The sequence below is a fragment of the Nicotiana sylvestris genome, chromosome 11 (genome assembly GCF_000393655.2).
Source record: "Nicotiana sylvestris chromosome 11, ASM39365v2, whole genome shotgun sequence".
Lineage (NCBI taxonomy): Eukaryota > Viridiplantae > Streptophyta > Magnoliopsida > Solanales > Solanaceae > Nicotiana > Nicotiana sylvestris.
In genome coordinates this window covers 115,613,513-115,678,909 of record NC_091067.1, presented here as the reverse complement: position 1 = coordinate 115,678,909, position 65,397 = coordinate 115,613,513, and the positions used below count along the sequence as shown (strand labels likewise).

The 65,397-nt window shown below is 36.9% G+C and overlaps 2 protein-coding genes and 1 long non-coding RNA gene across 3 annotated transcripts; 1 reads left to right on the top strand and 2 right to left on the bottom strand.

The window, feature by feature from the left end:
* Window positions 1-4,817: 4,817 nt before the first annotated feature.
* Window positions 4,818-6,408, bottom strand: LOC104220796 (uncharacterized). Its single transcript, XR_709597.2, has 2 exons — window positions 6,150-6,408; window positions 4,818-5,429 (listed from the first exon to the last, which is right to left on the bottom strand). It is a non-coding gene; the product is annotated as an uncharacterized lncRNA (long non-coding RNA).
* Window positions 6,409-8,869: 2,461 nt separating this feature from the next.
* Window positions 8,870-16,289, bottom strand: LOC104220795 (GTPase LSG1-2). The gene is made up of 7 exons (XM_009771737.2): window positions 15,898-16,289; window positions 12,944-13,045; window positions 12,782-12,868; window positions 12,181-12,274; window positions 10,833-10,889; window positions 10,400-10,479; window positions 8,870-10,312 (listed from the first exon to the last, which is right to left on the bottom strand). Exons 1-7 carry the CDS (start codon window positions 16,119-16,121, stop codon window positions 9,190-9,192), a joined length of 1,767 nt encoding a protein of 588 aa, XP_009770039.1. The 5' UTR covers window positions 16,122-16,289; the 3' UTR covers window positions 8,870-9,189.
* A 7,102-nt stretch (window positions 16,290-23,391) lies between these two features.
* On the top strand, window positions 23,392-24,494 carry LOC104220797 (uncharacterized). Its single transcript, XM_009771738.1, has 2 exons — window positions 23,392-23,898; window positions 24,051-24,494. Exons 1-2 carry the CDS (start codon window positions 23,392-23,394, stop codon window positions 24,492-24,494), a joined length of 951 nt encoding a protein of 316 aa, XP_009770040.1.
* The last annotated feature ends 40,903 nt before the right edge of the window (window positions 24,495-65,397 follow it).

The window sequence follows — 65,397 nt, the reverse complement described above, 5'->3', positions numbered from 1 at the left end:
TGTAAGAAACAAGAAGAATTAAACCATTGTTGAACATACCACCTCCACCTAACAACTGTTCTCTTCGGAGTTGCATCAGTTGATGCACACCCCCGCCAAGTCCTTGCAGTGTGCAAACTTAGCGAGTGGGACTATCTTGGTCAACATATCTGCAGCATTATCGTCTGTGATAACCTTCACGACCTTGATAGTTCCCTCTTCAACAACATCTCGAATAAAATGAAATCTGACATCAATGTGTTTAGTGCGCTCATGAAATCTCTGATTTTTCATTAGATGAATAGCACTCTGACTATCACATCTAAGAGTTGATTCCAGCTGAACCAAACTCAATTCCGCTACTAAACTTTTCAACCAGATAGCTTCCTTTACCGCCTCCGCTGCTGCCATGTATTCTGCTTCTGTCGTAGACAAAGCGACAATCGACTGCAAAGTCGACTTCCAACTGACGGCACTGCCAACGAGGGTAAAGATGTATCCAGTTGTGGACCTTCTTCTGTCAAGATCTCCTGCATAGTCAGAATCTACATAACCGAGAATTGAAATACCTCCACCACTTTTTCGAAAGGTCAGACCAACACCAGAAGCTCCTTTGAGATATCTCAATATCCACTTGACAGCTTCCCAATGCCTCTTTCCTGGGCTGGACATGTATCTACTTACCACACTTACAGATTGAGCAATATCTGGACGTGTGCATACCATAGCATACATAATGCTACCAACTGCACTGGCATAAGGAATCTTTGACATATGCTCCACCTCATCCTCGGACTGAGGCATTTGTAACTCTGAAAGTTTAAAATGAGGAGCTAATGGTGTACTTACAGGCTTGCACGTATGCATATTGAATCTCTTGAGAACCCTTTCAATATACCTCTTCTGAGAAAGATGTACAACACCGTCTTCTCTTGAAATCTCCATACCAAGGATTTTCTTTGCAGCTCCTAAATCCTTCATGTCAAATTCCTTACTCAACAGTTTCTTCAAAGCATTTATCTCTGTAATGTTGTTAGCAGCAATAAGCATATCATCAACATACAACAGTAAATAAATCATTGAGTTACCAGACATCTTCTTGTGATACACACAGCTATCAAATGCACTCCTTGAGAATTCATGTGTAGTCATGAATGCATCAAACCTCTTGTACCACTGTCTAGGGGATTGCTTCAAACCATACAAAGACTTCTTTAGTTGGCATACGTGATCTTCTTTTCCCTCAGCTAGGAAACCTTCAGGCTGATCCATATAGATTGTCTCTTCTAGATCACCGTGTAAGAAAGCAGTTTTGACATCAAGCTGTTGAAGCTCCAAGTCAAATTGGGCAACCAATGCTAGTAGCACGCGAATTGAGCTATGCTTCACGACTGGAGAGAAAATCTCATTGTAGTCAATTCCCTCCTTCTGACTGAATCCTTTTGCAACCAATCTCGCCTTGAACCTAGCATCTTCCACTTCAGGAATTCCCTCTTTCTTTCGGTAGACCCACTTGCATCCAACTGTCCTCTTCCCCTTTTGTCTTTTCACTAAGACCCATGTCTGATTCTTGTGAAGAGACTCCATCTCTTCAGTCATGGCTAACCGCCATTGTACAGCATCCTTGCAAGAAGTTGCTTCAATATACGAGGAGGGCTCCAGATCCTTAATCTCTTCTTGTGCAGCTACGAACGCATATGCAATCAAGTTTGCTTGATCTATAAGGCGTTCCGGTTCTCGTGTCTGCCTCTTCTCCCTCCCCTTTGCAATTGTGTATGGTTCATTGACAGCAAGTTCTTCAAGGTCTACATCTTCTGACTCATCTTTAACCTGAGTCTCTTGATCCTTTTCCTTGGCAAGCTCCACCGGAAGCTCCACCTGCTCGTCGTTCTTGTTTCCTGAAAACTCCACGGAAACTTTACGGGGATCAAGTATAGAGGATTCATCAAAGGTGACATCTCTACTAACTATAAATTTGAGTAAAGACAAACACCAAAGTTTGTACCCTTTTACTCCATCCACATACCCTACGAATATGGCCTTCTTAGCCCTTGGTTCAAGCTTTCCTTCATTAACGTGATAATAAGCTGGACACCCAAATACTCGTAAGTATGAATAGTTAGAGGGTTCACCTGACCATACCTCATTCGGAGTCTTAAAGTCAATTGCCGATGCTGGAGATCGATTGACAATATGAGCAGCAGTGTGAACTGCTTCAGCCCAAAATACTTTGGACATTTTGGCTTGTAGGAGCATACAACGAGCCTTTTCAAGAAGAGTTCTGTTCATTCTCTCGGCAACTCCATTCTGCTGTGGGGTATGCCTGACAGTCCTATGTCTTGAGATCCCATGAACCTTGCAGAATTCATTAAACTCTTCATTGCAAAACTCCAAGCCATTGTCTGTGCGAAGATACTTGATTTTCCGCTCCATTTGATTTTCAACCAAAATCTTCCACTCTTTAAATGCTTCAAAAGCATCACTTTTTGCCTTCAAAAAATGCACCCAAACCTTTCGTGAGAAATCATCAATAAAAGTGAGAAGATACCTCTTTTTGCCCTTCGATGGAAGTTTAGAGGGACCCAATAAATCTGAATGGATGTAGTCTAGCACTCCTCTTGTCTTGTGTTTGCCAGTGCTGAAGCTGACATTTTGCTTCCCTAGAACGCAGTGCTCACAGAAGTCAAGTGTGTTGATCTTCTCACCTTCCAAAAGGTTACGATTGCTCAACATCTCCAATCCACGTGCGCTCATATGACCCAGTCTCATGTGTCATAGTCTTGCCTTGTCATCATTAGATAATTACACTGTAGATGCATTTGCAGAGCCAACAATGGTGCTTCCGGCCAATGTGTAAAGGCCATTCTCCAGCTTGCCTTTCAGCATGACTAAAGAACCTTTAGTCACCTTTATAGTTCCTGCTTCGCTCATGTACCTGTAGCCTTGTTCATCCAGAGTACTCAGGGAGATCAAATTCTTCTTCAGATCAGGAACATGACGGACTTGTGTAATAGTCCTCACGACTCCATCATGGCAGCGAACCCGAACTGAGCCAATGCCAACTATTGCACAAGTTGCATTATTGCCCATTACTACGGTTCCTCCACTTTTCTCATAGCTGCTAAACCAGTCTTTTCGGAACGTCATATGCAGAGTGCAAGCAGAGTCTAACACCCATTTGTTTCCATAACTACTATTATTATTACACGATGTTGTTAGTACATAATCATTATCAAAATCATGTACCTGTTCAACTGTGGATGCACTCGCCTTTTCCTTGGACTTTGACATTGGGCAGTCTCGTTCAAAGTGCCCCTTCTTGCCACAACCCCAACACTCTGTATTCTTCTTGTTCACACGAGACTTTGATCTGTGCTTTGATTTGCTCTTTCCCTGTTGGCTAGTCCGGCCTCTCACAAAGAGCCCACTTGCCTGGTCATCTCTATCTCCTTCAATGTGCCTCCGCACATCACTAGAGTTAAGTGCCTGCCGCACTTGCTCAAGCTTGATAGGCTCCTTGCTATACATCATTGAATTCTCAATATCACGATATCCTGAAGTCAATGAAAATAGCAAAGCACATGCAAGCGTCTCCTCCTCCTTTTTAATTCCTGCAATCTGTAAGTCCATGACAAGTTTATTGAACGCATCTAAATGATCTTGTAACGAAGTACCTGACCCCATCTTAAATGTGTGAAGACGCCGTTGTAACAACATCCTTGTTGTCACTGATCGGTCTTGGTATAGCCCTTCTAGCTTTTCCCATAACTGTTTGGCCGTCTCTTCGGTACCCGTACTCACTTCACAAAGCACGTTAGGTGCAAGGGATAGTTGGATTGCACTCAATGCATCCCCTTCAATCTTCTCCTTGTCGGGAGTTGATATATCCTTAGGATACTTTCCGTCAATAGCATGGATTGAACCTTCCCTCCGCAGTAACGCCATCATCTGGATCTTCCAGATATTGAAGTTGTTGCGTCCACTGAATCTATCAATTTCAAACTTCATGGAACTCATATTTGCTTGTTCTTCCTCCTTGGATTGTTAAAGAATACTGTTGCTCTGATACCAATTGTTAGCGGAAACGTAAAAGAAAGAACACAAGATTTAACGTGGTTCAGATCAAAATAATCCTACGTCCACCAGAGAACAGTTGCCTTTTTAATATTAACAAAGGAAGGGGAGAGTTCTCAATTACACTTAAGAGAATTTCTCTCTTAACTCTCTACTCACTACAATGTGTTGTATTATTTTTGGAATGGTTTCTACAAATGAAGGAGTGCATCTATTTATAGAGGTAAAGACCTCCTCTTGATGTCATTGGTGACATCAAACTACCTCCTCTTGATATCATGAGTGACATCAAAGGAGGAAGCTTCCTCCTAGCATCCACACTAACTCTTCCAATTGGCATGTCATTGTTGACTAAACATAAACCAACACCTTCACAAACGAATAAAGTTGCTGAAAGATTTATACGGAGATCCCCAACAAGCATCCCTAGCTTTAATAAGACCAAGTTCTTGAAGCAAGCTCCTACCATTTATAAGTTCACCCATATCTAATGCCTCTTGAATTTTTTCCCTTTGAGATTCTTGAAATTCATTCATATGTGTAAAAGAAGCTCCCAACACATTTGAAATATTTGAAACCAATAATACAATTTCTCCCACTTGAACACAATTTTTAGAAATTGCAACAAGAGTTTGCTGAAGTTGATGAGCAAAACAATGAATAGAATATGCCGATCTATTTTCTTGCATAATCAAAATTTTAAGACCTTTGATATTATCTAGCATATTACTTCCCCCATCATAACATTGTCCACGCACATAAGATAGACTCAAGGAATGATGAGCAAGCAAATCAATGATCGTCCTCTTTAAAGATGAAAAACTAGTATCTTGAATATGAATAATGTCAATAAGCCGCTCCACCACAAATCCTCTTCTATCAACAAATCATAAAATAATAGTCATTTGCTCCATGTGTGACACATCAACTAATAAGACAAAGTAATCACCATTTAATTACTCTATGATAGCCTTAGTTGTTTCAATTTTACATGCAGTCACAATACCTTTTAGAATCATTGGAGAAATCATTAGATCTTTTTGTTGAGCATGTCCCAATACAAAATCATGAATGCTATCACACCTTTTTGCATACCAAGAAAGAATTTCAAGAAAATTACCCTTGTCAAGTGATGATTTAGATTCATCAGGACCCACAAATGTGATTCCTTGATTTATAAGAAGTCTTACTACATCAATTGAAGAAGTTAAGCGGAACTTGTCCTTATGCTTAACTTGATAAGAAGTCATCTGAGAAGAATGCAACAATACTTCTGATTGATTGGCATTTTCCTCCTGGTTAGATTGATTATGAGATGCCAAACTTGATTTTGATTTTGATAGTTGGGGAAAATACTTCTTCATTGAAATTTGAAACTGAATTATAAAGTAAAAGTTTTAGTTAGAAGACAAGCTAACAATCGTATTCACACAAAAGAAAATACAAGTGAAGCTTGCTATAAAACTTCACACTGTTAAGAATCTGATGCATTAACTATGAACCATTCCTTCCTGATTGTTTACATTAGATGCTTTAAAGATTCTTTTTACTAGTAGAATTCGTTGGTGTTTTGCTTGACTATTTGACCAAGAAGATGTTGCAATAATCTGTTTCAAACCTAAAAATAATATTTGCACCAAGTATTTTAGTTTCACTATTTAGTAGCTTTAAATCTCGATGATCATATTTGTGTTATAGTTTGAAATCAGTATATGACTCCAAAGTTTAATTCAGATGCTTTATACTCTGTTACTCCTAGTTACTATTAACATTTCCTTTACACCACTGTATTGGAAAATATTTATATTTGGGATTAAGATTCAAGGGAAAGGGGTCTGAAAATATGCAAAATAAACTAGTATTACCCATGGCAGACATGAGAATATTAGGTAAAACATAATGTGATAGTTGTATATTTAATAAAGATGGTGCTTTAGCCTTTATGGCTTTATCTCAACACTAGGTAACTGTTAGCTCCATGGCAAGTATGAAGCAAAAAAAAAAACTCAATCACAAATTCACAAATTCAATATGTCTAATGCACAGTATTCACTCAATTTTATTCACATATTCAATGAATATCTAAGGGAACTGACCGTTGCTGTGATGAACGGCGGGTGGCGACGATCAAACTGACGGCGAAAACACTGAGATGCGATGATTTAGCAGAACAACCGAAACAGTCTTTCAGCCTTCTCAGTTCTCACGTTTTGAAATTAGGGTTTATTTCAATCCCAAATACCCCATCACGTTTTACGAAATCTTTTAGAAAGAGCATAAATCGACAGTGTTTTCGTCCTTTTCAGTCTTAAATTGCAATCGTGTATTGAAGAAAGTGTATTTATGTCCTTTTCATTGTTTATTATTCCTCTTGTTCATTTTTTTCTAATATTTTTAGTACCAGCTAATTCATTCGGGAGTGTCTTCATAGGATACTTGCCAAAAGTTATGTCTCAAGTCATGTCCAAGTTTTTGGGTTACATTTTTTTTATTTGGTCATGTAAGACCTTAGTTTTTGGGTCAGTTGCATCTATATCTGCTTTTTGGGTCACGTTTTAATTTGTACCCGCTTTGCAAAAATAATTGCAAGCGTACCTACTTTTTCGCGTAACTTCAGCATACGAGGCTGAAGTAGTAAAGGCAATCACGCAAAACTTCAACATTCTAGTAGACGGACCTGAAGTAGCAAGTATGCTGAACCAAGTGTGCTGAAGTTTTTGTTTGTAATTGTTGAACTTAAGCATAGTAGTTGAAGTTTTGTTCTCTATTTGCTGAAGTTTTTGTTTGTAATTGTTGAACTTAAGCATAGTAGTTGAAGTTTTATTCTCTATTTGCTGAAGTTTTTGTTTGTAATTGGTGAACTTAAGCATAGTAGCTAAAATTTTGTTCTCTATTTGCTGAAGTTTTTGTTTGTAATTGGTGAACTTAAGCATAATAATTGAAGTTTTGTTCTCTATTTGCTGAAGTTTTTGTTTGTAATTGCACTAAATAAGCTGAAGTTTTTTTGTCCTAGATTCATTAGTTTTGTCATTAAAAACTTCAGCAGAAGATGCTGAAGTTATTTAGTTCATTTATAAAAACTTCAGCACTAAATAAGCTGTAGTTTTTTTGTCCCGGATAAGCTTTTTCAAAAATTTCAGCAGAAGATGCTGAAGTTATTTAGTTCATTTGTAAAAACTTCAGCACTAAAAGCTGGAGTTTTTTTGTCCTGGATTCATTAGTTTTGTCATAAAGCTTTTTCAAAAACTTCAGTAGAAAATGTTGAAGTTATTTTGTTCATTTGTAAAAACTTCAGTACTATATAAGCTGAAGTTTTTGAAAAAACTTTCTAACATACTAGATAAATAATCAGATTGCCAACAATATCTAAATCACAAATTTTGGAAAACAATAAACGTGAAACGAACAGAATTATCATTGTCTACTAACTTACGTACGTGAAAATATTCACAAATTATTGTCTACTAACTTACGTAATTATTTATAATTTATTTTTAAATAATCTGATAAACATATTTATGACAATCATCCCATGAACTGAAGTTTCATAGCATCACTAATAGCAGCAGAAGAATGAAGAAGAAAATGAAGGAGGAGAAAGGGGACTTAAGTTGTTTAAAAAGTGGGTACAGGTTAAAACTTTTTTAAAAAAATGGGTATAGGTTAAATGGGGGCGACCAAATAGTAAAAATAGCACGGTATAGCCAGTTTTCGGACTGGTCATTCAAAAATAGCCAGCATTTACCAAGTCAATGAAAAATAACCACTATTTTGCTGCAACAAAGACCAGTCCAGCATAATATACTGGAGTTCGGTGCACATGTGTATGAAACTCCAGCATATTATGCTGGACCGGTATACTTTGCTGGCTCCAGTATATTATACTGGAGACTGGAGCACCGGTGCTCCAAACTCCAGTATATTATGCTGGACCGGTATACTTGCTGGAACTCAGGTATACTTGCTGGAACTCCGGTATATTATGCTGGAGTTCTAGTGTACTTATGTTGGAACTCCATCATATTATGCTGGAGTTCCAACATACTTATCCTGGAACTCTAGTATAATATGCTGGAGTTCAAGTATACTTATGCTGGAACTCCAGCATAATATAGTGGCGTATTTTTCGGGTTTTGGATAGTGTTTTTGCTCAGTTTAATCTTTACATTGAAAGCGGCTAAATTTCAATTACTTTTGAAACTGCACTATTTTTGAACGACCAGTTGTAAATCTGGCTATTTTTTAATTTCTCCCAAATAGGACACCCCGAGCAATTTTTACTAATTTTTGTCGGGGAAAATAGCTTTTTGGGCTTAGTAGACCCATAAAGGGTGCTAGCTGACCCATAAGGTCTAACCCTAAGTCCTAACACAATCTATATAAACACATTACCGGGTGTTGTGAGACAAACTTATTCTAAGAGAATGGCAAGGGTTTATTCCCTGCGTCAACTAAAGAGGGATATCTAGTAGCACTATGATTAGCAAACATAGTCATAAGTTGAATAATGAACAAGAAATGCAAGCGATTATCTATTTCCTGCCTCAATATAAGGATTCACTTCGCTCATAATAAGCGTAATAATGCATTTGATAATGTGAGGCAATATCTAAAGTTGGAAAAACAGCGGCATAAGGCTTCCACAGAAGGTGCAAAAGTGCACAAAACTATAATTTCTAACTCAACAAATGGTTTTAAAGGTAAAACTAGCGAAAACTGAAAAATTAAAACTCATCAAAACAAAAAATCCTAAAATGATAATCAACAAGATTGAAAGCGAAGAAAAATTGTGACTAAAGTGAAATGCTTTCCCTCATTTGTGATCAAGGAAGAACCATTAGGCACAGAAGCTCAGATAAATAACTCAAAGGAAGCAATATGTTGTGTTGCATAAGATTTTACCCTATAACTCCCTTAGTGAGTCTTACTATAAAAATAAGCATATATACCGCACTATCATCGTAACGATATGCGTGTAACAAATAGTACTTGCAATAATGTAGGGTAAGAAACAGCAGTTCACATGGCAACAGAGGCAGGAGCCAAAGAGCCAACTATCAGAAATAACATGTTTTGCCTTTTTTTTTCCTCTTGAGCAGTTCGCCGCTGAGCAAAGATATCAACTTCCATCGACACCTATCGGATGCTCACAGGTCCAGTGTTTGCTGGTTTCTGGAAGACTCTTACTACTGGCATCCCATCAGCATCACCATTCTGGACCCTCCACGACCGGTCTTTCTTTCTTTGTGATTTCTTGTGTTGTTTATGGGGTTTAATTGAGGGCTTCTTTTTACGAGCTGCCTCGTTAGGAGCAAGTCCATTGGCCATATCAAATGTACTCAAATCACTCAGCACATGCTCTAGACTGGGTCCATTTTCGTCTTCATCATCACCAGAGGAATCAGAAGCAGACATTCTAGGTCCATCATCATCCTCTGTAACATCTTCATCCTCTGCACTACCTTCATCCTCCGATACCCCTGGAGGCGTTTCAAAATGTGGAAGCTTCCCATCAACATAATCTTTCAACATCTGACGTGATGCTCTTGTTTCATCAGGCAATCCACTTGCAGCAACATAACCACGAGATGCACAGTATGTTCGCAAAAGTTCTGCAGCAGTAGGTGGGCGAGACTGTGACTCATACGGCTTTGGTTTCGGCAGAGATATGTTGTAGACATCCTCAATAATTTTTCTAGGGACTCGATTTGCCACCACCTGTACAGCCTCTCTATGCTCAGTAATCCGATCAATTGGCAAAACACCACATGCAATCATCTCATATCTCGAACTTGTGAATGATGGAAATACCAAACCAGGGCAATCACATAGAGTAAGTTTAGGAGAAATCACTAGAGTCTGAAAATGCTTTGTCTTCCCGGGAGTAGATGTCACACCAGCCCGTTTTTCCCCTACCAAAGCATTAATAGTTGAGCTTTTTCCAACATTAGGATACCCCACAAACCCCACCATCACACTTCTAGATTGAACATCTGCTGCTAAGTTCTCGTTAGCACGATGAGCATGAGACGGACCTCCTCCTCCGACAGAAGCTGACCTATTCCTAGTCAAAACTATCTCCTCCGCTGCAGACTGTAACCGGACCAATAGCTCTTCCCTGCCTACAATTTTCGTATCAGCATCACCTGCCTCTTGAGACATCGTTGGTATCTTCCCTTCCATAGCCGGAGAGGCAGCTTTAGCTGACCAGAATAGAAAAAGAATCCCTTGCTTGTGGAAGTATTCAGCCCATTTCTTTCTGCAGATAAAGCAAGAAGCATAAACTTCACATTCCAAAAAAAAAAAAAAAACTGGCAGGGGGCAACTATATTATCAGCATACTGACCTGATAGAAATGGGTAAAAGATCTGCTTTGTTAACAAGAAGCATTGTTCTTTTGTGTTGGTCTACTTCTAGTGCATAAGCCTGCAAATTGGCCCCATCAGTGCATAATCCTTATATGGAACTTGTACGATACAGGTAAAACAAGAGAAACATCACTACTGTCGAAGTTTTTGGCATATGTACGAAACCATTTGCTACTCTTTAAATTTCATTAAAAAGGAAAGTAGAAGTAAAGATCAGAATTCAACAGTAGCGCCTCAAAAGAATGCACAGCCACATGAGACTATATGAAAAAGATATCAACACATATCTGAACAGTCTTTCAACTGCAGTCACTGAAACTGTGAATATCCAAGCAAACACATAGGAAATATATCATAGTTGTGCTAACAATCAAAGGTACTTCAATCTATGTGAAGCATTGAAATACTTACCTCAAGATCAGGACACCGATAAAAAAGTGGGTCCCGTGCATCAACAACCATTACAAGCTGAGGATGAAGAAACATTAAAATAAATCAGCAATGCTAATTTTGACAAAGTAATAAATTTTATTAATGAAGGGAAAATACCGTCTGTATACAAAAAAAAATATCAGCAATACACCAAGAAAAAATAAAAAACACGTCTATAGAAAGAAGGAAATCGTCCAATTCAGCGAGAATTATTCACAATCAAGTAGCAGATAAAAATCCATTACTCTTTTCTCGATTGCACTAGTAGATCACTGCAAATTCATACTACATAATAGTGGGAAAGATGCAAAAGACGTAAATCCTAAGGATCTGAAGAGGCCAGGACAGGCCTAAAGGGGACTGCATTCATGTGTTTAAGCTCTTTGCCTACATAAACTTCTTTTGCAAAGTCAAAATTTATCACCAAAGTAAACTGGCATGCTTGATGCTGGAATTTTCATTAGTTTTTTTTTTTTTTTTTATGACCGAGAAATCCGTCTGAGGCCGATCCTTTGGACCAACCGCAACCTTCGAAACTCGGTGGATAATGGACCCGCCCCTCTATCCTTCTCCACTTAAATACCGGGCTTTACTTTGCATGGTGTGCGGGCTTGGAATTTTCATTAGTTATTATTGCTGATATTATCCAATAGTGGATGTTTTTGAAGTTCACAGTATCATTATTGTCTATCTAATCCAAAAGATACAAGCAACCAATAAACTAATACCCTGGCACACTTTAATGAAATTTCACCTTTTCACAAATGAACAAAAATAAATAAATAACTCAATAACCTAAAACCTGTCGGAATCCAGAAACTAGGGGAGGCAAACACAAATGAGGAAACTATGATACAAGAAGTATGAAAGCAAAATAATTGACTATTGAAGCACCTAGAAGTCAACCCTGACGAGTTTGAAGGTCCTCACAGTTTTCATGCTCAAACATTTGCAGCCCAACTACTAGGCAAAATTTAAACAACGTTAACTGACACAATCCGTCACATGGAACGTATCTCTAGTACAAGGCTAGAAATGTTACTACATACCAGATTACCGACCAATCTTCAAAATCTCTTACCAAGTACTTTCAGGCTTCTTTACAGGAAAACTATATTTAGTTTAAAATGCTTGATATTAAAGCAACCTTAAGTTTGAAGAAACAGTTTCTCTCAGTGTTTTAGTGTACGCAATCAGATCAAATAATCTACACGAGGGTAAGCATAAGAAGGAACCAGTAGACTGCCAGATGCCAACTGTTAAACTGCCACGAGAAATATTTATCCTCTTGAATAATCCTAAAGGTAGAAAATGACCAGAATCTCACCAGATCACTACGCTCGACAACTCTCCAAAGCTGTCTCCAGATATCCAGGTTCTTTTCAAAAGGGGTGAGAACCAGTTTCTCATTCTCTTCAAGCCTATATAATTAATTTCTGTTAGAGCAAAAAATGTACATAAACAGAATTCACATGCTAAGCAGTAGCCCAACATAAGATGAGGGCCTATCTGAAAGCTCTCAATGTACTATTGATACATTTTCCATTTTCTGGTCATACCTCCATCACACATAAATTCACTATAAGCAGATGGAAAATGCTTTAAGTGCAAATAAACCAGCTATTTTTAAGTGTACATGGAAAATAATGGTTGATGGATAAACTGAGAGGGAAGGTACAAATTCTCTTTCGAACATACACAAACTTCCTAGATCAATCTGCTTTGTGTACAGAACCCATAGTGACTAACTTTGAATGTAAGCAGTTATCCACAGGAAAATGAACACAAGATATCTTAAACATCCATCTTAAATTTACAATGTTCATATTCCTTGCCCCCACTCCCAAAGAGAGGAAATCAACAATATCCATAAACATGCATTCACTAATGTAGCATAAGCAAATAAAATGTCTTCTCACAGAACTGACCTTGCAAGATTGCGGCGCCAAGCTAGAAAAGCTTGATTTTCATTGGCATCAAGCTCTTCTACTGACATTCTAGTATTCCATGGCGGCCTGAAAAAGAAGTACTTCAGACCCTCGGACCATGATACCAGATAGTGCACTAGATTAAAAAAGGATAACAATTACCTGCGTGGAACACGAAGACTGCTAGCATGCAAGGCCTCCTCTTTCTTCTGCTGCTCCTTTCTTTCTTCAGGTGTCAGATCACCAATGCTAGAATCACCGTCGCTACAAAGTCAGGACACAACCACCATAAGTGTAAAAGGTAAGTCACCTTTCAATTCTGTCTGAGAGGACACTAAGACATAAAGTTATGAAAAATCAAACGAGCAAAGAAAAAAAGATCAGAAAGAAGGTACATGATATTTTTTTATAAAGCAGCAAAAAGATAGTACTAAAAGGAGCCCAGTCAAAGATGAAAAGTGAAATGCTAAAAGGCAATATCATGAGAAGTGAAATGTTAGCATAAAGAAACACCTTCTCACAGATGAAGCCAATTGTTACAGGATCTCTATGGTTCACACTAGCATATTCTATAGAAATTAAGAAAAGCAAATTTAGCACATTAAGACAACTGTGAACTTCACATGGTAAATCAAGCTTATTGAATCTGAAGAAAGAAAAGATCATCCCAAATGATCAAATCTTTTGCAGGGTTGACCATGACACATAATCAGCAATCTTATCTTTAAATTAGCTTCAACTTCCAGACAGCGCCCTAATTCCAAAAACACAGTAATTTTCTGAGGTAATTTAAACTGATAACACGAGTTCAACCAAACGAAGATAACATAGCAAACCCAGCAATAAAGCATGACGTGGAAAACCTTGTATCAAAACAACAAGTTCTGATTGGGATATTATTCACTTCCCATTAACTAATATGTATGACTTAGGTGGATTTCCTTCGCAGTTCACATGAACTTTCTACTGCTCCACTTCCTTTTAAATTCAAAACTTCATCTACACCAATCAAGTCACTCCTTGAGTTAATAATATCTCTCGATAAGAGCTAGAACAGAGTCACATATGTTAGTGGATACTTCTTCTGGATCAAAGTATCCTCTAGGATTCTGATGCTATCTACATACATGATGCCCTTCGGACAAAGCTGTTGAGATTTCTTCACTACTAGTAGTTTATTACAGTACATCAGATATAGAAGCCTTCAGCTAAGGAACATTTCAACTGGAGAAGAAGTTTTATGGCTTCAAATTTAGAAACAGTCGTGGTGAATGAGCCACAATGACTAAGCAAGAGTGACACAATAGCCCCCCTCTAGTGCGTCCTTAAGTAGCTTATAAAGACTAAGAGACAGGTAATGAATCTACTATCTATTGTCAGCTGTAGTCAGGGCAGATATGAAAGTTAATTTCTTAGTCATTACATAATGCATCAATAGAAAAAAGCAATACACACTCAGGATAGAAGATGGAATACGATCTTCGCAGTATCAGCCTATCACGCCTCTGATATAGAGACAGCACAGCTGGAAAGATATATGTTATTTACTTAATTCTCATGCTTAGATGTGGTTTTATGCCACTGAACACGTTGATAACCATGTAAATGATCTGTAGGAACTTCTATTCCTTAAGGTTCTCATAGAGGAACCACAGGAGAAATGTATTTCAGCCACGGAGCTATTGAGACAGTAGCTTTATGAAAATGAGTGTTTAGTATCACTATTGAGAAACAGTGAGCATTATTTCCCATCTTCTTGAAAGATGTTGTATTCTTTTATTTTTAATGGACTACCTCTCACATAGCAATTCAACAACAGCCAAGGCAATAGAGAGCTCTTTCCTTCACCATTCAATATATGTTTCAACAGGGAATCCTTCTTTACCATTCCATAATGTTTGCACATGGCACAGCACGTTGTCATCCGTGCAAAAATTGACTTCGTCGGGAATGATGCATATGTTGGCAACAAGTCAAACCCCTCCACAGTCCACACTATGATTAAGCTAAATTGAATAACATCTCACAACAGAACAAACAAAAGAGTAAGATAATCGCTCAGGAAGGGGCCAGCAAGTCACTTATTCTTTCGAAATTGTATGGGGGAGAGGTGATTAGGCAAGATATGGCGCTACTTCAGCTCACTGAGGACATGATCCAGGATAGAAGAGTGTGGAGGTTGAAGATCAGGGTAGTTGGCTAGTAGGTAGTCGAGAGTTCCCTGTTCTTTTTTAGTAGTATTAGTAGCTCCCTTGTTTTTTTCGTCCGCTCTGTGTATCGTATGTTCCATTCTGTTACTGTTTGATGCTACTGTTTGATGCTATTTTTTGTTACTAGTTTCGTCGTTGTTGTTGTTCTGTCTTTCTCCCCTTTTCCTTATCGTCCGTTGTCCCACTATTCTTTCTTTCTTCTTCGCCTTCTTCCTCTCTCTCTTCACCTTTTCTTGAGCAGAAGGTGTATTGGAAACAGCCTCTTTACCTCGCCAGGTAGGGGTAAGGTCTGCGTACACACTACCTTCCCCATACCCCACTTGAGAATCAACAACAAACTCCCAACCTCATACAGTACCCAATTTTCTCCTTTTGTTAAAATCCCGATTCAAAAAAAACAAACCAAAAACCTGCAAGCATTACAACAACTCTCTAGCAACAAACTAACTCCCAAGCCCCCCCCCCCCCAAAAAAAGGAAGGGAAAAACACACACCAACAAGATACATGCTTATCAACAACAAGTAATTATACAAAAAACGATTTCTAAGAAAATATCTCAACTTTACTCAACTTAAATGTATATTAAGGCAATTCCCAAATACCCAATTCTCTATTTTTCTCAAAGATCAATTAGAAGAAAAGAATATAAAGAACAACATCCCAACTTTACTCAACTAAAAAATAGATTAAGGCAATTCCCAAATACCTAATTCTCTACTTTTCACAGTAGTCACCCGAAATAAACAAAAACCAATAAACCCGACAAGCATAGCAGCTCTCGACAACCCAAAGAAACAAACACACACAGAGAGACATATATTTACGAAGAATTACCGGTTTTATGACCAAAATTTAATTAAGAAGCTGAGTAAATAAGAAATGTTTAATTAAAGGGGGGTGCTTACAGATTGACGAGGAGTTTAACGGGAGGATTAAGGTCAGAGAAGACGCGTTGAGCTTCATCTGACTGCTCTATGACGGCCTGAATATCAGTGACTTCAGTGACGGACTCCAGAATCTTCTTGTGTTGGTTCCTGTAGAACCGTCCCTTCTCTTTCGACTGTTGAATCATTTGGTTATGGTGCCTCACCAGTGCCCTCCCTAACGTACTTTTCTCTCCTTTCCCCATTACTTGCTTCTCCTTTCCCCTTTCTCTTTAATAAAATTATCAGGAAAAAAATGATTGATGAGCGAAACCCAAATACTGCTTTTCGCTGGAGGCTGTGGGAGAAATTGGCGGTGGTACTGTAGCGGGGGCGGCTGAGAGGAGTTGTAGAGCGGGGAAGAGGAAGAAGTTACTAAAAGGGACTTCTTATTCCCCTTTTTTTATTTTTTAAAATTTTTAATAATAAAATGCAATTTGACCCTATTACTCCATTTTTTGCACTTTACTTTTTTCCATCCATTTTTTGGACTTTATAATTTAGTTAATTATGAGCTTTTAACATATTTATTGATCAGTCATAAATAATTATAGTAAAAATATATATTTAAAATATACATAAATAAATATATTTATCGACTACTATATTTTTAGGGACGGTTCGATTTCCCTTAAATTATTTCACTAGCACCCGAATTTCTTGTTCCGCATAAACGTCCAAAACTAGAAGCTTTTTTTAAAAGAAAACTTACTACGACTGTATTAGACAATAATAGCGCAATTAGCACCAGAGTGGTCACAATTCAATTTGATTTGATTTTGTGAAAAAAAAATTAAATTTCTTATGTCAATTTGCTGAATATACAAGTCAAAATATAACAAACTAGTTTCATTTCGCTCATCATCCTCATTGTTTCTTATTGGTTGCTTTATAAATACAAAATTTAGGGTGTAAATGTCGAATATAATTCAAACAAATAATAATTTACTATTAAGCCGAAATCGCAACCCTCTTATCATAACCTAGTGGTATTATATTGTAGCCCCATGCTATATGTGCCAAGATGCCATGTATGAAGGCACAAGTATAATAGTTCTTTTCTTGAAAAGAAAAAAAAAGTTACTATCTTCAGAAAGTTTGATAAAGGTCTGTGCGGGGACTGTAAGGTCCCGAGTGAGAACCTCACGACTCAGCATTGGCTTCTAGTCATGGACTTGAAGATTATGAGGAAGCAAAGAAAGAGGGTTATGTTTGGTCTACCTAGGACTAAGTGGGAAGCTTTGACAAAAGACAGAGCACAAAAGTTGGGAGATAGGTTTCTTGCAATGAGAGCATGGAGGAATAGTGGGGATGCGAGTAGTATGTGAACCGCGACTGCGAATTGCATTAGGGAGGCTGCTAGAGAGGTATTGAAGGTCTCAAAGAGCTCATCTGGTGGTTGTAAAGGGGGTTGGTGGTGGATTACTGAGGTTCAAGATAAAGTGGAGGCTGCATATCTGAAGCTTCTGAAAAGCGTGGACGAGGAGGCGAGGAGAACGAATAGGGAGCGATATAAGATGGCTAAGAAGGAAGCGAAGTTAGCAGTTACTACGGCCACGACCACTACATTTGAATGCTTGTATGAAGAACTCGGAGGTAGAGGAAGGGATAAGAAGTTGTACAGGCTAGCCAAGGTGCGAGAAAGGAAGGCCCATTACCTGGACCAAGTGAAGTGCATCAAGGACGAGGACGACAGAATTTTGTTGGATGAGATACTTATTCGACGTAGATGGCAAACTTACTTCCATAAACTCTTGAACGAATAGGGGGATAGGAACATTGAGCTAGGCGACTTAGAATACTCTGAGTGTCGTTGGGACTTAAGATATTGTAGGCATATAAGAGTTGAGAAGGTTGAGGGGGCTATACGTAAGATGAGCAGGGGGAGAGCGACTAGCCCTAACGACATCCTGGTGGAATTTTGGAAGAGCATGGGTAGGGGTGGGCTTGGAGTGGCTCACTAGGTTATCTAATGTCATTTTTAGGACGAAGAAGATGACTGAAGAATGGAGATGGAGTGCGATGGTCCCACTATATAAAAACAAGGGTGACATCCAAAGTTGCAATAACTACCGAGGCATCAAGTTACTAAGCCATGATATGAACGTATGGGAGAGGGCGGTGGACCTGAGGTTGAGGAGGATTGTGGATATTTCTGAAAACTAGCTTGGATTTATGCCAGGACATTCGATTATGAAAGCTATTCATCTTGTTAGGAGGTTAATGGAGCAGTATAGGGAGAAAAGGAGGGATTTAAATATGGTGTTCATCCACTTAGAGAAGGCTTACAATAAAGTGCCAAGGGAGGTTCCAAGAAGATGTTTGGAGGCTAGAGGTGTTCATGTTGCTTACATTAGGGTTATTAAGGACATGTATAATGGAGCTAAGACTCGAGTGAGGACTGTAAGAGGAGACTCGCAATGCTTCCCGATTATGATGGGTTGCATCATGGGTCAGCCCTCAGTCCATTTCTATTTTCTTTGACTATCGATGCGCTGACGCGCCACATACAAGGAGAGGTGTCGTGGTGCATGTTATTTGCAAATGATATTATTCTGATTGACAAGACACGAGAGGTTAGAGATTTGGAGGCAGACTCTAGAGTCTAAAGGTTTTAAGTTGAGCAAGACCAAGACAGAATACTTGGAGTGCAAGTTCAGTAGGATAACTGAGATTGTGGACGAAGAAGTGAGGCTTGACTCTCAAGTCACCTTTAAGAGAGAGAGTTTTAAATACCTTGGGTCAGTTATACAAAGGAATGGAGAGATTGACGAGGATGTTACACATTGTATGGGGCGGGATGGATAAAATGGAGGCTCTCTTCAAGTGTTTTGTGTGGTAAGAATGTTCAACCTAAACTTGAAGGTAAATTTTATAGAGTGGTGGTCAAATCGACTATGTTATATGGGACGGAGTGTTGGCCAGTCAAGAACTCTCATGTCCAAAAGATGAAGGTGGATAAAATGAGGATGTTGAGATAGATGTGCGTGCATACTAGGCTAGATAGAATTAGAAATGAAGTTATTCGGGACAAGGTGGGCGTGGCCCCTGTGGAGAGCAAGATGCGGGAGGCGAGACTTAGATGGTTCGAGACTTAGATGGCGCGGGAGCTTTTAACATATTTATTTATTTTCGTATTCCTTAACTTTTATGTTTACTTGTTGTTGCTTTCGTTCCTGCCTTCTGATTATAATACTCCATTTTAATTTTGTATCTTTGTATTTTTTTTTGATTTTCTAATTGGTGTGCTTGCGGCTGCCTTTCTTTTATTTTTCCTAAGCCGAGGGTCTTCCGAAAATAGCCTCTCTGCCTTCTTGTAGGTAGAAGTAAGGTCTGCTTACATACTACCCTCCCCAGACTCCACTTGTGGGATTACACTGAATTTGTTGTTGTTGTTGTTGTTGTAGATAAACTAAGGGATGAAAGAAAAATTGATCGAAAATTAAGAAAAGCCAAAATAGTTTATTTTTCCTTTTCTTAGAATATACTATTTAATTCATAGTGTTGGTAACTATTTAACAGAGCCATATGGGAGTACTTGACAAGATTAGGTGAAGGGACACAAAACACATTAATTTAAACTAATTAGATAATACAGAAAATCGTAAAATAAGAACTTACATGTTCTTTCGCACTATATATTACAGTCTAAACACTAATGATATGTAAAGAAAAAGCTATGAAAGTCACGTCTATAGTATATCTATGCTTAGTTATACTTGAATAGAATATTAAGGTTTTACCCTAATGGGCTTTTAGAGCATTTTTATTTCCAAGAGATTTTTTTCTTCCTATACCATATATGAAACTTTATTACCAAATATGTGCATAGTTTCTAATTTATCTGTCATGTTCATACTTTTTCTACAATTATTATACCATTCATTAAATACTAATTATTAGTAGCTGAATCTTCCTAATTAGGCACGCTACAAATCAGGAACAGAATATTCTAATAGATTTAGCGACCTTCAGATCAAATTTGAAACGGAAATCCTTTATCTTCAATTTAAAATCAAATTACATAGACTCTTTTCTGCAAAAACTCTATTCTTCGATATTTTTCCTTAAACCACAAATCAAAAAAAGACAAAATCGTCAACAAATTCGAATCAAATTGTAGAAATTAGTTCTGCAAAAGCTCAGTTCGTCGACTTTTTTCCTCAATCCACTGATCAAAAAAGCGACAAAATATTCAACAAATTCAAGTCAAATTGTAGAAATCAATTCTGCCGATACTCCGTTCTTCGTCTTTTTTTCTTAACCCAAAAAATCAAAAAACGACAAAATATTGAACAATACCTCAGTAACGACATGCAATCATGTCCAAAATCCAAATCATGCTACAGTTAAATGGGAATTGGGATAGCTATGACAGATTTAGAGATTTTCAAGTTGATGGCATTGTGCTCGATGAGGATGCAAGTTACAGATGTTGATTTCTACAATTACAGAGCAATTAATGATTGATACTTCGGAAAATTTTTTAGAAATCAAATACATTGTAAATGAGAATTGTCCTCTAATGGAGATTAGGAACGATATGGGGGTTCGTGTGTATATGGAGACAAAAAAGGAGAATAAAAACTTAGGATCGTATCCGTCATGTATAAGTGTACGAGATTTCAATATGGAATTGACTATTACCAATGAGAATACAAGTGCATGTTTGTTATGTTTCAAATTTTATGGAAGTCTGATTTTACAGTAATATCTATAAAATTCCTACATTTATCTACAAAATAAACTACACATCAGTTTTAGGATGTATAGAGCAATATTATTTTCATGATTATCTACAAAATTACTACATTTATACTACAATTAAACTACAATCTATGTTTCTAAAATGTTGACTACAAATTTTTTTTCTATCTACAAATATTCTACAAATGTACTACAAATCAGTTTAAGTATGTATAAAGCAGTATTATTTGTAAGGGTATCTACATAATTACTACATTTATACTACAATTAAACTAAAATGTATGTGGAAAAAAATGTTGACTACAAAATTTTCTCTCATCTACAATTTATCTACAAAGATTCTACAAAATTGTAATGACACTATTTATCTTTATTTTCATGCAGGTTCGTCTGGGACAATAAAGTTACTTGATATGCCAGTCTCTCCCGTCATAGAGGAATATATGAAATTTTATTACCAAATATGTGCATAGTTTCTAATTTACCCGCCATGTTCACACTTTTTCTACAATTATTATACCATTTATTAAATACTAATTATTAGTAGCTGAATCTTCCTAATTAGGCGCGCTACACATCAGGAACAGAATATTCTAATTGATTTAGCGCCCTTCAAATCAAATTTGAAACAGAAATCCTTTATCTTCAATTTAAAATCAAATTACATAGACTCTTTTCTGCAAAAACTCGGTTCTTCGATATTTTTCCTTAAACCACAAATCAAAAAAAGACAAAATCGTCAACAAATTCGAATCAAATTGTAGAAATCAGTTCTGCAAAAGCTCAGTTCGTCAACTTTTTCCTCAATCCACTGATCAAAAAGGCGACAAAATATTCAACAAATTCAAGTCAAATTGTAGAAATCAATTCTGCCGATACTATGTTTTTCGTCTTTTTTTTTCTTAATCCAAAAAATCAAAAAAGCAACAAAATAATGAACAATACCTCAGCAACGACACGCAATCATGTCCAAAATCCCAATCATGCTACAATTAAATGAGAATTGGGATAGCTATGGAAGATTTAGAGATTTTCAAGTTGATGGCATTGTGCTCGATGAGGATGCAAGTTACTATATGTTGATTTCTACAATCGCAGAGCAATTAATGATTGATACTTCGGAAAAAGTTATAGAAATCAAATACATTGTGAATGAGAATTGTCCTCCAACAGAGATTAAGAATGATATGAGGGTTCGTGTGTATATGGAAGTCTGATTTTACGGTAATATCTATAAAATTCCTACATTTATCTACAAAATAAACTACTCATCAGTTTTAGAATGTATAAAGCAATATTGTTTTCATGATTATCTGCAAAATTATTACATTTATACTACAATTAAACTACAATCTATGTTTCTAAAATGTTGACTACAAAATTTTTCTCTTCATCTACAAATATACTACAAATTAGTTTAAGTATGTATAAAGCAGTATTATTTGTAAGGGTATCTACATAATTACTACATTTATACTATAATTAAACTACAATCTATGTGGAAAAAAATGTCGACTACAAAATTTTCTCTCATCTACAATTTATCTACAAAGATTCTACAAAATTGTAATGACACTGTTTATCTTTATTTTCATGCAGGTTCGTCTGGGACAATAAAGTTACTTGATATACTAGCCTCTCCCGTCATAGAGGAATATCAAAGTGAAATAATAACTGAAGGTACACAAAGTGTTATCGAAGAAAGACAAGTGTATCAAGACAAGCAAACAATTGCAACTGCAATGAAGCACTATTCTGTCATGCACAAGTACCAATTCAGGGTTAAAAGATCTAGCCACAGAAGGTATGAATATATTAACGGTGAAAAGATCATTATAAACAGTATTTTCCTTGTGATATGTGTTTTTCAAACATTGTAGATGAAAAATAGTTATATTGTATAGTGTGTTACTTTATGTTAAAACAGTCCTTTTGTTACATCTACATTGATAACCTGTATTATAAATGTATTTTTTGTAGCTACTGGCTTATATGCGTTGGAGAAAACTGTAATTGGCACTTCAAGGCAACATCAATTAATGATTCTGCAATGTTTAAGGTTAGGGGTTTCAATCGACAACATACATGCACCTTAATGGACGAAACATTCATACAACGCAAACGTACTGCAGTTGTAGTTGGTAGCATGATCATTCCAATGTATTGTAATCCTAAGACAGTTTACACACCAAAGGACATACAAACTGACATGTTGTCCCAACACGGAGTGAACCTAAGCTACATGCAAGCATGAAGAGCAAAGGAAAAGGCTTTATAGTTTTTGAGAGGATATCCGGCTGACTCCTACAGCAAATTACCAAAATATTTTTATATTCTTGAGAAGACGTATCCTGGTTCAGTTGTTAAATTGAAGAAGACATCAGATGAATGCTCCTTATATGCATTTGTTGCTCTTTGTACTTCAATAAGTGGTTGGGAATATTGTAGACCAGTAGTAGTGGTTGATGGGACATTCTTAAAGTTAGCCTACATGGGGATTATGCTGACAGCAAGCACAATGGATGCAGCAGGTAAAATTGTAGTTATTTTGTAGGCAGTTTATAAATTGTAGATACTTTGTAGATATATTGTAGTTTATATGTATTTGTGTTTGTATATGCATTTTCAAAGTTGCCAGTTAATTATTTTTTGACTAATAATGTAGGTACAATATTGCCTTTGGCATATGCTGTGGTTGATCCGGTAAACAACGCATCGTGGAAGTGGTTTTTTGAGTAATTCAAGCAAGCATATGGTGAAAGAACGTCAATGTGTGTTGTTTCAGATAGGAATGAGAGTATCCTGAAGGCAACATCAATTGTCTATCCAGGCGTGCCACACTACTCTTGCATGTGGCATATTTGGACAAATATAAGGGCAAAGTTCAAGAAGGGTCATCTACAATTAAATGAATTGTACTTTGCTACAACACGATCATACACTCTGGATGAGTTTAATGAAAGGATGTCGAAGATTGAAGAGTTAGACTCGCGTGTTAAATCATACCTCTATGATATTGGCTATCATAGATGGTCAAGAGTACATGCAACGGTGAATAGAACTTGGACTATGACATCAAACATTGCAAAGTCGTTGAATGTTGTAACAAAAGATGCAAGAGAGCTGCTAATATTTGACCTATTAGAGTATATGAGGACACTTCTTGAACATTGGACGAACGAGAAGTTATTGAAGGCAAAGGGTACTTTCACATTCCATGGGTCCAAATTTAACAAAGAATTGGAGAACAACAGAACATTATCTCAGAAACTTAGGGTAAGATCTGTTTATTTGGTGCAGAAAAATAATATTTTAATATACAGTGTTTCCATACTGTAGATAATTTGTAGATAAGTTGCAGATAAATTGTAGATAATCTATTTTTATGATTGTAAATATTTTTCTTTCTGTTTGTTATGTAATTGTAGGTGAGTGCTTCAACAGATCATATCCATACTGTGATAGATGGTGTGAAGCGGTACATTGTGTGTCTTGAAAGCAAGAAATGTAGCTGTGGCCAGTTCCAACTTGATGAACTTCTATGTGTGCATGCTTTGGCAGCTTTAAGGCACAAGAATGAAACTTATGAAAACTATTGCTCTCCGTATTACACAAAGGAGAGCTTACTGTGTACATATGAAATACCAGTAAATCCCCATCTTGATAAAAGCAAATGGAATGTGCCACAACATATATCTGATGAAGTAGTAAATCCACCTACGCTAGAGAAAAGACAGTCAGGAAGACCTCAAAAGGAAAAATACAAAACATATGATGAACTAAAGTCAAAGAAGTACAAGGTGTCATGTGACAACTATGGAGGTGAAGGGCATAACAAAAGATCTTGCAAAAATTCGCCCAAAAAGAAATAAATATCATGTAGTTAGAATAGTATTTCAAAATAATTGTTAATGTGTTCAAGTTAATAGAATTTTGTGTGTAATCGTTTAAGATTTTAAAGATCATAATGTAGTTAATTTCAATTTGTTTCTGTGTTTGTTAACATGTTTTTCTGTATTGTGTCAAGCATCTACCTCATTTTTGACATTCTGTTCATAGCAGTTAATATTTATTATCTACAATATAACTACAAGTTAAAAAAAATTAATTTAACTTGAACTGACAGTTATATATAGAAATTAAATATAACTGGAGGGATTCCCTACAAATTATATACATATTCAACTATAAAATTATATACAATCTCAACATTCAGTGTTTCCAGATTGTAGATAATTTGAAGTTTTTTTATAGATAAATTGTATTCTAACAACATAATAACTACATTTAAGATAATGAAGAACAAGTGTTATAAATATTAAACAACTGGATATAAAATCACCAAGTTATTTTCAAGTGAACTACTACACTAGATAAAAATTAACAAAACAAAAGGTCTGCTACAATAAAAATACAAATGAATTGTTCCGAAAGTTGTGTACTATACTTCTCCTACAAACTAGCATCAACTAATTACATATACATGACACTACTTCTTCTTTCTCTGGACTCTTGTTTTTTCATTCAATGCAGGTGCACCCTTCCTCCTTGCTAGTATGCATGCAACCTCACTTTTACTGATTGACCCATCTTTCTGCTTCTTTGTAGCAAAGTCCCATAGGAGCGCTCCATAGCATCTACGATGTTGGTCAATATCAGAAAGGTCTTCTGCGGGAATTGACAAATCTCCAAGGCTAACATACTCCGCAAAGGCAGCAACAAATACACCACAATCGCTGCAGAACACATTTTTTTTTAAATATTTACCAATGATAGAAATAAAAAAAGAATTAAATGCATAGAAAGAGAGAATAGATTTTTTATAGTGACCCTTCTTTTTGCTGTGGAAGCTCTCCAACGATCCACTGAATGTTAAGAGGGTTGGTAACATGTTTCTCGATGTATGCCTTTGTATTCATGAAGTTAATGTCTTTACGCTTCCCATAGAAACCAGTGCATGACAAATACAAAGGGATAATAACAAAGAACTTTTCGACACAGGATTCAACAACTTGATGGTTGCATGAAGAGACCATGGAATCATACGCATAAAGTTGCCTGTCTGCAATGTCGAAAACGACCAACACCCAATGGAATTTTTGTATAATATTGACGGGCATGATGGCATAGTCAACTTCATCCCATGCAACATTGGCAAGTAGTCTATACCCCAAAATATATTCTGCAACAACATCTTGGGGTTTAACAACCGAATACTTCTTTTGTGGAGGTGAATTTATGAACTTTTCATAAATTTGTTCTATCCTAGTCTTGAACAAACAATCCGTTGTGGTAAACCTGGTCTTGTTATTGGGGCCGTACTTGCCTCTTTTCCTCAAGTAATACATTAAAATATCAATATGCTGCAACCAAAAATAGTTGGCATGTAAACAGCAAGTCAACTTCAAATAATCTACATAAAACTATATTATAACTACAATTTACTACAAAACAGAAACAAAAAATCTACAATGATGTCTAAAAACAGCTCTACAATTTAAACTACAAAGTCAACTTTAAATAATCTAAAAATAACTACAATTTATCTACAGTTATTGGGCAAACATGTAACACATCATCTACAATCATGTCTACATTATATCTACATTTTATACTACAATTAATCTTGTAATGTTCTACATAAACTACAAAATAACTACAATTACACTACAAACAGGAAATACAACAACAAACTATTCTGTCCACAAAATATATATAGAATTTATGCTATAAATAATCTTCAAATATGATACATAATCTGAAACCTAGATACAATTACACTAGATACAAGAAAGACATCATTTACAATCATGTCTACATCATATCTACAATTTATACTACAAGTCATCTTCATATATTATAGATATCTATAACATAACTGTAATTAAACTACAAAACAGAAGACAAAATATCTACAAATCATATCTGGGGAATAAACTCCTTGATACTTACCGAGTCATTGAGGACTTGTCCGGGGTGAGCCAGGGAAAAAAACCATTCCTTCTTATCAACCTTTTCCACTCCAAGGTCTAACCAAGGCTTAAAAGATAAATGCTAAAATGCTAAAATGTAGATTGAATTAGATATGTAAAAGATAAATGCTAAAATGCAAGTGTCAAATTATGCATTCATACCTCTTTGAACCTTTGTTGCTACAGTGGTATAACCACTTGTTGAAGTTATCTAAAACCTCCGGATCTATATCTTCACCAATAACAGTAGTAAAAGGGTGTTTGAGGTAGAAAATTTTAGGTCCAACCGAGCTGCTGCCCCCAGAACTATATAGAGAGATAAATGGTGATCGGGCATGCTTTCCCGGATGCCTTGTTCTCCGCGGATGCATAGGTGTTGTATCATCTTGTATGGGCTCGCCAAAATTAACCAACTGGGATAAGTTATCAGGCAACTCAAAATCATCTAGTGTGACCCCTTCTTCTTAACTCCTGATCCTTCTGAATCACGTAGATCCACATAATGTGCATCTGCACCTTCATTGTCATATTTCTCAATGACCTGTTCTGTCTGAGCTGCTACTGTCACTCCGTGAATTGGAGACTGTGCATTGATATCTTCCATGACTGTAACACAATTCATATCTTACTTAACAAGAATGTTAAAATTTATAAACAACAAGAAAATATCTCTGAATGACAGTATGATACCTGCTTTGTCTTCATCAGCTGCAACTTGAAGATGCATATATAAATCACCATGTGCTAGAAGATTTTATTGACCAACTTCACCTTCAACATGCTCTGTTTTATAATAAAAAATGGTAAATAATACTGGATAATAGTGGCTTGAAAGTTATAGAATATGTGTATCAGAATTGTAGATAATTTGTGGATAAATGTAGATATGTTGTATATACACTGACACAAATTGTAGATACTTTGTAGGTATTTTGTAGATACTTGTTTTGTTGGTGTTGGCTTGAACTTGTTCCCCAATATTGAACGGAAAATGCTGATTGTTCAAGTCTTTTTGTTGGTCATTGTTTTTTGTTGAACTGCCAACAAACTGAATGTTTTATGTTAGTTTGTATATATTTTTTCATATGTCTAAATTTTTTTGCTATAAAAATAAAAGTAAGATCTTACTTTTGCATCATCTTGCATATTTCTACTGTTTATCATTTGCAAAACAGTCTGCACAGACTCATTTATAAACCCTCGAAGGCTATCGAATTCTACAAAGACAACTTTCCCAAAATCTTCAAGTTTTCCATCAACCTACAAGTTACAATATAGTAAGTTGTTAACTTCATAATATGTCCTAACATACATTCAAAAACATATGCAATTATGTATAGATATATATCAGAATTTACACATTTGTAGATATTTTGTAGTCAGTTTATGAAATGTAGATATATTGTAGATATTGTATAGATATATTGTAGTTTATATGTATTACCTGCTCAATTCCTTTTTCTAATTTTCTGATCTTCTTAGCAATAGACTCCTTGTCCTCTTCTCCATCTGTTTGTTTGGGTTCCAACGAAGGAGGATCAGCATTGGGAACCTTAGATATTTGTTCACCTTCTTGAACTTTGTACTCAATTTTGTCGAGCAAAATCAGCACTGCAATCTCTTCTCCAGATTTACCTATGTTGGTAAACTGAATGAGGAAAAATAAATTAGTTTGATCAAGGCAGAATATGTAGAATAATTGTAGATATTTTGAAGGTAAATGTATAATCATAAAAAAAAAACTTTACCTTTATCCACCCAGGCTTTATCATCTTCTCTTTAAAGGCAGCTAACCAAATATGCCCCTTACTAGCTGACCTTCTTAGTATGCGAGGTAGTGAGTTAGAACACCTCGTAGCTATATCAGTGCTGACAGTAGAGTAACACTCATAAAGCCATACTTGCAATGCTAGTGAGCATCCCCGTATAAGATAAGAATGTACATGCGGATTTAGTCTGTGCCTAACAGATTCCATCATCAGGGTGAAAGATTTAATACCCCATGGGTATGACTTATACTGCCCAGATTCTACCAAATAGAACCTAAAGTGATCTACAAAAGAAACATGATCTTTGTCCGAAGGACAAATGAAAAATTCTAAAAGATAAAGGATGCACAACTTCACTGCATCCTCATCGTTTACCCAGGATCTAGTGGTTACTATCTGTTTCAAATAAGACTTCTCCATTCTTAATTTGTTAGGAAAATAACTGCTCATTATTTTGCTAACATAAGTGGGAGTATAACCAAAATCAGTAACCTGGGTAACACATCTTAGACTGGTAATTAATGCAAACTCACGCAATCCAAAATTTAATGTTTCACCCTTTAACTGTACAGAAAAATATGATGCATTGGATCTTGTCAATTCATACTTCATCAGAAGATGAATGGCTTGGTTTTGCATGCATATGGTGGGAAGAGACAGTAGGTATCCAAAATACGTCTTTTTGAAAAGCTTCAACCCATTTGAGGATAGAAGCTCTTTAATCTGGCTAGGAATGCTAGGATCACACAAAGTGTGGAATCTAAGCACCCCATAATCAACATTATGTGGGGTAAAAAAGTGTCCATTCTGCACAAATAATAAATTATTTCACATTAATAAAATGCATAAAAAGGATACATTCATCTAAATTTTATCTACAACATAACTACAAATGATTACATAATATCTACAATTTAAAGCATTTTCTACAAAAAGGCAGCAACAAAAGATAACTACAATTCTACTTCAAATAGTACAAGTTACCTAGCAATATAACTACAAAAAAACTACAAAATATCTACAATTATAAAGGCAGAACATCACACCTACAAATAGTCTTCAAAATTAAGACAATTACTCTACACTTGTCTAAAACACGTATAACACAGATTTTACCATCATAAACCAAACTAAAAAATTAGAAACTAAACTAATAAATGTTTACCTTCACCAATGATTGGTTGCGAACAATTTTAGGGTGTTTTTTTGAATGTTTCTTCTTTTGAATTTTTCGAACCAGGAGACACCTTTGCTTTCTTTCCTGTTCGAAGATTAGGGACCTCTTCTTCAAAGTCGTCATCTATCAAAAGCTCTTTTCCTTTTCGTTTGACTTGTTTGCCTGGTGTAGAAGTTTCTCCAGCATCTACATCATGTTTTTGTTTAGTTCTCATCTCGACTCTGATTTGTTGGGGAGAGGAACTATGAGTAGTCTTTGCAATTGCATGTGGAGATTTGCCTTGCTTTTTGGGTAATTTTGGTGATAAAACACCCAAATCAAATGAGGGTATATCAGCTACTGCTGATTTTTTAGGACTTTGTTTTAAAGTTTTGTTGTTCTTCATTGATGAACTTCAACTGGAGTAAAATGGGGAACCAATTTTGTTGAAGGATTTCTTCAATTTTCTGTGAATTTAGAGGGAAAACTTGGTTTCAGAAGATGGAAAATGGTAAAAAGAACGTGGGTATGGGTAAAACGTGGTTGAGGCTGAGGGGTTAGGAGATAGAAACGTGGGATGAGTGGGGATACTGGGATATACAGATTCCTTTAATTAAGGAGTAAAAAATGTACAATTAATTATACCCTTAATTAATTATGGTATAGAATTGGTAATTTGGTATACTAAGTGTAATTAAGTCAAACCTTAAACATTGAGGGTAATAAGGTTTCCTATGTGACATAGGAATGTAAAAATTTCTATTTCCAATATTAGGTGTACTAGTTTTTTAGTACGCGTATTGCACATGTATTTTATTCTAGGTAAACAATTTCAAAAGATCAAAAAAATATTATATGAAATTATGAATTATAAATTAAAACTTGAAGAAAAAAGTGTAAGTTCCTAAAAAGATGATTGTTGATCTTATATAGCTAACTTAATAAAGTAACAAATTATGTTTGATAGACGTCCTCAATTATCTCAGTCGAGATACTAACATAAAATTTATTTTAGTTTTACTAATCACTTTCGCATAAGTAGAATTAAAACGTGACATTTCGAATCATCTTTGGCAACATTTGTTTTCAAAAGCTATATCTTAAAAATAATTATAATATTAAATCATCTTCTAGAATGCAAAAACTCTTATTGTTTTCCAATAAATGATATTTGATTTTGTCCATATTTTTCTTCTTTAGAAATAGTAGAAGGAGAATTAAATGCATATAGTTGTAGAAATAAATTGAGAGAGGAACATAAAAAGAGAAAGAAAAAAAGTTTGTACTAACTACCGTTAGAATGTTTACCTTATTTTGAATAGTAGAATGTTAATTAACTTGGAAGTCCTAAATATTTGGATTTAAATCCTCATAGCTCAAATATGGAAAACATTTAATAAATTAAATTTTAATCGACTTCGAAATCCTAAATATTTGAGAAATTATTAAATGACTATTTTGTCGAATGTGAAAGTAATTTTTAAAGGGTAAAAAAATAAACGATATTTCGCTAAGGCCTTCGTGCTTTTAATATAGTATAGATATAGATATAGATAGATATCCAAAAAGCTCTGATGAAAAGGTAAAAAAGAGAGAGATGTAAATCCAGTGTTAAATCTGCACATCCAACCTTTTATTCTAGCATCTAGTCAATCATCAATATCCAGGTTCACCATATTAAAATTTTCAAAAAATCATTTTTGCGCTACTGTGACAAAGTGCATACGTTTTCTAGTTTTGATAGTCTTGCAAAACCCCAAAGGTTCTAAAATCATTATTTTCCCCTTGATTTTCCTAAAGAATGAAGGAAAATAAAACCATTACACCGTTGTTGAGGGAAAGCTTTAGCTAGCTAGCAGTCATGAGTAATTTCCAACAATTTTTATCCATATTCGTCTAGTTAAGGGCTTTGTTAAATGAGACGGAAGCACCCCACTAGAATGGATAAGGATAGTCGGTCAATTGGCTTAATTTACTACTACAAGCCGTTTGAACACTCAACTGATGCGCTGCTCGCATCCTCGGCAAGATCACAACACGATCATGCCCAATGTTTATAGTCCACGGCTCACTCTTTTGCAATATGACTGCACGACTTGGCAAACATGGCCTTTTCCTGACCACCCGACTAATCGGCATATCATCACCTTCAATTGAAGCCCAGACTGAGAGTGTTTCTTGTGCGGGTTGAATACCGTTTGAACTAAGAGAGTTCAGTTGCATTGGAAGCTCGTCAGGTTGAGGCGTTTTGTTCGTGTTAAGCAACAAGTGTTCGCTCGGAGAGTGCCCCCGCACTTGCACCCTCTGGTGACTAACTTTGTGGTGACACACACTAGTCAACCACGCCATGACCCTCACGGCCTTGACATTGTCCGAAGCTCTTCCCACACTGGTAAACACATTATAGTACTCCTTGACGTAGTTCCCGCAGTTCAACAACTCACGTAACCCTTGCTCCTGTGGCTCAACAGCACACCAAGCCCTTTCGCGCCCTCTTGCGTAGCTCAAGTAGCTCAATCTCTCACGTAGCCCTTTTCTAACCCTCATTACCGTGGGAAGATCAGCTCACTTCAGGACTCACGATTCTGCACCAATGCCTCTGGATAGGCGGATCCTCCCACACTCAATATGGAGGATACTTCTCAATGTACCTATCCCACTTGGCATATCAGCTCGGCCTCTGGAAACTCATGTTGCAACATGACACCTTCGGCAACTCTACTACTTTGTACCTTTTGGCACTCAGCAAGCTCTTTGGGACGTACTCTTGGTGAATACTACATTCTCAAAGTGATAGCATCACCACATTCAAGAACAAAGCTCTTTGTTTTCCAACTGTCACTTCCTCAGCAAGTACCCAATGCTCCCTCTAGTACATTTGTACTCAATCAATAGACAAGAACCCTCCTGGTCCCGCTAGCACGGCTTTCCGGTTCGGTGTGCCTCGCACATGGCCCCATCTCAATGGTCCCTGATCATTTGGCGTACGCCTTTCTAGAATGACACCTTCCAACTTGGAATCCCGCTCAATTCTGAAGCTTCGCTATTTCCTTCGAATTAGTCTCCTCACCTTGGCAATTCAACGCCTTGCCTCCCCATTACATGGTTTGGCCCTTTTCCACAATCCTGGCGGCTGACTCCACCCCATTTGTGACAATCACACACTCCCGCTATGAAGCCTGTACATAGGTCCTTCTTCGCGGTTGTTAAGGAACTCTCCTGCCATTCATCGCAACCCTTTAGATGGCAAGGTGACTGCTAGCATCTATCATAATGCCAACTCTCTAGAAGGTCCCTTCTCAATTCCCTTAGGCAGTCCACAAGTCTATCCCGTGGGAAAGACACTCAACTGATGTGCTGCCCGCATCCTTGGCAAGATCTCAACACAATCATGCCCAATGTTTATAGTCCACAACTCACTCTTTTGCAATATGGCTGCACGACCTGGCAAACATGGCCTTTTCCTGACTACCCGACTAATCGGCATATCATCACCTTCAACTGAAGCCCAAACTTTTGAAAGAAACTGGGGCTGTCCATTTCCTTCATCAAAACGGCCAACAGCTCCAACTTGCTGCTTAATACGAACAAAACGCCTCAACCTGACGAGCTTCCAATGCAACTGAACTCTCTTAGTTCAAACGGTATTCATCCCGCACAAGGAACACTCTTAGTCTGCATCCGACATTCCTTATGTCCATGCCTTGCTTAGCAAAGCTGTTAACCAACTGCTAATAGAGTTTCTGACACACTGCCAGATCATCACAATCAAGAACAATTGAGCTTCTGCTAACCGTCTGTCCCTTATTGTGGAAATATCCCAACAGCATCGCACAATGGCTCTCTTTTCAAGCCAAACGTGCCTCAATAATATCCCTCTGAAAACAGCACCAGCTGCGCAGAAGACATCCCTGACTATATCTCAATCAAAGTAGGATGCCCCAAAATCACCTTCCAAAATAAAGACGATGGCGGAAACAACAACTGTGAAGTAGTCTGATTCTGCTCTGATACCACGTGTCACAGGCCGAACTTTTTCCGGATGCTAGAGGCACCAAATAGCCCATGCGGCGCCTGTAGTCTCCCCACACTACAGGCTAGCCTTTCCTTTTTCCCAGGTTTTCTAGCACGATCCTATGTCTGTGGTGAAGCTTGCCTAGGAGGCTTGATCCAACTATGCCGCCTGTATGATGTCTATGCTCATAGACTTGACTAGCTGTGGCGCTTCTCATCTGCTGGATCTCATCCATGCACACACCCGGGGTTGGCTAAGGACATATCTGCCCCTCTCCTAGCACTGAGCATCATTCTCGCGTGCGTAGTCCAATCCTCAAGCTTGACACTTGCCTCGTGCATCCGCACCCAACTTGTGCTCCACCCGAGTAGGGCAACCTTTAGTCCTTGGACTTTGTCATATGCATCTTTCATAGCATGCCCATCATTGTCTTATGGCATAGCCAAACATTGCCCTCGCGACATACTTCCATCCCGCATAGTGCAGTATCGCCCCACAACTGCATGTCTAGGCCAACGGACCCTTGATTGCCTAGCTGAACCCAAGCCAAGCTCACAAGTCAACACATGAGGCCCCTAAGATAGGTGTTTCAAGTATCCGATCGGCACGGAGGTCTTTACCCATCATTTCGGTAGCCCACAGGGCCTAATCATCCCACACGTCAAGCCTCCGGTGCCCATTTTGTGCCCAACGCTAGCCCTAAGGCGTCGCGCCGTCCATAGAGTTCCCAAGCTCGTATGGATACCTATAACAATCCTTTGAGATGCCCAGGCAGGCCCTTGAGGTTCCCCTTAAAGGTAGCTCACTTGGTGTGGCTTAGTGGCAGCACGCATGGGGGAGGCTGGCTGGGCTTCAACACCTCTGCCCCCGCTATATATGCTTAAAACAAAAAAAGCCCATGATCCCCTAGTAGACATGTTTTGGCCAGAGAATCATAATGACCCTTTCTCACTCATCCGAACTCCGAATAAGGCGCCGTCTATTCCTAAAGCTTTCTCTTGACTTCCTTCACACTTCCATGAAGTTTCACCCCATTCCCATTCTAGTGGAAATAGTTATAGCCTTCGGACGCTTCATCAAATTATGACAATGGCACTGCCCTTGGCGAAGTCAAGCCCATAGGCAAACGAACTCCAAATGAGACCAAACTTGGTCAGCATATAGACAAATGATATGCCACTGCCCTTGGCGAAGTCAAGCCCATAGGCAAACGAACTCCAAATGACGCCAAACTTGGTCACCATATATAAGAGCATAACCCCATTTTGAGACTCTAGTATGAGAAATTCCTAGTAGTTCATATTTAAAGTATTACTTTTTGTTGGACTTTAAGCCATTGGGACTTAAAGTAGAAGAAGTGTGAATTGGAAATGGAGGGAAAATGAAAAATTTGAAGAAGTGAACTTTTGTCTTGCACTTTGTCCCTCATTGGTGAGGGACAACCACATTTGTGTGCTTATATATAGAATCACTTCTTAAAGCTCTTAAAAGGAGTTGAAGAGAATGAACCCTCCCGCCGTCGTCATTGTCGCTCGCTCGGCTCGACTTTGGCTTTGGATTTGGATTTGGCTTTGGCTTTGGCTTTGGATTTGGATTTGGATTTGGATTTGGATTTGGATTTGGATTTGTCAAATGATCGATCGATAAGATTATTTTTTGGACAAAATTTATTTAATTATTTAATAATTAAATGCCAAATCACTGCTGAAAATACGCCAGAATCCTGCTGAAGATTCAGAGGGTCTCTTTGGCCGCGGTTCTACCGCGACCGCGGTGGAACCGCGGCAGGAAGATTCAGAGAGCCTCTCTGACCGCGGTTCTGCCGCGGTGGGAGATTCGAGAGCCTCTCTGACCGCGGTTCTATCGCGGTCGCGGTAGAACCGCAGCAGGCAGCGTATTCTTCTGAAAAGGCACCTTTTCCAGACACCTCTTCTGATAATTGCCTATAAATTCTGAGGCAAGGCTCCATTTTCGATATACGAAAAACACTCCAGAACTTCTTTCTTTCTGAATACACTGCATCCTAATTCGCAGTCTCTCTCTCAAATTCGTAAGTGTGATTTTGCTCCGTTCTTTGAGTTCGTTGGTATCCTGCAGTTTGTATTGCCACTGTTGCAGGAAGGTTTATTGTTTACTGGTTTTGTTCCAGTTTTTCCTTCTAACAGTTTTTTATTTTTATTTTCTTCCTAATTTTGTGTTTCCACACAGAATTGGTTTCACAAGCTTAAGGAATTTTAATTACTAACGTTTCTGTGTTGATTATTAAACTGTTTTCTATATACTTTGTTGGAGACTAAAGCCTTGTTACTTTCTACTCCTATAATTGTGTCTGTCCGGTTTAAAGTACATAAAAACTTTGCTGGAATAATAAACGTACGGATTTGAAGTATATAAAAACTTCACCATTGTTACGTGTTGTATGTTTGGTTTGGTATTCAGTTTGAAGATATCAAAACTTCACTGATTTAACAAGTTCTGTATTGTTTTCAACTTTACAGAAATATGACGAATGAAAACCAAACTAATGGAAGTGTTGCGGGAACGGGTGCTACTGTTACGAGTGTTGTTGCCTCGTCAAGCCGTTCTACTCCTCCTCATGCGATGACACCGGCAGAAAAACCCGGAAAGTTTTCCGGTATTGACTTCAAACGCTGGCAAATAAAGATGCTCTTCTATCTTACTATGTTGAGTTTGCAACGTTTCATCAAGGAGGATCCTCCGGTCATGGCTGAAAATACTCCGGATGATGAACGACTTGTTGTAACTGAAGCATGGAAACATTCTGATTTCTTGTGCAAAAACTACATATTGAGTTGTTTGGAAGATGGCTTGTACAATGTCTATAGTGTCATGGAAACTTCAAAAGCGTTATGGAATGCGCTTGAGAAGAAGTACAAGACTGAGGATGCCGGACTTAAGAAGTTCGTGGCTGCAAGGTTTTTGGATTTCAAGATGATTGACACTAGGTCAGTCATAACTCAAGTCCAAGAATTACAAGTCATTGTGCATGACCTCTTTGCTGAATGTATGACCCAAATCAATAATTTTATTAATAAGATTTATCTTATTATTAATTATGAATTTGTTATTGAAGGTATGGTCATAAATGAGGCATTTCAAGTTGCTGCTTTCATTGAGAAATTACCTCCGTTGTGGAAGGATTTTAAGAACTATCTTAAACACAAGCGGAAGGAGATAACACGAGAAGACTTGATTGTTCGTTTGAGGATAGAAGAAAACAACAAAAATGCTGAAAAGAAGTCACGTGGAAACTTGACAATAATGGGGGCAAACGTTGTTGAGGAGGCGCCACAAAATAAGAAAAGGAAGAAGGCTTCTAGACCAAAGAATTACCCAAGCAAGAAAAAGTTCAAGGGTAATTGCCACAACTGTAGAAAATCTAGGCATAAGGCCGTGGATTGTCGTGCGCCAAAGAATGATAAGAAGAAAAAGAATCAAGCTAACATGGTTGAAGATGAAATGGAGGACTTATGTGCCATGTTGTCTGAATGCAACTTGGTAGGAAATCCAAAAGAATGGTGGATAGATTCTGGAGCCACCCGCCATGTTTGTGCTAACAAGGTGTTATTTTCTTCTTATGCCCCCGCAGGACCCGACGAGACAATCTTCATGGGAAATTCATCTACGGCCAAAATTGAATGAGTTGGCAAGATTGCGTTGAAGATGACGTCGGGAAAAATAGTGACTCTAAACCAAGTCCTCCATGTTCCAGAAATTCGCAAGAATCTTGTGTCTACCTCACTTCTTGTCAAGAATGGATTCAAATGTATTTTTGTTCCTAATAGTGTTGTACTTAGTAAGAACGATGTATATGTAGGAAAAGGTTACCTAAATGAGGGCCTTTTTAAGATAAATGTAATAGCAGTTCCTATCAATAAAGTGAATGTTTCTTCTTACTTACTTGAGTCAAACACTTTATGGCATTCGCGTTTAGGTCACGTAAACTTCAAAACATTGCGGAAGATGATAAATCTAGAAGTATTGCCAAAATTTGATTGCATTAATTCCAAATGTCAAATATGTGTGGAATCAAAGTATGCTAAGCATCCTTATAAGTCCGTTGAAAGGAATTCAAGTCCTTTAGACTTAATTCACACAGATATTTGCGACATGAAGTCAACACCATCTCGCGGTGGGAAAAAGTATTTTATTACTTTTATTGACGATAGCACGAGATACTGCTATGTTTATTTACTTAATAGTAAAGATGAGGCAATTGATGCTTTCAAGCAATACAAGAGTGAAGTTGAAACGCAACTAAACAAAAAGATCAAAATGATAAGAAGTGATAGGGGTGGCGAATATGAATCTCCTTTTGAAGAAATTTGTTTGGAAAATGGCATTATTCACCAAACAACTGCCCCTTACTCTCCACAATCTAATGGAATTGCGGAGAGGAAGAATCGAACGTTGAAGGAGATAATGAATGCATTGCTAACAAGTTCTGGCTTACCACAAAACTTGTGGGGGGGTGGAAGCTATACTTACAGCTAACCGGATAATCAACCGTGTACCTCATAGTAAAACACAGTCCATTCCTTATAAAAAGTGGAAAGGAAGGAAGCCTAGCTTGAAATACTTCAAAGTGTGGGGGTGTTTAGCTAAGGTACAAGTTCCTAAACCTAAAAGGGTTAAGATAGGTCCAAAAACGGTTGATTGTGTGTTTATTGGATATGTAACCAATAGCAAGGCATATCGTTTTCTGGTTCATAAATCAGAAAATCCTGAGATTCACATTAATACGATAATAGAATCAGATAATGCTGAATTCTTTGAAACTATTTATCCGTATAAAAAGGAAAGTGAAGTGACCTGCCAAAAGTCAAAACGACCTCGGGAGGAAATAACAGATGGTATGCCTAATGAAGAAAATCCAAGAAGAAGTAAACGTCAAAGGATATCTACTTCATTCGGTCCAGATTTTCTGACTTTTCTGTTAGAAAATGAGCCTCGTACCTTCAAGGAAGCAATGTCTTCCTCAGAAGCACAATATTGGAAAGAAGCTGTCAATAGTGAAATAGAATCCATATTGAGCAACCATACCTGGGAATTGGTTGATCTTCCTCCAGGTAACAAAACGTTGGGTTCTAAATGGATTTTCAAGAAGAAAATGAAGGACGATGGTACTATTGACAAATACAAGGCAAGACTTGTTGTCAAAGGATTTAGACAACGAGAAGGTCTTGACTATTTTGACACATACTCGCCGGTAACAAGAATTACATCCATTCGGATGCTAATAGTGTTAGCCGCATTGTATGGTCTTCAAATCCATCAAATGGATGTAAAAACAACATTCTTAAATGGTGATCTTGAGGAAGAAATTTACATGAACCAACCTGAAGGGTTTGTGGTTCCGGGAAAAGAAAAGAAGGTGTGTAGACTTGTCAAGTCCCTTTATGGACTAAAACAAGCACTCAAGCAATGGCATGTGAAATTTGACCAAACAATGTTGTCAAATGGTTTTAAGATTAATGAATGTGATAAATGTGTTTACATTAAGAACGTTCTAAATCATATAGTCATTGTTTGATTATATGTTGATGATATGCTAATAATGAGCAAAGACATTGCCGACATTCAAGCTACTAAACGTATGATTGCTAGTAAGTTTGATATGAAAGACTTAGGAGTTGCCGATGTAATTTTAGGAATTAAAATCCAGAGGACTCCTCAAGGTCTAGCTTTGTCTCAGTCACATTACGTGAAAATGGTACTGGAAAAATTCAAACACTTGGAATTTAGAAGTGCAAGAACTCTAATTGACTTAAACCATCATCTTATAAAGAATAAACAACGGAAAGTCTCGTCATATACGACGAAGACATAACACCGTTAGACAACTACTTTCTAGTGGAATTATCACTATTGATTATGTAAGATCAAAGGATAATGTGGCGGATCCGCTTACAAAAGGTTTAACTAGAGAGGGAGTTGAGAAATCATCTAAGGGAATGGGACTATGGCCGAGGACAAGTCAACATGGCGGTAACTCTACCTAGAATTTTGGATGTTCCGAGATCTAGGTTCAAGGAGCTCAAACAAAGTTGTGATTGACCGGTTCAACATTGTCAAAATAAAATCTTTGGTCCATTCTCGTGATGAAGACAATGTTCAGTAACAAGGATAGAACTTTACACGTTCTTTAATGATTACCAAAGTTTGATGAGGTATCTATCAAATAGTGTCAATCTAAAGGATTACACGTTTAGGAATCACCTACGTAAGTGTGAAGTGTAAGCCGCTTCAAGGAGAATTCTGTAAGGCCAATTCTCTACGCACTTATGAGACCAGGCGGTGTTCATGGCTAAAACGAACACAACAATGAGAACCAAAAGACGGTTAAGGGTTGGTTGTGTGACATATGGTTGTCTAGGTATACACTAAAGTTCGACGGTTCAAAGATATCAAATCTACCGATTGACCGAGTATATCCGACATATGTTCACTACGGAAAGTTCAAAGGGAAACCTACTTATCCAGATGCAATTAATCCTTACTTGCAAAATCACATAGCTTTCATCTATGATCTTTCTTGATACAGCCATTCCCATTCATGTGGGGGATTGTTGGACTTTAAGCCATTGGGCTTTAAAGTAGAAAAAGTGTGAATTGGAAATGGAGGGAAATAAAATGGAGGGAAAATAAAAAATTTGAAGAAGTGAACTTTTGTCTTGCACTTTGTCCCTCATTGGTGAGGGACAACCACATTTGTGTGCTTATATATATATAATCACTTCTTAAAGCTCTTAAAAGGAGTTGAAGAGAATGAACCCTCGCGTCATCGTCGTCGTCGCCCGCCCGGCTCGGCTTTGGCTTTGGCTTTGGATTTGGATCTGGATCTGGATCTGGATCTTTAATGGATTGTTCGACTTTAAGCCATTGGGCTTTAAAGTAGAAGAAGTGTGAATTGGAAATGGAGGGAAATAAAATGGAGGGAAAATGAAAAATTTGAAGAAGTGAATTGTTGTCTTGCACTTTGTCCCTCATTGGTGAGGGTGTAGACATGTGATTTTTGACCCTCCCCAAGATCTTTTATATATTAGCGTAAAATATTTAATTTAGGCATAATATAGATATTTTAAGTAATTTTGACTCTTTTACTTTATTTTAATACAAGAAAACAAAAATTACAAAAAATAAGTTCATTAATATTTTGTGGTCATTTTAATCTAAAAAAAAAATATAAAAATAGTATCGTATTTTTATTTTTAATATAATGTTTGAAAATACAAAAAATAGATTTGTTTTAATGGTTAGTTTTGTTTTAATAAATTATTTTAATAGTAGGACTAATCAATAAAGGGGCGCGTATTTTAATCTCATTCGCGACAAAAGAATAGAGCTGGGCTCGAGCAACCCATCTTTAGGCCTAATTTTGGACCTAGCCCACAAGTGTCAAGCCCATAATTACTAGGCCCATACCCCTTAACCTAAAACACTACTACTAACTTAGACCTATATATATATATATATTAAAAAAGCCTAAAAAACTAGAGGAGGAGAACGAACAAAAGCTGAAAAGCTGCGCACCAAAAATAATCCACCCCCAATCAAATCATCTGCTTCTTCTCAAAAGAAAGCAGCGATTGCCATGGCTTTTTCTTAACAAAAAATACACCCATCAGCAGTCATTCCCTTCCTCTCTTCAGATGTTCTTTCTCCCAAAAACAAATAATTAAAAGAGACATACTCTCACACACAAAAAGAAAAAAATGAAAATCTGGAAACAAAAAAAAGATAGATAAGAAAGAGGAAAGAAACAGAGTAACAATGGAAAATGGAGCTTGGAGCTCCTTGCCGTCCTTCTCAGCAATCCCAATTTCATCTAAATATACATTTCCTTCTTCTTCTCGTTATAATGTCAGAGCCCTTTGGTTTCATTTTTCGGTTTAGTCCGAGTGTCCGAGCAAGTTTTGAGGTTGCCGGCGAGGTCCCCGTCATTGGCAAATTTTCCGGTCGAAAAGTTCTATAGCCCTCAAGTTGTTGTTACCCTTTTCGCTTCTGATTGAGAACGAGCTTTCTCTTCCCAAACAACAGATTGAGGTCGTGTTCGGGTTTCGAGTTTTCGTCCGTGGTTCGTCACATTTTTTGAGTTCAAAGCTGTCAAACAATTGAATTTCAGACCTATTTGAGGTTCATTTCTTCGCATCCTTTCTTTTAAATTCTAAACTAGTTGATGAATATTCTGTTCTATGTCCCAAAATGAAACCTGCTTATATGTCTTTGGTATTGTGTGATATTTTTGAGTTATTAGCTTTCACGTTTGCATCAGGGATAAATGAATGCTTACAGAATTTTGCTTAAATTACTAAGATTGTCGCAATAAATGAGTTAACAGTCGAGGAAAATATTTCTGAAAGTACATGAGAGGAAAATTATTTCGACCGAATCAATCTTTGCTTCATTGAGCCAGTCAAATTATTAACAGTCGGATGAATCTCTTTCTAGACAAATTACCAACTTAAGATAATGACGTGAATAGGCGTAATTTTTGAAGTTGAATAAGTTATATGACTTATAATTGATATGAGATTATTGTTCAATAAAGTGGATTTAGGAAATGTAACCTTTTTATAGGCACGATTAACAAATTATCGTGATTATGGGTACGGTTCCCGTGACGTAGTCGTGGTACTTAATTTCGAACTAGTTTTAAACATGAATATCCTTAGTTCATTTAGTTGAATGGTTTTGAGGCGTTCTATATTAGGCAAGACATAGTTAATATCCCTCAAAGTTTAGTTTGAATTTTCCTTTAAAATTGGGATTGAAGCGTGCCGTGCCGAATAAAATCTTGAAATGCATGGCCCACGTTTAATTAATACTTGAATCCTTAGAAATCGAGGTGTGCCATTTAATCGAATTTCCATGGCCCTCGCAAAGTTGCAAACGCGTAGCTGCTTTAGGCGCGCATTTTAATAATATTACCTTTCTTAAATTCGGGTGCGCATCGATGTGACCCAAATCCAAATCTCAACGGAGTCAAAACGTGTTAACAACCACGGGTGCATTGATTGTGACGTGGTTCGAAACGCGTTTTCACGATGTTGAAATTCTAAATAAATAATGATAAAAAGCGGTTTACGAATAAAAGACATATAAGCTAGCATGTATTAAAATAAGATAAAATCAAATACAACAGTTAAGCGACCGTGCTAAAACCACGGAACCCGGGAATGCCTAACACCTTCTCCCGAGTTAACAGAATTCCTTACTCGGATTTCTGGTTTGCGGACTGTTAACGGAGTCATATTTTTCCTCGGTTCGGGATGCAACCGGTGACTTGCGACACCATTAATCTCTCAAGTGGCGACTCTGAATAATTAATAATCAAGTCCCATTCTGATTGTCCTTTAATTGAAAAAAATCCTTTACGCCCTTCTTCCGGGGGTGTAGGTGTAAAAAGGAGGTGTGACAGAGGGACAACCACATTTGTGTGCTTATATATAGAATCACTTCTTAAAGCTCTTAAAAGGAGTTGAAGAGAATGAACCCTCGCGCCGTCGTCATCGTCGCTCGCTCGGCTTTGGCTTTGGCTTTGGATCTGGATCTGGATCTGGATCTGGATCTGTCAAATGATCGATAAGATTATTTTTTGGATAAAATTTATTTAATTATTTAATATTTAAATGTCAAATCACTGCGGAAAATACGCCAGAATCCTGTTGAAGATTCAGAGAGCCTCTCTGACCGCGATTCTGCCGCGGTGGGAGATTCAGAGAGCCTCTCTAACCGCGGTCGCGGTAGAACCGCGGCAGGCAGCGTATTCTTCTGAAAAGGCACCTTTTCCAAACACCTCTTCTGATAATTGCCTATAAATTTTTAGGCAAGGCTCCATTTTCGAGATACGAAAAACACTCTAGAACTTCTTTCTTTCTGAATACACTGCATCCTAATTCGCAGTCTCTCTCTCTCAAATTCGTAAGTGTGATTTTGCTCCGTTCTTTGTGTTCGTTGGTATCCTGCAGTTTGTATTGCCACTGTTGCAGGAAGGTTTATTCCGTTTTATCCTGGTTGGATTTAATCCATTACCTTAGCAACATGTGAGGGGGTTAAAATTCCTTAAGAGTCCACAAGAAAATTGTGGACTCAGAATATTTCTTATTGTTTACTGGTTTTGTTCCAGTTTTTCCTTCTAACAGTTTTTTATTTTTATTTTCTTCCTAATTTTGTGTTTCCACACGGAATTGGTTTCACACTTTTTGATTTAACTTATTGAAGGAAAGGGTTACAGGCTAAGAAAGCTTTGTTGAAAGCAAGAGTTAATCATATTGCAACAATTATTTTCACAAAGTTCAAATATTTGATTGACTCTTGAGATTGACTTTGGTTAGTACATAAATAGACAATTAGAATTATATTCATGCATAAGCAGAGAGGGGAAACCATTCCCTGTAATTCTCCTCTTGATTGAAACCATACAATGACCCTTCGTGGGTTATCATCCATCGGCATTCCGATGGGCATCGCCAATAGTCTCTATCGGCATCGTAGGCATCAAAATGACACCAAATGATACTATCTTTATCCCATTGAACATCACAGTAAAATAACGTAGTGGCCCAAACCCCAAAAGTTAACTCGAAAACTCCAGCTAACTTCTTCACCATCTTGCAATATTGAGGGTCCTAAGTCATTGTCTTGAGATTGACAATGTATAAATGTACTTGGACTCTTTGGTTTATTGCCAAAATAATCCCTTTTGCTAGAGGACATGATCCAATAATAAATATATAAAGAAGGATATTGAGGAGAAGCATGCAAAAATTGCACTTGAAAATTTTCATTTTGATTATTTTTTTTGCAAGCTTTTCAACTTGTTTTTGGAGTTTGTTGGACATACAAGAAGTGAGGTTCTTTTGGATTTTCTGTTTTATAAATACAAAATTTTCTATAATTGAGGTATTGCGTGAAATTTTTTAAATTGTCCAAATAAAGAATGTGATAGGAATAAAGAATCTGATCAACTGATAACTTTTAGATCTTCCAAATAATTAATGTGCTTAGCTGCCCATCTTTCTTGCTTTATATTTCTCTATTAATGAAAAAGATTGCTATTTTTGATGTGACAACAAAGAATGAAATCGATTGGGCTATTGTTGCTCTAGTTTTAAGTTATATGCATTAATAGTCTAATATATAAGTGTAGTTTAACCTGTGTTGGTTAATCATGTTTTATTAAGTTACTAATTAGTGTTTAACATATAGATTTACGTGTTACCTTTTAAATGCCTGATTATATAAATATTTTTTATTCGGTGCATAGAACTAATTTTATCTATATAATCCCAAATTTTTAGAGATGGAACTAGATGGGAAAGTTTATAAACTATGGGGTTGTGGCAATTATGGGCTAAGAGTAGTGCCGCAACCTGACCTGATAGACAAAAACTAAGTTGATTAATTCTTCGTCTTTAATTGGATTTAGCTAAGTTTTCATCCTTTTGAAGTAAAAAATTACTGATTAACAAGTACTAGAATCATAAATAAGAATAAGTCAATAAAATGTACGGTTAAAGAAGAAGCAATTTGATTGATCATGATCATGTAATTACTCCAAACAAATCAACATGTTCGCCGGTGATAATATCTGGGTTAACTTGAAATTGAGTCTAGGTTTTCTAAGTTTTTTTCCACCTTTTTTTGGTTTCCTAAGATGGGATTAAGCTATCAATTTTAAATAATTCATTTTTTTTATCAGATTAGGGAACCAAAAGAAATCAGATTAGGGACTGGATGCGTACATATGCTGATGGAAAGTAATTAAGAAGCACCAATAAAACAGTCGAGATGTGCGTAAACTTGCCCAAACAATACTATTTTATAAAGTGCTTTTTGGGTGTCAATAATGGATACCTATAGTTCTGGTATATACTTTATGATTGCAAAAATCGTAAATTTTCTCTTACATCTCACAACATATTGAAAATTTTAGTTTGAATTGTGCTGTGCAAATGTGTTAGTTTTTGGTTGTCCATAGTGGATACTGATAGTTTTTGTTTGTGCTTTAAATTGTAAAGATTGGATTTTTATATATTTTTCTTGAATTTAGTCGGTCTTTTATGCAAATGTGTTTTTGGTTGGCCATAGTGGGTGCTGATAGTAGATCATTAGCTTAATTCCTTACGCTCTGTTTGGATTATTGTTCCCCGTCATTTATAATGTAATGTATTGTATTGTATCGTATCGTTTTATAAATACAATGTTTGGATATATTGTATCGTTTGTTATTGTTAAATAATATTTTACTGTTTGGTTTGACTGTATCGTACTGTACTATAACTAATAAGTTGATTAAAATACCCTCAATTGTTTAAATATTAAATTTATTAAAAATTATGCATAAAAATAATTTTAAAAAACAAAACAGAAGAAGACAAAACACCTTAAAAAGCAGAACAAAGAAGCGAGACAGAAGAAGACAAAACAAAAGAGCACGACTAATTAGAATTGAGTTAACAACAAATTAGGAGAAAAAATAAAACAGAAGGCGGTAAAACACCTTTTAACATGGTGGCAGAAGTTCTGGAAAAAAATAAAGTAGGTTATATGTTGGAGATTTGGAGTTAAAATAGGAAAAAAGGTAAAGGGTGAAATAGAATTGTGGAGTAATAAGTTAGGGAATAATTGAAAAGAAAAATAGGAAACAATCCCACCACACTAAATCGGTTGTTTAAAAAAAGGGGGCTTTTCATTATTTCGGAACGATGAATTTAACAATATAATACAATCAGTTTTAATGAAACAATCAAAACAAATACTATTGTTTTGTGATAACAATACAACGGGGAACAACCATCCAAATATGCTGTTAGGTTTTGAGATTGTACTATTAAAGAAAATGATATTTCGTTGCGGAACTTCACATCTTGATTTAATTTAATTTAGTAAAGGAAAGAGCTGAATGGATAAGGTAAGAGAGTTTCATTAGAAACAAGAACTCAAACTGTGATAACTACTTTCACTCGTTTCAAACTTAACTTTGAATATGACTAGAGGATCCGATCCTCTAGCAAGGGAGGGCTTGAATACATTAAGTTAAGCATGACGATAAGTTCTTGCGCGCGCGCTTCAGACATGACTGATACATTCTTTCCAATAACACGAACGCAGTGAACATCGTCAGTAGAATTTCATGCAATCGTGAAGGGAAACGATTCCCAGTTTTTACTCTCTTGATTGTAACCAAATAACAACCCTTCCCGAGAGATCATCCACCTGCATTCCGACCGGCACCGCCGGTGGTCCCTATTGGCATCGTAGACATTAAAATGAAACCAAATGGGACTATCAATCTCCAATTGAACGTCACAGTAAAATAGAGTTGTACCCCAAAAATTAACTCGAAAACTCCAGTTAACTTCATCACCATCTTGCACTATTGAAGTTCCTAAATCATTGTCATGAGATTGACAATGGAGAAAAATGGGGTTTCCATTTACAAGCCTATTTATAACATGTACTTGGACTCTTTGGTTTATATTTGGCAAATGTAGACTAATCCCTCTTGCTAGAGGACGTGATCCAAGAACAAGTAAATAAAGAAGGGTGAGGAGAAGCATGCAAAAAGTATTTCCTTTGAAAGTTTTCATTTTTAGTCTAGTTAGTTGCAAGCTTTCAAACTTGTGTCTTGGAGTTTATGTTTGTTATATATATAGATACTATTAAAGTTTCTAAAATTGAGGTTTTGGGTGATAAATATATTCTAGATTGTCCAAATAAAGAATGTGATCAACTAATAACTTTTAGATCATCCATATAAAGAATGTGATTAGCTACCCATCTTTATTGCTTTATATTTCTCTATCACAACAACAACAACAACAACCCAGTATAATCTCACTTAGTGGGGTCTTGGGAGGGTAGTGTGTACGCAGACCTTACCCCTACCCTGAGGTAGAGAGGTTGTTTCCAAATAGACCCCCGACATCCTTCCCTCTAAGAACTTCCCACCTTGCTCTTGGGGAGACTCGAACTCACAACCTCTTGGTTGGAAGTGGAGGTTGCTTACCCCTCTCGTCAGAAATTTCTATCGAAGAAAAGAAATTGCTATTTTTGTGCTGACAACAAAGAGTGAAATGGATTGACCAACTTTTTGTTATCTACGTAAATATAATCCCAAATTTTAAGAGATTGAACTAGATGAGAAAGTGTACAAATTACAAACATTGGGTCTAGGGTAATAATGCATTTCACCTGATCTGATAGACTACAGTTAACTTAGGTTAATTCTTCATCTTTAATTGGCTATTGACTACGTTTAACTTTTTGAGAAAAAACAAATTACTGATTTAATTGGCTGTTGACTACGTTTAACTTTTTGAGAAAAAAACAATTACCGAAATGTGCCTGTGTCTATCATTTCGGATCGAGGTATGCAGTTTACCTCACATTTCTGAAGGGTAGTTTAGCGTGAGTTGGGAACACGGGTCGAGTTGAGCACAACATTTTATCCTCAGACGGACGAGCAGTCCGAGCGTACCATTCAATTTTGGAGGATATGCATGAGCTTGTGATTGACTTTGGAGGCTCGTGGGATCAGTTCTTGCCTTTAGTAGAGTTTGCCTACAACAACAACTACCAGTCAAGCATCCAGATAGCTCCTTATGAGGCTTTATAAGGGAGGCAATGTCGATCGCCGGTTGGATGGTTTGAGCCGGGAGAGGCTCGGTTGTTGAGTACGGATCTAGTACAGGATGCCTTGGACAATGTTAAGATTATTCAGGATAGGCTTCGTACCGCTCAGTCCAAGCAAAAGAGTTATGCCGACCGTAAGGTTCGTGATGTGGCATTCATGGTCGGCGAGCGGGTGTTGCTTCGGGTGTTGCCTATGAAGGGCGTGATGAGATTTGGGAAGAGGGGCAAGCTTAGCCGTAGATTCATTGGCCCATTTGAGATTCTTGATCGAGTGGGAGAGGTGGCTTACAGACTTGCGTTGCCGCCGAGTTTATTAGCAGTGCATGCAGTGTTTCATGTATCCATGCTTCGGAAGTATCACAACAATCCAGCCCACGTGTTAGACTTTAGCACTGTCCAGTTGGACAAGGACTTGTCCTATGAGGAGGAGTCGTAGCTATTCTAGACTGGCAGGTTCGTCAGTTGAGATCGAAGAGTTTTCCTTTTGTTCGTATTCAGTGGAGAGGTCAGCCTACAGAGGCAGCTACCTGGGAGTCCGAGTCTGATACGCGGAGCCGATATCCCCATCTTTTCCCCGACTCAGGTACTTTTCTTATGTCCGTTCGAGGACTAACGGTTGTTTTAGAGGTGGAGAATGTGATGACCCTTTTACAAGTCGATTCTGTGTTTCAAGGCCTTAAAAACCTCTTTTTGTCTCACCTCAATTTGTGTGCACAGTTCGGGTGCGTTTCCGAAAAGCTTTTATGTGAAAACTAAGTAAAATAAAGAAATTGGCTTTTAAAATTAAATAAAGTTAACTTTGGTAAACATTCTTAGTAAACAGACCCGGACCCGTGATCCGACGGTCTCGTAGGGTCCGTAGTAAAATTTGGGACTTGGGCATATGCCCGGAATCGAATTCCGAGATCCCAAGCCCGAGAAATGAATTTATGAAAGAAATTATTTAACTGAAATTATAAGAGTTTTTAGAAATGAAAAGAGGTTTGAAATAAATGGTATCGGGCCCGTATCTTGGTTCTGGAGCCCGGTACATGTCTTATATAATAATTAAGTAGAATCTATGAAGTTTGGTAAGAATCGAAGTTTGTTTGGTGTAAATCAGACCTTTATTTGAGAAAATAGTAATTTCAATGTTCTTGAGCGATTTAATGAATTTGAAGTTTAATTCATAGTTGTTGATGTTATTTTAATGATTTGATTGCACGAGCAAGTCCGTATTATATTTTTAGGCTTGCGTGCATGTTTGGTTTGGAGCCCCGAGGGCTCGGGTGAGTTTTGGATAGGCCACGGAGTGAAATTGGATTTAGAAAAACTACTGGTGTGTTGTAGGTCTGCAGGCTTCGCAATTGCGAAGCCTGGCTCGCAATTGCGATTAACCATTGCATTTGTGATGACTGGGCAGGGGGGTGACCTTCGCATTTGTGAGGCTCCAGTCGCAAAAACGACTCCAACAGTGCTCGCATTTGCGAACGGTCATTTGCATTTGCGAGGTTAACAGGGCAGGCCTTCATTCGCAATTGCGAAGCCTTGGCCGCAAATGCGATATCTGCACCTGTGTAAATCGTGACTTAGCCGAAAATTCTTCATTTTTCAAACTCTTTCAAACCCTAAGCTCTCTTGGGCAATTTTCTAAAGAAAAGTTCTTCTCCAAATCAATTGTAAGTGGTTTCTAACTCGTTTTCTTCAATCTATAATATCTTTTCATATGGTTTCAACTCAAAATCAAGGGTTTTCATGGGGGAAATTGGTGTTTTGGCTAGAACTTAGGATTTTCAATTTTGGGGATTTAGACCTCGATTTGAGGTCCGATTTCAAAATAAATTATGTATTTGAGTTCGTAGGTGAATGGGTAATCGGGTTTTGATTCGAACCTCGAGTTTTGACCATGTGGGTCCGGGGTCGATTTTTTTACTTTTTGGGAAAATCTTTAGAAAACTTATTTTCATGCATTAGAATTGATTCATTTAGCATTTATTGATATCGTTAAGTAAATTGTGGCTAGATACAAGCAAATTGGTGGTGAAAACAAGAGGTAAAGCGGTAGTTGAGGCTTGAATTGTGTTCGTGGCATTGAGGTAAGTGTTTGGTCTAACCTTAGCTTGAGGGATTAGGAGTTGTGTCTTATTTGCTATGTGTTAATTGTTGAGTACGACGTATAGGCATGGTGACGAGTATCTATACGTTGGTGTCAAGCATGCCCGTGAGTCTTATACTATGATTAATGTGACTCTGTTTCGTATTGTTCATGCTTTATATGATGATTTCTATTGCTGAACAAGGCTTGTGGAAGTATTATTGGTAATTGAACATTGTAGAGCGTTGTCTCAAGTTGAGAATTGAGTTGTGAAGTAATTGTGGAAAAGATAAGAGGTTTATGATAATGTCTCCCTTGTCGGGATATTACTGCTTTTGATATTATCTCCCTTGCCGGAATGTTATTACTCATGATATTGTTTCCCTTGCCGGGATATTGTTATATGCTATTGTTACCTTGCCGAGATTTTATTGTAATATTATTGACTCCCTTGCCCAAATTGCTTTGTGATTGTTTTTTGGGTGAGGAAGTGTGTAAAGCATGAAGGGTGATGCCGTGTATGATTTTGAGAGTATTAATGCACGAAGGGTGATGCCGTGTATGATTTTGAGAGTATTAATGCACGAAGGGTGATGCCGTGCCGATATTGTGAGGTAAAAGCACGAAGGGTGATGCCGTGCCACACGATGTACAATGTCGTGCCATGATATGAGTGATAATACACGAAGGATAATTTCGTGCCATGATTATGTGAGGTAAAAGCATGAAGGGTGATGCCGTGCCGATTCTATTGATTTTTATGGTGAGGATGAGAGTAAAAGCACGACGGGTGATGACGTCCACGTGTTATTGAGTTCTTGATTCTTGCTGATAATTGAATTATGGCTTTCTCTACATTCCTCTATTGGTTTTATGTTGTTACCTGATATTTCCCGCAGCATGATTTTTCCCCAACTATCTTTAACTGTAAATTTCTGCATTTATTTTCCGTTGTATATGATTTAACTGTACAGTTTTATTTGATAGTCTTGTCCTAGCCTCGTCACTACTTCGCCGAGGTTAGGCTAGGCACTTACCAGCACATGGGGTCGGTTGTGCTGATACTACGCTCTGCACTGTATGCAAATCCCGGTGCTGCTGCTTTTGGACCACAATGAGGTTGCTGCCTTCAGTCTATCAAGCGACCCGAGGTAGTCCTGCAGGCGTCCGCAGGCCCTGGCGTCTCCTTCTATCTTTTCATACTATTTCTTTTATGTATTTCGGAAATAGCTTTGTATTTATCTTTCAGACCCTTATTTGTAGTATTCCTAGACAGTCTGTGAGATTGTGACACCAGTTCTGGGTAGCTCTTGTTTATGGATTTGTATCGGCATTAATTTAAATTGTTACATTTCGTTCTTCCGCTTTATTATTTGCGCTGTTTATAAAATGTTAACTCACAATTGTTACGGGATTAAAAATGAAAAGGGTTAAATTGTAATGATTGGCTTGCCTAGCTTTCACTAGTAGGCGCCATCACGACTTCCAAAGGTGGAAAATTCGGATCATGACAATATTATTATTTTAAATGATCACATACATTGAGTGACTTAATTTTGATATTATTGGTATAGAGAAAGTTTACTATAAGAATTTCCAAGGAAATAACCAAAAAGGATCCTGTAATAATAACTGCGAGAAAGAAACTGAACACAAAATACAAACACTTTGTGTGAGAGGTATAAAGCCAGTACTCAATACAAAAACACTGGTAGTCTTTTTGGCCAAACTTTTAAAATCAGCTTATTTGAAAAGTTTTTATTAAAAGTGTTTTCAAAAAAGTACTTTTGACGAGAAGGAATTTATTTTGCTAATTAATTTAAAAAGCACTTTTGAGCATCAATTAATATTTAACCAAGTTTTTAAAAAGTATTTGTAAGTATATTTTTCTCAAATAAAACCCAATTTTGTTATCTCATAACTCTATGAATTTATGTTATATAGAGTGTTTTTTGGGTGCCAATAATGGGTAGCTATAGTTTTACTTTGTGCTTTGTGATTGCAAAGATTAAAAAATTTATTTTGAATTGTCCTATGCAACTGTATTTTTGGTTGCCCATATTGTGGATGCTGATAATTTTTTGCGCTTTAAATTGTAAAGATTGATATTTTGTGCATTTTTCTTGCAAAGCTCTCTTCTTTTTTTCTCTTGCATTTCTCATATAAAACTCAAATTTATTATTTCATAACTTTTAAAAATTTGTGTGTTTATGAAGTATTTTTTTGTGCGTGTAAAATATGAATTATTTTTTTGTGCGTGTAAAAAATGGATACCTATAGTTTGGTTTGTGCTTTCTTATTGCAAAGGTAGAATTTTTTCAATTAAATGACACATACTAACTAATCATATTCCAATTAAATGGCACCCTCCACCCCAAGGATACTATAAGTTAAATATAGACGGAGCTATGATAATCAATCGCATAAGGGAGGAGCAGTTGGAGTTTTTCGCAACGACTCAGGTGCATGGGTATATGGCTTTACCAAACATTTGATATATACTGATACCCTACAAGCTGAACTCCTAGCATTATATCATGGGTTACTACTAGCAAAAGCTCGCAACTACAAACCATTACAAGTGGAAAGGGACTCCCAGGTATTACTCCACATCTTATCAAATACAACACCAAAATACTCACACATTCTCCTTGAATGCAGGTCGATGCTCAACGAACTCCACGTGACCATGATACACCACATATTCAGAGAGGGTAATCAAGTGGCAGATGCTTTAATTAGCTAAGTATGGGAAGAAAAAACTGGACCTACAATCCAATGTTGTTTTACTTTTTGAAAATCCACCAACTTTTATCTTAACGCATTTAACTTTTGATGTAATTGGAACTGTGACATACGTCCAGTTCAAACCGTTGTATCTTAATTATGTTTAATCAAAGCCTTCTTAGCAAAAAAAAAAAAAGGTAGAAATTTTTCTTTTATGTTGTACCCAAATTTTTAGTTCTATTTAGGGGCATAAGTTTTATAAAACGTGTATGTTATGATCGGTTCTTTGTTCAAGTCTGATTAAAGCATTCTATTAATTAATAACTTTTGATTAAGGAAACACATACAAATCAATAGAATTCATGCTTTGCCTAAGGGAAACATTCCCAGCGATGACTCGCTTGATCGTAACCAAACAACAACCCTTCCTTGAAAATGATCCACCAACATTCTGACCAACACCGGTTCTGGTCCCTATCAGCATCGTAAGCATCAAAATGGTACCAAATTGAACTATCGGTATCCCATTGAACATCACAGCAAAACAAAGTTGTGTCCCAAATATTTTCTTGAAAACTCCATTTAACTTCATCACCATCTTGTAACATTGAGGATCCTAAGTCATTGTCATGAGATTGACAATGGACTCTCATGTTGTTTCCCTTTCCAAGTCTATTTATAACATGGACATGGATTCCTCTTGCTAGAGGACATAATCCATGAACAAGCATATAAAGAAAGATGAGAAGCATGCAAAAACTATTGCACTTGAAAATTTTCATTTTGGTTTTAATTAGCTGCAACCTTTTAAACTTGTTTCTTGGAGTTTCTATTATATAGTGTATATATATAGCTATATAACTTTCTAAAATAGAGATTTTGGGTGAAAAATTTCAGATTGTCCAAATGAAGAATGTGATTAGCTACCCATCTTTATTGCTTTTATATTTCTCTATTAAGGAAAATAAATTGCTATTTTGAGCTGGCAACAAATAATGAAAGGGATTGGCCTAGTTTCTGTTAACTATATAATAATCCCAAAATTTAAGAGATTGAACTGGATGGGGAAGTTTATAAATTATGTGGTTTGGGCAATTTGGTCCAAGAGTAATACCATTTGAACTGATTTGATATACTATAGTTAAGATGATTAACCTTCAGCTTTAATTGGATATTGACTAAGTTATTTTCTTGAAATAAGTATTTCCTGATTTAATGCAATTTTCAGGATGAAGAGTAGGAGTGGAGGTGAAGTACGATGGTTCTTTTGTACAAGAATAAAGGTGATATTTAGAGTTGTAACAACTATAGGGGTATCAAATTACCGAGTCATACCATGAAAGTTTGGGAGAGGGTGATAGAAGTGAGTGTGAGAAGGACGGTGTCTATTTCAAACAACCAGTTTGGGTTCATGCTGAGGCGTTCTACCACGGATGTTGTCCACCTTATTAGGAGGTTGGTGGAACAGTACGGGGATATGAAGAAGGATTTACACATGATGTTTATTGATCTGGAGAAAGCGTATGACAAGGTTCCTAGAGAGGTCCTATGAAGATGCCTGGAGGCAAAAGGTGTACCGGTTGCTTACATTAGGGTGATTAAGGACATGTATGATGGAGCTAAGACTCGGGTTAGGACAGTGGGAGGCAACTCAGAGCATTTTACGATTGTTACGGGGTTACACCAAAGGTTTGCGCTCAGCCCATTCCTATTTGCCCTAGTGATGGATGCACTGACACACCATATTCAAGGGGAGATGCCATGATGTACGTTATTTGCTGATGACATAGTACTGATTGATGAGATGCGAGGCGATTGTTATACCCCATTTTAACACGAGTCAAATTAGAGTATAACCTATTGAAAAGACCGAGGTTCCATTAATTAAAGAGTCATCACCTAATTAATTTAACGATGAATTAGGACACCAATTTTAACTAAATAATGCTTAAAATTAACTTTATTTTTATGGTCTGCTTAACTTTAAAAATTCTAGGTAAGTGTCACGACCCAAAATCTCACCTGTCGTGATGACGCCTATCGTGGTACTAGGCAAGCCTCAACTCAACATCTCAACACAGAAGAACTTTTAAATAAAGGCGGAAGCAGTTAATATTAAATAAAACTTTTTAGAACAGAATATAACTCCAAAAGTGCTAAACTATCCATCCCCAAAACCCGGTGTCACTGAGTGCATGAGCATCTAAATGATAACAACATCCGACTGATAAAACACTGTCTGAAAATATAGAACAGTAGAATATGAAAGAAAAGGAGAGTCAAGGTCAGCAAACGCCATGCAGCTACCTCAATAGTCTCCTGAGCCTGACTCCTCAATCAGCAGCCGCCGTGACCAGAAGTGTCTAGATCTGTACATGAGGTACAGAGGGTAATATGAGTGCACCAACTCAGTAAGTAGTAGAAATAAATAAGGAACTGAGAAGTAGTGACGAGATATGCAAATACAGTTATCTCAACAACTTTCAAATAAGAGTAGTCTTACTTTCAATTTAACAGTGTAAGTCACATCAGTACATACTCAATAAACCAGATATCAAATTTGACTGAGCAGTAAATAATATCTTTCAATAATTTTCAAAATAGTGATATGACATCTGCGATGCAACAGTAATGAAGTAAATGTATTTTCTCAAAATAACAGTCACTATGTCCTCCCATTCACTCCAACCTCGCAATTACTCATTCCTCACGTTCACTCATTCCTCCCAGTCTCTCAGTACTCGACACTCGCACTCACTAGGTACCTGTGCTCACTGGGGGTGTACAGACTCCGGAGAGGCTCCTTCAGCCCAAGCGCTATAAACTGCACGGACAACTCACGTGCTATAATAATATAGTATCTGGATCCGCACGAACAACTCACGTGCTGCACGGACAACTCACATGCTATAATAATATAGTATCTAGATCTGCACGGACAACTCACGTGCTGCACGGACAACTCACGTGCTATAATATCAATAACCTCACAAATAGGCCCTCAGCCTCACTCAGTCATCAATCTCTCCAGTCTCTCGGGCTCTCAAAAAAATCATATAAACAGCCCAAACAGAGGTAATGTCATGTATCAACAATGAAGAGCAAGAGACAGAGGCATAATAAGCAAGAAAAGCTATGACTGAGTACAAAACAACAATTAGCAGCTAATTCAGCAAGTACACGACCTCGCAGGTCTCAACAGTGATCACATAAGGCCTAAACATGATTTTTAACATGGAAGTATAGTAAATTTCTATGAAAACAGAGGGAACATGTATTAAACAGTAGGCCAATTAATTCCACATTCTCGCGGGACGGACCAAGTCACAATCCCTACGGTACACGCCCACACGCCCGTCACCTAGCATGTGCGTCACCTCAAAAATAGTCATACGACACAATGTCCGGGGTTTCATACCCTCAGGACCAGATTTATAACCGTTACTTACCTCAATTCGCGCAAAATCCTACTCCGTAATGTCTTTTCCTCTCAAATCGACCTCCAAATGCCTCGAATCTAGCCACAATAATTCGATTCAGTTAATAAAAATTATAGGAATTAATTCCACATTAAATTCTATATTTTTTCATTAAAAATCCGAAATTGCACTAAAAATTCGCTCGTGGGGCCCACGTCTCGAAATTCGAAGTTGTGAAATATGAAATCTCATCCAACCCCGAGTCTAACCATACCAAAATTACTAAATTTTGATAATATTTCGACCCTTAAATCCTCAAATCTATCCGAGAGAGTTTTCAAACTCTTCCAACTAAATTCAGAGATTTAATGCCAAAACTAGTAATAGATTCGGGTAATCTAACCAAAATTAAATTAAGAACACTTACCCCATTGTTTTCTCTGAAAATATCCCGAAAATCGCCTCTCCCCGAGCTCCAATTTGGTAAAAATGGAAAATGTCCCATTTTCAGAACTTAACATTCTGTCCAGATTTTCCGCGGTTACTGTTCACGCGCGGTTACTATTCGCGGTACTGTTCATGGACACTGTTCACGGGTACTGTTCACATGCTGTAGAAAAAATCAGCAACTGTCCTAAGAGAAAAATTCAGCAGTTTTTTTTATATCCGTTAACCTTCCGAAATCCACCCGAGGCCCTCGGGACCTCGACAAAATGCATCAACCAGTCCTAAAATATCATACGAACTTAGTCGAAACCTCAAATCAAATCAAATAACGCTAAAACCGCGAATCACAGCCCAATTCAAGCCTAATGAAACTAGGAACGTCCAACTTGTATATTCGATGCAAAAACCTATCAAATCAAATTCGATTGACTTCAAATTTTGCACACAAGTCATAAATGACATAACGAAGCTATGAAAATTTTCAGAACTAGATTTTGACCCCGATATCAAAAAGTCAACCCTCGGTCAACCTTTCCAAAAAATCTTCTATTTTCCAACATTTGCCAAAATGCGCTGAATTATCCTACAGACTTCCAAATCCAAATCCGAACATGTGCCTAAGTCCAAAATCACCATACGAAACTATTGGAATCATCAAAATTCTATTCCGGGTCTTTTTCTCAAAAGTCAAATCTCCGGTCAAACTTAAGAAATCTTTAGCCTTAGATTTCTAGATTCCGTTAAATGGTGATAATTTGATCTAGGGACCTCCGAATTCGATTTCGGGCATATGACCAAGTCCCAAATCACGATACGGAACTGGCGGAAGGTCAAAACTTTTATCCGGGTTCGTTTGCTCAAAATGTTTACCGAAGTCAACTCAGTTGAGTTTTAAAACTCTAGTTCACAATTTAATCCATTTTTCACATAAAAACATTCCGGAAAATTATATAGATTGCGCACGCAAGTCGAGAAATTATTGATACCGCTTTTTCAAGGTCTTAAAATACTGAGATAATTGTTTAATTTAAAGATGACATTTTGGGTCATCACAAGGGTTCTAATTATCCTAAAGAGAAGGTGTTAAGCATTCTTTAAGATCCGTTAATAATGATTACAGGCTAAACTTAGGTTAATTAAAAGCCTTTGTTGCAATAAACCTGACTTGTGATTAAAATATTAAAAATGACTTTAACTATAACTATTTAAGTATTTAAATAGGATAATAAATCACCTAAGTAATCAATAGCTATTAGTTAAAAATTGGCGTTAATATTCTTCATAGGTGGAAAGTGAGTTTAGACTTGGCAAAACAATTTTAAATACTGGAAAAATAGGATTCGATCAGTTTCTCAGGTTTTTTAAGGACAAGCTTTCGAGTTCGTAAAAATCAACCTAGTGATATTAGAGGTGGATTAAATTTTTAGGAGAAGAATTTTTAATGAAAAAAAAGACTTTGAAAATTCCTAGAATAGCTACCAAATTCTTTCGTGGCAAAACAGATGTTATATTCTTAATTGGAGAGTGAATCCTAAATAATTAAATAATAATTTAGAAATCAGTTATACTAGATACAACCTAAATTACCCAAAACAGAAACCAAAATCAAATCACACAAATAAATAATAAATTGAAAAGGTCAAATAGCATGAAACATAAAGGAAGAAAGATGTCATAGGCACCCCAAGCATATTTGCTTGTCTTGTCGCTATCCCGGTCAAGATGCTATGTAGTGACTCCATGTTCGGGTATGGAGAGTCTCGCTATCGAGTGAGACTTCATTTTTGCTCCAAGTGCATATGCAAGACAAAGAAATAGAGAAAAAGATTAGAGGGGAAATCTTATGTTCAACAGAAAAGTAAAGAACTAAAGATTACTGAAACAATCAAACGTGATTATATCAGCAAATAAACTCACATTACTGAACCTTCTTCATGAGGTTCCTAAAGAATCATGCTATCTTTAATTTTAAAGCCAAAAAGTACCAATTGTATGTTAAACACCTTAGTTATAGTTATTTAGCTTCAAATAGAGATAAGTTATGTTCCAGAGAACAAATCAAACATTTAGCAAAGTATGATTCTTTTTCAGCAATTACGCGTGTAAACGGAGTAGTAGTTTCAAATAAAGATAAATAAATATATAAATATTCTTTAAGCTATGCACATTAAACAAACTATACGTATCATTACAAACCCGCTTGATCACATTCACCTTAAGAGTTTAACTATGCTAAAAGTGAACTCTAAAGATCACAACAGAAATATAATCCCATGATTCCTAAAGTGTAGACAACAACTAAATATTCTTAACACATGATTCCTAATAAGAGCAAATCACTGAATGATATAAGCAAACTAAATGATACCAAAGATTAGCGAGAAGTATGCTAGATGTTCATTCTTTTACACGAGAGTACATGAGCCTCAACATCTATATTACGTTGGTAGTCATTTTAATTAGAATGAAGAGTTCTTCAGATTGAAAAGTAGTTTACTCTATTGAAAGATACAACTCAAATGGAACAAATTCTCAGGCTTTGTTACGACCAGAATATACTTAATGGAAATAAGTCCTAATTCATGGTTTCTACCTGATCTTTGACTATGGGCAAATAAATACATCTGTGCAGTAGTTAACAGTGACTATTACTAAGCAAAGAGACAATAACTTGCTATTAATATAACTTCAGATATAACTAGAATCATGGTTTCTAAAAAACACAATCTTTTAAATTAAGCACATAGCTGACTTCTACTTATAGGCATGGTTTATTTCCTCCTTTACAACATAAAATTTAGGTTATAATATTTAACACATCAATTTACAGGAAAGCAAACTCAAAGCCACAATTCTAACAAAGGCAGTATCATACATTAACATCCAAACTTTAAAAATTTCAAAAGGAATATGAAGAAAAAATCACTGACCTTTTTGCGGCGCAGTGAACTAGAGCGCTTGTCAAAGGCTATTCCCACAAAATCGTAAACTCAGATATAATTTGGAAAATATGTTAAAGCTTCGGCTATAGCTATGCCGAACAGAAACATAGATATATTTAGAGGAAATAAGAGCAGTGAGTTTAGGGTGAAAGAGGCGGTTCCTCCGGGTGGTGAAAATAGCCATAAAGTCTGGTATTTATAGGTGTAAAATTAGGGTTTTTGGTTCCTTTGGGTGGGCATTTGAAATTCGGATTTCAAAAGAATTCAAATAGAGTCGTTTGAATTTTATCGTTGAAGCTTTTTGGATAGATTCAATCTTCATATGATTCTTCAGTGATATGCTTCAAGTTATACCCGGTGAGATTTTGACCGAGATATTGAAGATTCACGAGTCATCAAGAAAGAGGAAAGAAAGACATTACTTACATAAAAATGGTGCAACATCTTTTGATTGAAAGGCGCAAAAGCTACGAGGTTTTCTCAAAATAAAGAAGTTGACAAGGGAAGGGACAGAGGCGTTGATCTTTTGACTAGGGTTAGGAATTATGGAATGAAATATTTTAAGGGATATTGTGCCGATTGGACTAGTTTGGAACGTGGACTTGTAAAAATTGCACGGGGCGACCAAATACTCATTTAACCTATACCCATTTTTTTAAAAACTTTTAACTTGTACCCACGTTTTAAACAACTTTAGCCCCCTTTCTCCTTCTCATTCTCCCGGTGATCTCCATATCTCTCCGGAACTTAACATTGATGTAACAATATCTCTCCTTCTGTGGCTTCACTCAATTTCTCAGAAGCCATCTTACTATACATAATTAAAATAATTGTAACGTAAGAAAACCTTTTTATGATTTGGTTGATGTGGCTCAAAATATTTTTTTACGTCATTAGTTCAAATCTCAAATATTTTTGTATTTCTCTGAATCCCCTTGACACCGTCTCCATCGTCGAGATGCTATGGTCAAGCAGAATCATAGTGCGTTCCTCGACGTTTCGATCCAGAAAAAATCAATGAAGCCATCTCCATACTTAGAATATAGAATTTGAAAGGTCAATCTTCCTCCCCCAAAAATAGAAACGTCAGCAGTACATACTCAAGGGTTTAAAAAATTTCAGCTCTAGAGCTGAAGTTCGCCAGTTACAAACAAAAACTTCAGCTCTAGAGCTGAAGTTCGCCAGTTACAAAACAAAAACTTCAGCTCTAGAGCTGAAGTTCGCCTGTTACAAAACAAAAATTTCAGTTCTAGAGCTGAACTTGAGGCCAGGCTACTAGAATACTGAAGTTTTGTGTGATTGCCTTTGCTACTTCAGCCCCATATGCTGAAGTTATGCGAAAAGTGGGTACGTTTGTAATTTTTTTTGCATAGCGGACACAAGTTAAAACGTGACACAAAAAGCGGGTATAGATGCAAATGCCCCGTGGACTTGGCCGAATTAGGCATGTTCATGATGGGCTCAATTGTAGAGGAAAGATTTGGGCTTAATTTGCTAATTTCTTTCTTCCGAAACTCTTTGAACTACTAATTAGGACTAATCATACTATATAATAGTATTAGTTAAGCAAAATTGTACAAAGAATATAATTATGAGCAAATAAGAAAGTGATTACATAAAATAACAACTCGATTGATCGTCAAATCAAATGCTATAGTACTATTAGAGTAAATATTTATAAAATATGGGATTAAAGATATATTATACTAGTTGGTTAAATAAATAGAAGTGATTCACTTTTCGCAAAAAACGATAATAATAATAATAATAATATCCAATGCTAATTAAAATAATAATAAAGATTATAACAATAATAAAAATAATGATACTACATATATCTTTTTTCGGATAACAATGGTAAAATAATTATTCTTACATTATTAGTAATATTAGAAACTCAAACAAATAGCTTGGAATAAAGGAGAGACAAAATTGGATGTCAATAACGGAGTCAACGAGAGGATGGAGGTTTAGAGACAGACCCTTGAGCCTAAGAGTTTCATATTGAGCAGGACTAAGACGGAGTACCTAGAGTGAAAGTTCAGGGTCGAGCCGAACGGTAGCGGGATTGGACGTGAGGCTTGAATCACAGGTCATTCCCAAGAGGGACAGTTTCAAGTACCCTGGATCGGTTATTCAGGGGGATAGGAAGATCGACGAGGATGTCACACACCGTATAAGGGTATGGTGGATGAAGTGAAGGTTAGCGTCTGGAGTCCTGCGTGACAAGAAAGTGCCATTGATTCTCAAAGGTAAATTTTATAGAGCGGTGGTTAGACCGGCCATGTTGTATAAGGTTGAGTGTTGGCCAGTTAAGAACTCACATATCCAAAAGATGAAATTAGCTGAAATAAGGATGTTGAGTTGGATGTGCGTGCATACTAAGATGGATAAGATTAGGAATGAAGATATCTGGGAGAAGGTGGGCGTGGCCCTCATGGATGACAAGCTGCAGGAAGCAAGACTTAGATGGTTCGGGCACGTCCAGAGGAGAAGCCTAGATGCACCGATGAGGAGGTGTGAGTGCGTGGATTTGGTGGGGTAAGAGGAGAGGTACAGGGCGACCTAAGAAGTATTGGGGAGAGGTGATTAGGCAGGACATGACGTGGCTTCATATTACCGAGGACATGGCCCTGGACAGAAAATTATGGAGGTCGAGCATTAAGGTTGTAGGGTAGAAAGTAGTTGTGCATATTTCTACGGCACACCAGAGTGAGGCTAGTCTTTAGGACTTAGTCTTAGACTATTAGTGGTTAATGTTGAGTCATACTACTCTTTTGTTCCTCTTAGTGCTGGGCTTTATCTACTGGTTGTTGTTTTGATGTTCATCTATTTTCTGGTTCTGGTGATGCTGTTATTTGTTTTATGGTTTCTATTGATGGTACTGATGTATTGCCTCTTTTCGTTTTCTTTTCGTCCTTTTGAGCCGAGGTCTTTCGGAAACAATCTTTCTATCCCTCGGGGTAGGAGTAAGATTTGCGTACACACTACCCTTTCCAGACCCCACTAGTGAGATTTCACTGGATCATCGTTATTGTTATTGTTATTGTAAGTATTTACTGATTTACAAATTGTACAATCATAAATAAGAAAAGTCAATATAATGTATGGTTTAAGAAGAAGTAATTTGATTCCTTAATCATAACTAGATCAAACAAAATAGAGTATGTTTCCTTATGATTAATGTGTTGTTGCCATCATATCTTAAAATTGAGTTTAGTTGGTTTTTCGTTGAAGGTTAATTTACAACTAGATTTTGCGAGAAACTTATTATTGACAAAATATGATACACGTGCATGTTACATATAATAATTTCACAATTAAAATAAGTGGAGTTAGCTCATTGTATTTATTCTTCCATTCATTCCTTGTAAAGTAGTTAGTGAATGTAGTTAGTGAAATAGTTAGTGAGCTATCAAATGGTAAGTAACAGATGTTATTAGTTAGTTGGTTAGTCTAGTTATTAGTACATGTTGTATAAGTAGGAACACTTATTATATTTTTCATTTTTGAGTTTATTAAATGAAGAGTTCAGCTCCTTTCAAGAAACTTTAGTTCTGCTCTTTCCCCTTTCTGTACATTCTTCGATTCCTTCACTGGAGTTACTATTGAGCTCGTGTTTCTTTCATTTTTTCTACAATTTTACATGGTATCAGAGCGCATGCATTAATCCTAAAGCCTCCTTCTTTCGTATTTCGATTACTTCTGTCTATACAGAAAGAAATTCTTCGTTGTTTTCTTGGGAATTAGGGTTTTGTGTCAGAATCAATCAATTAGTTAATTCACCTCAATAATTCATTTTTTCTGACAACGATTTTAACTTTGTTGAACCAAAGCATGGCTAGAGATGAAGAATTCTGATTACTGATAAGACAACCATAGATTCTACAAGTTCGATATACATGCATCCATCGGAGAGTGCCGAATCTATGTTAGTGCCGGTGGCTTTTGATGGAACTGACTACAGATCTTAGAGAAGAGGATTCCTTAGAGCACTCTCCGTGAAGAACAAAGTAGGCTTCATCACCGAAAAGTATAAGAAACTAGATCCCAATTCTGCTACCCTCGACCAATGGGAACGATACGACAACATGGTGACCTCGTGGATCCTAAACTCACTATCTAAAGACCTAGCAAATAGTCTACAATATGTCAATGATGCTAGGGAACTTTGGCAAGAATTGGAAGACATGTATGATCGGACCAATGATGCTAAGCTGTATCAGCTCCAGAAGGAGATAAATGATTTGAGTCAGGGGAATTTGGACATTACTGGATACTACACAAAAATGAAGAAGCTTTGGGTGAAACTCAATACTCTGAACATACATGCTAAGTGTGTTTGTCAATGCACATGTGGAGGTACAGAGAACATGCACAAAGCTGAGCAGGACAGAAGACTAATCTAGTTTTTGAATGGCCTAAACGAAGTGTACACTGTGGTGAGAGGAAGTATTTTGATGATGAATCCACTTCCAACAATAGCCTAGGCCTTCTCCATTCTCATTTAGGAGGAGAAGCAAAGGGAAGTTAAGCCAAGTACTTATTTTTCGATGGATTTTGCTGCCTTGAATACAAATGGATTAGGAAGCAATAGTTTCAAGACAAACTACACTTAGCAGGGGAACAATAACACAAATAATAGATATAGGGGAAATCAGTTCACTAATAGACCCCGATTGTTCTGTGAGTACTGCAAAAGGCCAGGGCACACTAAGAAAAATGTTATAAGCTTCACGGATTCTCACAGAACTTCAAGCTCAATAAAGGAAAAAGGATTGTAGGAAATGTGTTTGGGTCATCAAGTGAAGAAGCTGTAGTAAGAGATGATGGAAATAACTCTCAGAGTCAGGAGCAAGGTCGAACTATGCACAACCTAACTAAGGAGCAATATGTATATCTACTCAGCATATTGGAGAGCTTTCAAGGAGGAGGAGACAAATTTGGAAACACTATCGTAAATGGAGGAGCTGTGAACTTTGCAGGTATCTCAATATGCTCTACTCATTTTGATTCTAGTGATCAATTGTGTGAGAATTCAAATTCAAGTGTTGATTCTTTGATGCTTGACTCTGGAGCCACAAATCATATGACATATAATAAATTATTACTAACCAACATTAGAACCTTAGTTTATCCCTACTTAGTTAACCTACCTAATGGTTACAAAGTAAGTGTGACATTAATTGGTGATGTAATCCTTAGTCCTAGGTTCAATCTCAGAAAGGTCCTTTTTGTGCCCAGTTTCAAGTTCAATTTGATATCAGTCCATTCCTTGACAGTCCAACTTGATTGTATTGTGATATTTACTAAGTTTGTTTGCATTCGTCTACAGGGCCCTTCATTGAAGTGGCCACTGGAGATTGGTAAAGCCAAGACTAGTCAATACTTTCACTATTCAGACAACTACAACACTGGTTCTACTCCCCCCGATATATGTAGTACATCTTTTCCATGTCATACTACTAATAAGGATGAGGCATACTCTGCAGTTAACATATCTAGTTCATTTTTGTATCCTCATTTAGCTAGCACAAATAAGTCACATTCTACCATCCCTGTTGCATGTACTTTTGTTGTTCCATCTCTCAGT

Coding starts and splice junctions, on each gene's coding strand:
- LOC104220797 (XM_009771738.1), top strand. CDS start 23,392: ATGTGTGTTGTTTCAGATAGGAATGAGAGTATCCTGAAGGCAACATCA. Junction 23,899..24,050: donor CATTATCTCAGAAACTTAGG/GTAAGATCTGTT, acceptor ATGTAATTGTAG/GTGAGTGCTTCAACAGATCA.
- LOC104220795 (XM_009771737.2), bottom strand. CDS start 16,121: ATGGGGAAAGGAGAGAAAAGTACGTTAGGGAGGGCACTGGTGAGGCAC. Junction 13,046..15,897: donor GTTAAACTCCTCGTCAATCT/GTAAGCACCCCC, acceptor CTGACTTTGTAG/CGACGGTGATTCTAGCATTG. Junction 12,275..12,781: donor TGGCGCCGCAATCTTGCAAG/GTCAGTTCTGTG, acceptor TTAATTATATAG/GCTTGAAGAGAATGAGAAAC.